Source organism: Triticum aestivum, chromosome 1B (genome assembly GCF_018294505.1).
Source record: "Triticum aestivum cultivar Chinese Spring chromosome 1B, IWGSC CS RefSeq v2.1, whole genome shotgun sequence".
In the NCBI taxonomy this organism is placed as follows: domain Eukaryota; kingdom Viridiplantae; phylum Streptophyta; class Magnoliopsida; order Poales; family Poaceae; genus Triticum; species Triticum aestivum.
Genome location: NC_057795.1, coordinates 283893786 through 283965874, shown reverse-complemented (window position 1 = coordinate 283965874; position 72089 = coordinate 283893786). Strand labels below are relative to the sequence as shown.

The window sequence follows — 72089 nt, the reverse complement described above, 5'->3', positions numbered from 1 at the left end:
GTCCGTAACTTGGGGATCATCCTCATAGCTGCCATGAAAGCATATGTCCTTGAAGCACCGCTAGGTGACGCACCCATTTTCCCAGCAACTCAAGATGTTATGAACGCCTGGCGGTCGCGTAGTGATGAATACTCCCTAGTTCAGTACGGCATGCTTTACAGCTTAGAATCGGGGCTCCAAAAGCGTTGTGAGCAACACGGAGCATATGAGATGTTCCAGGAAATGAAAATGGTTTTCCAAGCTCATGCCCGGGTCGAGAGATATGAAGTCTTTGACAAGTTCTACAGTTGTAAGATGGAGGAAAACAATACTGTCAGCAAGCATATACTCAAAATGCCTGGGTTGCACAACCGCTTGTCTCGACTGTGAGTTAATCTTCTAGATGACTTGGTCATTGTTAGAATCCTCCAGACGCTTCCACCTAGCTACAAGAGCTTTGTGATGAACTACAATATGCAAGGGATGGAGAAGTCCATTCCTGAGTTATATTCGATGCTGAAATTAGCAGAGGTGGAGATAAAAAAGGAACATCAAGTATTGATGGTGAATAAGACCACTAGTTTCAAGAAAGGCAAGGGTAAGAAGAACTTCAAGAAGGACGGCAAGGGAGTTGCAGTGCCCGGTAAATAAGTTGCCGGGAAGAAGCCAAAGAATGGACCCAAGCCCGAGAATGAGTGCTTTTATTGCAAGGGAAATGGTCACTGGAAGCCAAACTGCCCCAAATACTTAGCGGATAAGAAGGCCGGCTACGCCAAAGGTATATATGATATACATGTTATTGATGTGTACCTTACCAGCGCTCGTAGTAGCTCGTGGGTATTTGATACCGGTGCAGTTGCTCACATTTGTAACTCAAAACAGGAGCTACGGAATAAGCGGAGACTGGCGAAGGACGAGGTGACGATGTGCGTCGGGAATGGTTCCAAGGTCGATGTGATCACCGTCGGCACGCTACCTCTACATCTAACTTCGGGATTACTTTTAAACCTCAATAATTGTTATTTAGTACCAGCTTTGAGCATGAACATTGTATCTGGATCTCGTTTGATGCGAGATGGCTACTCATTTAAATCCGAGAATAATGGTTGTTCTATTTATATGAGAGATATGTTTTATGGTCATGCGCTGCTTGTCAATTGTTTATTTTTATTGAATCTCGAACATGATGTTACACATATTCATAGTGTGAATGCCAACAGATGTAAGTTTGATAATGATAGTCCCACATACTTGTGGCACTGCCGCCTTGGTCATATTGGTGTCAAATGCAAGAAGAAACTCCACGTAGATGGACTTTTGGAGTCTCTTGATTATGAATCATTTGACACGTGCGAGCCATGCCTCATGGGCAAAATGACCAAGATTTCGTTCTCCGGAATAATGGAGCAAGCAACCAACTTGTTGGAAATAATACATACTGATGTATGCGGTCCAATGAGCATTGAGGCTCGTGGTGGCTATTGTTATGTTCTCACCCTCACCACGACTTAAGTAGATATGGGTATGTCTACTTAATGAAACACAAGTCTGAGACCTTTGAAAAGTTCAAGGAATTTCAGAACGAGGTAGAGAATCAACGTGACAGGAAAATAAAGTTCTTGCGATCAGATCGTGGAGGAGAATATTTGAGTCACGAGTTTGGCACGCACTTAAGGAAATGTGGAATTTTTTCACAACTCACGCTGCCTGGAACACCTCAGCGAAATGGTGTGTCCAAACGTTGTAATCGCACTCTATTGGATATGGTGTGATCTATGATGTCTCTTACCGATCTACCGCTACCATTTTAGGGTTATGCTTTAGAGACTGCCGCATTCACTTTAAATAGGAACCGTCTAAATCCGTTGAGATGACACCGTATGAATTATGGTTTGGGAAGAAACCTAAGCTATCGTTTCTGAAAGTTTGGGGATGCGATGCTTATGTCAAGAAACTTCAACCTGAAAAGCTCGAACCCAAATCGAAAAAATGCGTCTTCATAGGATACCTAAGGAAACTATTGGGTATACCTTCTACCTCAGATCCGAAGGCAAGATCTTTGTTGCCAACAATGGATCCTTTTTGGAGAAAGAGTTTCTCTCGAAACAAGTGGGAGGAAAGTAGAACTTGATGAGGTACCCCCTCTTGAACCGGAAAGTAGCACAGCACAAGAAAATGTTTCTGTGGCGCCTGCACCAACTAGAGAGGAAGTTAATGATGATGATCATGAAACTTCGGAGCAAATTGCTACTGAACTTTGTAGGTCCACGAGGACACGTTCCGCACCAGTGTGGTACGGCAACCTATTGGGGAACGCGGTAATTTCAAAAAGAATCCTACGATCACGCAAGATCTATCTAGGAGATGCATAGCAACGAGAGGGGAGAGTGTGTCCATGTACCCTCGTAGACCGAAAGCGGAAGCGTTATGACAACGCGGTTATTGTAGTCATACGGCTTCACGATCCGACCGATCCTAGCACCGAAGATACGGCACCTCCGCGATCTGCGCACGTTTAGCTCAGTGATGTCCCATGAACTCTAGATCCGTCTGAGGTCGAGGGAGAGTTTCTTCAGCATGACGGCGTGGTGACGGTGATGATGAAGTTACCGGCGCAGGGCTTCGCGTAAGCACTACGACGATATGACCGAGGTGGAAATTTGTGGAGGAGGGCACCGCACACAGCTAAACAATCAACTTGTGTGTCCTAGGGTGCCCTCCTGCACCCATATATAAAGGAGAAGAGGGGAGGCCAGCCAGCCCTCCTTGGGCACGCCCCCAAGAGGAGAATCCTACTAGGACTCCAAGTCCTAGTAGGTTTCCACTTAAAGGGAGAGAGGGGGAAGGGAAGGAAAGGGAGGGCGCCGCCCCCCTTCTCTTGTCCTATTCGAACTCAAGGGGGGGCACGTGGCCAGCCCCTCCTGGCACTTCCTCTTCTCCCACTAAGGCCCATCTAGGCCCGTTAGTTCCCTCGGGGGGTTCCGGTAACCCTCCGGCACTCCGGTTTTATCTAAAACTTCTCCGGAACACTTCCGGTGTCCGAATATAGTCGTCCAATATATCAATCTTTATGTCTCGACCATTTCGAGACTCCTCATCATCTCCGTGATCACATCCAGGACTCCGAACAATCTTTGGTACATCATATCACATAAACTCATAATACCAATCGTCATCGAACGTTAAGCGTGCAGACCCTACGGGTCGAGAACTATATAGACATGACTGAGACTCGCTTTCAGTCAATAACCAATAGCGGAACCTGGATGCTCATATTGGTTCTTGAAAGTGCAACTATGCGTAGGTGGTTTTGGTAATTCATAACAACATATAGCTCATTGAGCTAATGCTATTCCAAGACATATATTTCAGGAAAGCTCAATGAATGGCATGGCATGGATGATGAAAGTGGATACCTCAAAATATCAAGGACAAAGGATTGGCTCAAGCTCAAAAGCTCAAGACTCTTCATTTTATATTTCAGTGATCCAAGATCACATTGAGTCTATAGGAAAAGCCAATACTATCAAGGAGGGATGAGGTGTTGCTTAATGAGCCTCTTGCTTCATGTGCTTAGTGATATGCTCCAAAACCCTCAACTACTTTCTCACATCCACATATGACCTAAACCTAAAGCCAAAATCGGTCACACCGATTCTTTCTATCCAGCGCCACCGAGTTCAGATGTCATAGCCACTGCCACAAACCCTAGGCAAATCGGTCTCACCGATAGGGATCTCGGTCTCACCGAGATGGGATTGTAATCTCTCTGTTTCCCTTCGTAACGTTTCGGTCTAACCGAAGTGAGCGATCGGTCCCACCGAGATTGCAACGTAAACTCTCTGTTTCCCTTTTGTAACATTTTGGTCTCACCGAAAAGAGCAAATCGGCCCCACCAAGTTTACGTGACCAACTCTCTGGTTAGCTAATTACCAAAATCGGTCCTACCGAGTTTGTGTAATCGGTCTCACCGAGATTAGGTTATGCCCTAACCCTAATCATATCGGTCCTACCGAGTTGCATTTCGGTCCCACCGAAAATCCTAACGGTCACTAGGTTTACTAAATCGGTCTGACCGAGTTTGTTGATTTAGTCCCACCGAGATTGGTAAATTGTGTGTAATGGTTAGATTTTGTGTGGAGGCTATATATACCCCTCCACCTCCTCTTCATTCATGGAGAGAGCCATCAGAACAAACCTACACTTCCAACTTACCAGTTCTGAGAGAGAACCACCTACTCATGTGTTGAGGCCAAGATATTCCATTCCTACCATATGAATCTTGATCTCTAGCCTTCCCCAAGTTGCTTTCCACTCAAATCTTCTTTCCACCAGATCCAAATCTTATGAGAGAGAGTTGAGTGTTGGGGAGACTATCATTTGAAGCACAAGAGCAAGGAGTTCATCATCAATGCACCATTTGTTACTTCTTGGAGAGTGGTGTCTCCTAGATTGGCTAGGTGTCACTTGGGAGACTCCGACAAAGATTGTGGAGTTGAACCAAGGAGTTTGTAAGGGAAAGGAGATCGCCTACTTCGTGAAGATCTACCGCTAGTGAGGCAAGTCCTTCATGGGCGACGGCCATGGTGGGATAGACAAGGTTGCTTCTTCGTGGACCCTTCGTGGGTGGAGCCCTCCGTGGACTCGCACAACCGTTACCCTTCATGGGTTGAAGTCTCCATCAACGTGGATGTACGATAGCACCACCTATCGGAACCACGCCAAAAACATCAGTGTATCCAACTGCGTTTGAATCCTCCAAAGCCTTCCCTTTACTTTCTTGCAAGTTGCATGCTTTAATTTCCGCTGCCTATATACTCTTTGCATGTTTGCTTGATTTGTGTGATGATTGCTTGACTTGTCCAAAGTTGCTAAAATCTATCAAACTCTAAAATTGGGAAAAGGTTAAGTTTTTAATTGGTCAAGTAGTCTAATCACCCCCCCTCTAGACATACTTCAAGGTCCTACAAGTGGTATCAGAGCCTTGGTCTCCATTTGCTTTGATTTCCATAGCTTTTGGTGGTCATAGCCTTGGTTTCACAACCTAGGAGAGTATGGCGTCTAGCGAGGGAAATTATCACCATAGAGGTCCTTACTTTGATGGAACTAATTTTGCTAGTTGGAAGCATAAGATGAAAATGCATATTCTCGGACATAACCCCGCCGTTTGGGCTATTATTTGTATTGGCTTGCAAGGTGAATTCTTTGATGGGAGAGAGCCGAACCGTGAAGCTAATGCGGAAGAGCTAAAGATGCTGCAATACAACGCTCAAGCTTGTGATATCATCTTCAACGGATTGTGCCCCGAAGAGTTCAACAAAACGAGCCGTCTTGAGAATGCAAAGGAAATTTGGGACACTTTGATTGATATGCATGAAGGTACCGACTCCGTCAAGGAATCCAAGTTGGATGTGCTCCAAAGTCAGCTTGACAAGTTCAAAATGAAGGATGGTGAAGGTGTCGCTGAAATGTACTCTAGGCTTGCTCTTATCACAAATGAGATTGCCGGCTTAGGGAGTGAAGAGATGACCGACAGATTCATCATCAAGAAGATCCTAAGAGCATTGGATGGAAAATATGATACCGTGTGCACATTGATTCAAATGATGCCCAATTACAAGAATCTCAAGCCAACGGAGGTCATTGGTAGAATTGTTGCTCATGAGATGTCACTCAAGGATAAGGAGGAACTTCACAACAAGTCAAGTGGTGCTTACAAAGCCTCATGTGAAGCCCCCACATCATCAAGTGAGAAACAAACCTTCAATGAAGAATTGAGCTTAATGGTTAAGAATTTCAAGAAATTCTACAAGAGTAGAAGCAAAGAAAGAGTCTCTAAGTCAAGGTCCTACAATGACAAAAGATCTTCCAGTCGAGAGCGCAACTGCTACAATTGTGGGAGACCCGGACACTATTCCAATGAGTGTACGGCACCCTACAAAAGAAGAGAAGATTCTCCAAAAAGAAGAAGTGGAAGAGAAGAATCACCACCAAGAGAGAGGAGTAGAGATGATCGTTATGAATGAAGACCCTCACGGAGAAGCAAAGATTCAGAAAGGAAGGACAAGTCATCAAAGAGCTACACAAGACGAAGACATCAAGCTCATGTTGGTGAATGGGTATCCAGTTCCGAATCTGAACATCACTCCGAGAGAAGCTATCACTCCGACTCTGAACATACTCAAGATGAAGGTGTTGCCGGTCTAGCACTTGTGTCAACCAACTCCTACGACATATTTGACTCACCAAATGAAGGAATTGGAAGATGCTTCATGGCCAAAGGTCCAAAGGTAACACATCCCGAGTATGTTGATTTCAATAGTGATGAAGATGACTTGCTAGGTGATGATGATTTACTTATTGACAACTCTAGTGATGAATACTATGATGAAACGTCAATTAATCATGCTAAACAAGATAAAACGACTGACAATGATAAGGAGAAGATTGAGCTTCTAACTAAAGAACTAAACACTCTTAAGTTAGCTCATGAAACTATCTTCGAAAATCATCGAGAACTTTTAAGGGCTCATGAGAAGTTACGCTTTGAAAAGCTCAATCTTGAGCAAGAGCATGAGTTCTTAAAGGCAATCAATGATGATCTTCGCAAGAAAAGTTCTTCTTATATTGCCAAGCGTTTACTCTTATCTACTTACATGCCTCAAGTCAAGTCTAGTAACAAGAACAAGAAAGATTATTCCTCTAGTAGTAACAATAACTATGCTAAATCCAATATTGTGCTTCTAGTAGTTCTCTTGATTCCACTAATGATTCTCTTAGCCAAGTTACACTTGAGCAAGAAAATAGCTTATTGAAGGGAATTATAGATAAAGGTGTATACAAGAGCCTTGCCGGGAGTAAGCAATTCGAAGAAATTGTACGCAAGCAAGGAAGGCACCGGAAGAATCAAGGTGTTGGTTTTGAATGAAAGTTCAATGCCAATGGAGTTGAGTGGGAAGAAGATCAATACCCCAAGACTAAGTTTGTTCCTCAACAAGAGAAGTATGATCCTACTTCTTTCAAGGGAACACAAGCTCAAGATGATCTTCCACCACAAGACCATAAAGGCAAGGACAAGATTCAAGAGGAGATTGATGCATTTGAAGAAGCACCTAAGGCATTGGTCAAGTGGGTTCCCAAGACTACGTCAAGTTCTACTTCATCAAGTACAACTACAACTCCAAGGATTCCCATCAAGATGATGTGGATCCAGAAGAAGAAGAACTAGAGAGTTCTTGAGGGTGACTCCGCCAACATTCTTCACTCATATCTTTATGGCAAGAACAAGTGCAATCAACCTCCACATCTTGCACTAGTTCAAGGAGTCACAAACCCTCATGTTGGTAAGGCAAGGGACAAGGTAACCAACTGATTTCATGGACATCATCTTGTGTGTGCATCACTCTATGTCTATGTATACTCTTGTTTTGTTCCTTGTGGGACTAACCCCTGTAGGTATTGAAAGTGCAACTCACTCCAAATATTGCTCCATAAGATCTACATCAACATTTAGCATCCACATCTTCAACACCTGCATGAAGTCATCATCGACAAAACCCAAGGTTAGTTCATCCCTCTAAGGGGGGATCTCACATCTAGGGGGAGCTTAACTCTAAGAATTGAGTCAAAGCAACTCTAATGATGTGAACACATCAATGCATTATGTAAAAGTGGTAACCCCACTTGAGCTTAAACGATGAGTATGACCTATGATCAAATGTTCTCATTTGACTCCTAAGTCAATATACTCATATATAGATGACCTAGTCATCGCCAATTGTTTGATAGATGCTAGAATTGGTTGTGCATGCTTTGCCACATATTTCATTTGTCACTTTATTGTGTGAGCATGCTGGTTGCATATTTTACTCATTCGAGGACATCCACTTGTTGTTTTGATTGATTGGTTTCCTTTTTCTTTGGCCAAGTGGATGGACAAGAATGCCTAAGAACCTTCTCTAGCTATCTATGCTTTTCTCGTCTCGAACTCTATTCATGCTACTTCACAAAATTTGATCAAGTCAGATTCGAACCACTCTGTGGGAGGAGCACTCGGAGTCCCCGATTCGTCATAGACTTAAACTTCCAAAACTTCTTTGTGATTCTCGGTCTGACCGATTCCTCCATTTCGGTCCCACCGAGATCACTAAGTCGATCTAGGTTTTCAATCTTGGTGCAACCGATATGAACTTTTCGGTCACACCGAGTTGCTGTAACTGTTAACAGTTGTGCATCTCGGTGCCACCGAGTTGATCAACTTGGTCACACCGACAGTGTCGGGCTATATATAGACACGGGCAAAAATTTGGAAATTCCTCCAAACCCCTTCGCCCGCGCGTAGCTCGCTCTGCCTACTAGGTCTACGGATCGTCGACTTCGTCGCCAGTCGCCTCCTGTCGCTGGTCTCCGCCGCCGTCAACGGATTTCTTCTCCGTCGTTGCCGCCGTAGCGAGTTCATCGCCGAACTAGGGTATGAACTCAATCACAGTGCTTTCCTCATTTGATTCTCAGCACATTGTGTTTGTAATGCATCTTGCCACGATTGAAACACTTCTATCCAGCCAATGAGATCCTTATAATAGATGTGATTCAAAAATTTAGGGTTAGGTTTCCACCGAAACCATCTCGGACCCACCGAGTTGAAAAACTCGGTCCCATCGATTTGGCTAACGTCATTGCACTAGTAAGTCTCGGTCTGACCAAGAATTACAAATCGGTGTGACCGATTTTAGAACTTTGTGAAACCCTAGCAGTCTCGGTGCCACCGAACTGTGACTCGGTCTGACCGAGATCACTAGTTAGGTTCCAAAACTGCTTCGGTATCACCGAGTTTGAAAATCGGTAGATCCGAAATGCTTTCTGTGGAAACTAAAACTAAGTTTTTAAATCATTTTTTTGCAAAAATCTCTGCATTTTGTGATGCTCATCCACTCTGTCTCGACTATAACTATTCACAGGGTCAGCAGTCAGTGATTTGCAGCATGTCAGACCTTAGTGACGGTCAAAACAGGGAAGAAGAGCAGATTCACATGAGTGAGGGCACTAGTCCCTCAAGCACTTCAGATGAAGGGAGCAGAAGTACTCCAAGCAATTTGCCCAAAGCAGCCACAAGAGCTAGAAGGAAGAGAACCTCAGACTCAGAGGATGAGGACTATGTGGCAGCAGAAGATGAGGCTACTTCCAAGAAGGTAGTGCTCAAGAAGGTGCTCAGTTCAACTGCAGTAAAGCCAGGCATGAAAATCAAAAGGCCAGCAGGAAGACATCCAATGTCTAAAGCTAGAGCATCAACTCAAGTACCTGAGATGCCTGAAGAGCCAGCTGTAGAAGGAAAGAAAAGGAAGGAAAGGGTCAAGAAGACCATGGCCAGATTTGTTGGTCAACCTTCCATGATGGAAGAGGAAGAAGAGGTTGTTGCACCAGCACCAAAGGCACAGAAGCTTATGGGTGATGCAATAAAGTCAAGGGCTGCAACATTAAAGCCCAAATAAGCACCCAAAGCTGCCCCCAAGCCCAAGATTGCACCAAAGAGAAATACCAGGAGTATACCAGCAGCTGAGAAGAACAAGGCCCCAATGCCTAAGGTTGCTGCTGAGGAAGATGAAGAAGGGCAGGTCCTAAGAAAGCTCAAACCCAAGATTCCAGACCACAATGATGCTCATCCTGTGGCTGAGAACATGAAGATCAGGAAAGACTCAGGGTTGAGGCTATGGATAATGTCTGATCCATATGCCACCAGGAGAAGGACTGCTGTAGATTACAGGTTCCACACCAAGGAGCAGCAGGACTTCTATGAGACAATCTTGTTGGACAAGAAGCCTATAGTGTGTGATATGAGATGGGTCGACTGGACCTACATAAAGGAAAATGAAGAACACTATCCTGGAGTGCAAGACAATTTCATTGCTTGTGGAGTTGCAGATTTTGCTGGGCAGAAGCTCACCAACTGGAATGATGAACTCATTATGCAATTCTACTCCACAGCACACTTCTATCCAGATGGCAGGATAGTTTGGATGTCTGAAGGAACAAGATATTAGTCAACCATAGAGGAATGGGCAAATCTGATCAATGCCCCAAAGGAGAGTGAAGATGATTTGGATATATATGCCAAGAAGAAGATGGGACACAATTCTATGTCACATATGTACAAAGAGATCCTAGACAAAGCCCTTGAGACTTTCTCATTTGGGTCAGTCCATTTTCTTCTATCAGGGCTGCCTACGATCAACTGGATCTTAAGGCACACTCTTTTTCCCAAATCAGGTGACCACAACATGATAAGAGGGCATGAAATTAACATGCTTCACATTTTTGATGTGCCCCAAAAATTCAAGGTCATGAGCCTTATGGTAGAAACCATTAAGAGGACTGCAGCAGATCAGAAGAGAAGTTGTGGATACGCCCCACAGATTCAGGAGTTGATAAACTCAAAGATGGGCACAAGAAAGTATCAGTTGGATAAGGAACATTTTCCTCTCTATCCAGACTTTAAGGACAATCAAGTTGTCATGAATGAGAATGATCCATCATCAGTGCAAGCTCAAGAGAAGAAGGAGAAAGCAAGGAAAGAGAAGGCTGCCAAGATGCCAACTCAAGAGGAGGCATCTGAGTATTTCTTGAAGAACAAACAGGAGCAGCTTGGTTACTTGATAGCATCAACACTGAGGATTGAGAAGGGGTTGGCCACCCTAACTCAAAACCAGGAGAGCCTGGAAAGGATCATGGAACAAAAATTCTATGATCTTGATGTCAAAGTAACTGAGATTCAGTCAGTTGTGGAGCAGCTGCAGGATGACATACAGGAGAGGAAGGGCAAGACAACCACAAATGCATTTGCCAAAGTGCCTAGAGCTCAGAGGTCAGCTACAGTGCCCGTGTCAGACACAAGAGCTACATCATCTGCACCAACTACAGCTCCTACAGCTACAGGGCAACCAGCTCTAGCACCAACTCCTCCAGCTCCCTCTACATCAACTGAAGTCTTCATCCAAGGAGCCATCTCTACACCACCAACTAAAGACCAAGCCTGAGAGACGATCTAGCACTATGCATTTTCTATGAACTTTTTGGTAACTTGTTGCCAAAGGGGGAGAAAAATGTATAGATCATAGGCTTCAAGAGAGAGATTTGCTGTTTTTTGTTCTCTCTTGTCTTTCTTGGTAACTTGTTTGCTTTTGATTGCTTGAGATACTATGCATTACCTGTGAGACATTGATGATCATGTGTTTGATCATAAGCTACACTTATGTTTGATTATATGTTATTATCTTACCTATCCTTATATGATCATTCACTTTGCTTGGTGATGAGTGCATGTATTCAATCTTTATTATTTTGAGCGCTCCACCAAGATGTATGTGACATGGAAGAGTAACCCATGAGCCTATTTCCTTGTGCATTTGCAGTCCAAAGCAAATCTTAAACTATGCACAAATTTAGGGGGAGCTCTTGCTTATCACATACTTCTCAAAGCGATGATGTTTTTCAATCTTATTATCATATGTCGAAGCTTTGATCTATATGTTGTCATCAATTACCAAAAAGGGGGAGATTGAAAGTGCAACTCTCCCTAGGTGGTTTTGGTAATTCATAACAACATATAGCTCATTGAGCTAATGCTATTCCAAGACATATATTTCAGGAAAGCTCAATGAATGGCATGGCATGGATGATGAAAGTGGATCCCTCAAAATATCAAGGACAAAGGATTGGCTCAAGCTCAAAAGCTCAAGACTCTTCATTTTATATTTCAGTAATCCAAGATCACATTGAGTCTATAGGAAAAGCCAATACTATCAAGGAGGGATGAGGTGTTGCTTAATGAGCCTCTTGCTTCATGTGCTTAGTGATATGCTCCAAAACCCTCAACTACTTTCTCACATCCACATATGACCTAAACCTAAAGCCAAAATCGGTCACACCGATTCTTTCTATCCGGCGCCACCAAGTTCAGATGTCATAGCCACTGCCACAAACCCTAGGCAAATCGGTCTCACCGATAGGGATCTCGGTCTCACCGAGATGGGATTGTAATCTCTCTGTTTCCCTTCGTAACATTTCGGTCTAACCAAAGTGAGCGATCGGTCCCACCGAGATTGCAATGTAAACTCTTTGTTTCCCTTTTGTAACATTTCGGTCTCACCGAAAAGAGAAAATCGGTCCCACCGAGTTTACCTGACCAACTCTCTGGTTAGCTAATTACCAAAATCGGTCCTACCGAGTTTGTGTAACCGGTCTCACCGAGATTACGTTATGCTCTAACCCTAATCATATCGGTCTTACCGAGTTGCATTTCGGTCCCACCAAAAATCCTAACAGTCACTAGGTTTACTAAATCGGTCTGACCAAGTTTGTTGATTCGGTCCCACCGAGATTGGTAAATTGTGTGTAACGGTTAGATTTTGTGTGGAAGCTATATATACCCCTCCACCTCCTCTTCATTCGTGGAGAGATCCATCAGAACAAACCTACACTTCCAACTTACCAGTTCTGAGAGAGAACCACCTACTCATGTGTTGAGGCCAAGATATTCCATTCCTACCATATGAATCTTGATCTCTAGCCTTCCCCAAGTTGCTTTCCACTCAAATCTTCTTTCCACCAGATCCAAATCTTAGGAGAGAGAGTTGAGTGTTGGGGATACTATCATTTGAAGCACAAGAGCAAGGAGTTCATCATCAACGCACCATTTGTTACTTCTTGGAGAGTGGTGTCTCCTAGATTGGCTAGGTGTCACATGGGAGCCTCCGACAAAGATTGTGGAGTTGAACCAAGGAGTTTGTAAGGGCAAGGAGATCGCCTACTTCGTGAAGATCTACCGCTAGTGAGGCAAGTCCTTCGTGGACGACGGCCATGGTGGGATAGACAAGGTTGCTTCTTCGTGGACCCTTCATGGGTGGAGCCCTCCATGGACTCGCGCAACCGTTGCCCTTAGTGGGTTGAGGTCTCCATCAATGTGGATGTACGATAGCACCACCTATCGGAACCACGCCAAAAACATCTATGTCTCCAACTGCGTTTGAATCCTCCAAACCCTTACCTTTACTTTCTTGCAAGTTGCATGCTTTAATTTCCGCTGCCTATATACTCTTTGCATGCTTGCTTGATTTGTGTGATGATTGCTTGACTTGACCAAAGTTGCTAAAATCTGTCAAACTCTAATATTGGGAAAAGGTTAAGTTTTTAATTGGTCAAGTAGTCTAATTCCCCCCCTCTAGACATACTTCAAGGTCCTACAGTTCCTGCATATTCTACGAAGATCTTTATCGGTCAAACCGCATAACAACATACGTTGTTCCCTTTGTCATCGGTATGTTACTTGCCCAAGATTCGATCGTCGGTATCATCATACCTAGTTTAATTTCATTAGCGACAAGTCTCTTTAATCGTTCTGTAATACTTCATACCGCAACTAACTCGTTAGTCACAATGCTTGCAAGGCTTATAGTGATGAGTATTACCGAGAGGGCCCAGAGATACCTCTCCAAAACATGGAGTGACAAATCCTAATCTCTATATATGCCAACCTAACAAACACCTTTGGAGACACCTATAGAGCACCTTTATAATCACCCATTTACGTTGTGACGTTTGGTAGCACACAAAGTGTTCCTCCGGTATTCGGGAGTTGCATAATCTCATAGTTTGAGGAACTTGTATAAGTCATGAAGAAAGCAGTAGCAATGAATCTGACACGGTCATAATGTGAAGCTAATGGATGGGTCATGTCCATCACATCATTCTCCTAATGATGTGATCCCCTTCATCAAATGACAACACATGTCTATGATTAGAAAACATAACCATCTTTGATTGACGAGCTAGTCAAGTAGAGGCATACTAGGGACTATAAGTTTTGTCTATGTATTCACACATGTACTAAGTTTCTGGTTAATACAATTCTAACATGAATAATAAACATTTATCATGAATTAAGGAAATAAATAATAACTTTATTATTGCCTCTAGGGAATATTTCCTCAAGTCTCCCACTTGCACTAGAGTCAATAATATAGATTACATAGTAATGATTCTAACACCCATGGAGCTTTGGTGCTGATCATGTTTTGCTCGTGGAAGAGGCTTAGTCAATGGGTCTGCAACATTCAGATATGTGTGTATCTTGCAAATCTCTATGTCCCCCTCCGACACTTGATGACAGATGGAATTGAAGCGTCTCTTGATGTGCTTGGTTCTCTTGTGAAATTTGGATTCCTTTGCCAAGACAATTGCACCAGTATTGTCACAAAAGATTTTCACAGGACCCGATGCACTAGGTATGACACCTAGATCAGATATCAACTCCTTCATCCAAACTCCTTCATTTGCTGCTTCCGAAGCAGCAATGTACTCTGCTTCACACGTAGATCCCGCCATGACGCTCTGCTTGGAACTGCACCAACTGACAGCTCCTCCATTCAATAAAAATACGTATCCGGTTTGAGACTTAGAGTCATCAGGATCAGTGTCAAAGCTTGCATCGACATAACTGTTTACGACGAGCTCTTTTTCACCTCCATAAACGAGAAACATGTCCCTAGTCCTTTTCAGGTATTTCAGGATGTTCTTGACCGTTGCCCAGTGCTCCACTCCGGGATTACTTTGGTACCTCCCTGCTATGCTTATAGCAAGACATACATTAGGTCTGGTACACAACATTGCATACATGATAGAACCTATGGCTGAAGCATAGGGAATGACTTTCATTTTCTCTCTCTTCTGCAGTGGTCGGACATTGAGTCTGACTCAACTTCACACCTTGTAACACAAGCAAGAACCCTTTCTTTGACTGATCCATTTTGAACTTTTTCAAAGCTTTATCAAGGTATGTGCTTTGTGAAAGTCCAATTAAGCGTCATGATCTATCTCTATAGATCTTGATGCCCAATATGTAAGCAGCTTCTCCAAGGTCTTTCATAGAAAAACTCTTATTCAGGTATCCCTTTATGCTATCCAGAAATTCTATATCATTTCCAGTCAACAATATGTCATCTACATATAAGATTAGAAATGCTACAAAGCTCCCGCTCACTTTCTTGTAAATACAGGCTTCTCCAAAAGTCTGTATAAAACCATATGCTTTGATCACACTATCAAAGCGTTTATTCCAACTCCGAGAGGCTTGCACCAGTCCATAAATGGATCGCTGGAGCTTGCACACTTTGTTAGCACCCTTTGGATCGACAAAACCTTTCGGTTGCATCATATACAACTCTTCTTCCATAAATCCATTCAGGAATGCAGTTTTGACATCCATTTGCCAAATTTCATAATCATAAAATGCAGCAATTGCTAACATGATTCGGACAGACTTAAGCATCGCTATGGGTGAGAAAGTCTCATCGTAGTCAACTCCTTGAACTTGTCGAAAACCTTTCACAGCAAGTCGAGCTTTGTAAACAGTAACATTACCGTCTGCGTCGATCTTCTTCTTAAAGGTCCATTTATTTTCTATGGCTTGCCGATCATCAGGCAAGTTCACCAAAGTCCACACTTTGTTCTCATACATGGATCCCATCTCAGATTTCATGGCTTCAAGCCATTTCGCGGAATCTGGGCTCATCATCGCTTCCTCGTAATACGTAGGTTCATCATGGTCTAGTAACATGACTTCCAGAACAGGATTAACGTACCACTCTGGTGTGGATCTTACTCTGGAAGACCTACAAAGTTCGGTAGTAGTTTGATCTGAAGTTTCATGACCATCATCATTAACTTCCTCACTAATTGGGGTAGGAATCACTGGAACTGATTTCTGTGATGAACTACTTTCCAATAAGGGAGAAGGTACAATTACCTCATCAAGTTCTACTTTCCTCCCATTCACTTCTTTCGAGAGAAACTCCTCCTCTAGAAAGGATCCATTTTTAGCAACAAATATTTTGCCTTCGGATCTGTGATAGAAGGTGTACCCAACATTTTCCTTTGGGTATCCTATGAAGACGCACTTCTCCGATTTGGGTTCGAGCTTATCAGGTTGAAGTTTTTTCACATAAGCATTGCAACCCCAAACTTTAACAAACGACAACTTTGGTTTCTTGCCAAACCATAGTTCATAAGGCGTCGTCTCAACGGATTTTGATGGTGCACTATTTAAAGTGAATGCAGCCGTCTCTAAAGCATAACCCCAAAACGACAGCGGTAAATCAGTAAGAGACATCATAAATCACACCATATCTAATAAAGTACGGTTACGACGCTCGGACACACCATTTCGCTGTGGTGTTCCAGGTGGCGTTAATTGTGAAACTATCCCATGTTGTTTCAAATGAAGACCAAACTCGTAACTCAAATATTCCCCTCCATGATTAGATCGTAGAAACATTATTTTCTTGTTTGATGATTTTCCACTTCACTCTGAAATTCTTTGAACTTTTCAAATGTTTTAGACTTATGCTTCATTAATTAGATATAACCATATCTGCTCAAATCATCTATGAAGGTAAGAAAATAACGATACCCACCACGAGCCTCAACACTCATTGGACCACATACATCAGTATGTATTATTTCCAATAAGTCAGTAGCTCGTTCCATTGTTCCGAAGAACAGAGTTTTAGTCATCTTACCCATAAGGCACGGTTTGCAAGCAGTAAGTGACTCATAATCAAGTGATTCCAAAAGTCCATCAGCATGGAGTTTCTTCATGCGATTTACACCGATATGACCCAAACGACAGTGCCACAAATAAGTTGCACTATCATTATTAAACTTATATCTTTTGGCTTCAACACTATGAATATGTGTATCACTACTATCGAGATTCAACAAAAATAGACCACTCAGCATGGGTGCATGACCATAAAAGATATTACTCATATAAATAGAACAACCATTATTCTCTGATTTAAATGAATAACCATTTCACATTAAACAGGATCCATATATAATGTTCATGCTCAACGATGGAACCAAATAACAATTATTCAGGTCTAAAACTAATCCCAATGGTAGATGTAGAGGTAGCGTGTCGATCGCGATTACATCGACTTTGGAACCATTTTCCACGCACATCGTCACCTCGTCCTTAGCCAATCTTCGCTTAATCCGTAACCCCTGTTTCGAGTTGCAAATATGAGCAACAGAACCAGTATCAAATACCCAGGCGCTACTGCGAGCATTAGTTAAGTACACATCAATAACATGTATATCAAATATACCTTTCACTTTGCCATCCTTCTTATCCACCAAATACTTGGGGCAATTCCGCTTCCAGTGACCAGTCCCTTTGTAGTAGAAGCACTCAGTTTCGGGCTTAGGTCCAAACTTGGGTTTCTTCTCTTGAGCAGCAACCTTTTTGCCGTTCTTCTTGAAGTTCCCCTTCTTCTCTTTGCCCTTTTTCTTGAAACTAGTGGTCTTATTGACCATCAACACTTGATGCTCCTTTTTGATTTCTACCTCTGCGGCCTTTAACATTGCGAAGAGCTCGTGAATAGTCTTCTTCATCCCTTGCATATTGTAGTTCATCACGAAGCCTTTATAACTTGGTGGCAGTGATTGAAGAACTCTGTCAATGACACAATCAACTGGAAGATCAACTCCCAGTTGAGTCAAGTGATTATGGTACCCAGACATTCTGAGTATATGTTCACTGACAGAACTATTCTCCTCCATTTTTCAGTTGTAGAACTTGTTGGAGACTTCATATCTCTCAACTCGGGCATTTGCTTGAAATATTAACTTCAACTCATGGAACATCTCATATGCTCCATGACTTTAAAAATGTCTTTGAAGTATCGATTCTAAGCCGTAGAGCATGGCACACTGAACTATCGAGTAGTCATCAACACACATCTGCCAAGCATTCACAATGTCTGCAGTTGCGGGTGCGGGTGGTACACCTAACGGTGCTTCCAAGACGTATTTCTTCTGTGCAGCAATGAGGATAATCCTCAAGTTACAGACCCAGTCCGTGTAGTTGCTGCCATCATCTTTCAACTTAGCTTTCTCTAGGAACGCATTAAAATTCAAAGGAACGGTAGCACGGGCCATTGATCTACAACAACATAGACATGCAAAATACTATCAGGTACTAAGTTCATGATAAATTAAAGTTCAATTAATCATATTACTTAAGAACTCCCACTTAGATAGACATCCCTCTAATCATCTAAGTGATCACGTGATCCAAATCAACAAAACCATGTCCGATCATCATGTGAGATGGAGTAGTTGTCAATGGTGAACATCACTAGGTTGATCATATCTACTATATGATTCACGCTCGACCTTTCGGTCTCAGTGTTCCGAGGCCATATCTACATATGCTAGGCTCGTCAAGTTTAACCCGAGTATTCTGTGTGTGCAAAACTGGCTTGCGCCTGTTGTATGTGAACGTAGAGCTTATCACACCCGATCATCACGTGGTGTCTCGGCACGACGAACTGTAGGAATGGTGCATACTCAGGGAGAACACTTGTACCTTGAAATTTAGTAACGGGTCATCTTATAATGCTACCAATGTTCTAAGCAGAATAAGATGCATAAAGGATAAACATCACATGCAATCAAAATATGTGACATGATATGGCCATCATCATCTTGTGCTCATGATCTCCATCACCGAAGCATCGTCATGATCTCCATCATCACCGGCACGACACCTTGATCTCCATCGTAGCATCGTTGTCGTCTCGCCAACTATTGTTACTACGACTATTGCTACCGCTTAGTGATAAAGTAAAACAATTAGATGGCGATTGCATTGCATACAATAAAGCAACAACCATATGGCTCCTGCCAGTTGCCGACAACTTTGTTACAAAACATGATCATCTCATACGGCAATTTATATCACATCATGCCTTGACCATATCACATCACACCAAGCCCTTCAGAAACAAGTTAGACGTCCTCTACTTTGTTGTTGCAAGTTTTACGTGGCTGCTACGGGCTTCTAGCAAGAACCGTTCTGACCTACACATCAAAACCATAACGATTTTTCGTCAAGTGTGTTGTTTTAACCTTCAACAAGGACCGGGCGTAGCCACACTCGATTCAACTAAAGTTGGAGAAACAGACACTCACCAGCCACCTATGTGCGAAGCACGTCGGTAGAACCAGTCTCACGTAAGCGTACGTGTAATGTGGGTTTGAGCCGCTTCATCCAACAATACTGCCAAATCAAAGTATGACATGCTGGTAAGCAGTATGACTATTATCGCCCACAACTCTTTGTGTTCTACTCGTGCATATAACATCTACGCATAAACCTGGCTCTGATACCACTGTTGGGGAATGCAGTAATTTCAAAAAATTCCTATGATCACGCAAGATCTATCTAGGAGATGCATAACAATGAGAGGGGAGAGTGTGTCCACGTACCCTCGTAGACCGAAAGCGGAGCGTTATGACAACATGGTTGATGTATTCATATGTCTTCACGATCCGACCGATCCTAGCACCGAAGATACGGCACCTTCGTGATCTGCACACGTTCAGCTCGGTGACGTCCCATGAACTCTAGATCCATCTGAGGTCGAGGGAGAGTTCTGTCAGCACAACGGCGTGGTGACGGTGATGATGAAATTACCGGCGCAGGGCTTCGCCTAAGCACTACGCCGATATTGCCGAGGTGGAAATCTGTGGAGGGGGCACCGCGCACGGCTAAACAATCAACTTGTGTGTCCTAGGGTGCCCCCCTATCCCCGTATATAAAGGAGGAGAGGGAAGGACGGCCGACCCTCCTTAGGCGCGCCCCCGAGAGGGGAATCCTATTAGGACTCCAAGTCCTAGTAGGTTTCCACCTAAAGGGAGAGGGGGAGGAAGGAAGAGGGGGAAGGAAGGAAGAGGGGGAAGGGAAGGAAAGGGGGGGCGCCGCCCCCTTCCCTTGTCCTATTCGGACTCGGGAGGGCGGCCAGTCCCTCCTGGCCCTTCCTCTTCTCCCACTAAGGCCCATCTAGGCCCGTTAGTTCCCCCGAGGGGGTGCCGGTAACCCTCCGGCACTCCGGTTTTATCTGAAACTTCTCCGGAACACTTCCGGTGTCCGAATATAGTCGTCCAATATATCAATCTTTATGTCTCGACCATTTCGAGACTCCTCGACATGTCCGTGATCACATCCGGGACTCCAAGCAATATTTGGTACATCATATCACATAAACTCATAATACGAATCGTCATCGAACGTTAAGAGTGCGGACCCTGCGGGTTCGAGAACTATGTAAACATGACCAAGACTCACTTCCGGTCAATAACCAATAGCGGAACCTGGATGCTCATATTGGTTCCTACATATTCTACGAAGATCTTTATCGGTCAAACCGCATAACAACATACGTTGTTCCCTTTGTCATCGGTATGTTACTTGCCCGAGATTCGATCGTCGGTATCATCATACCTAGTTCAATCTCATTACCGGCAAGTCTCTTTACTTGTTCCGTAATACTTCATCCCGCAACTAACTCATTAGTCACGATGCTTGCAAGGCTTATAGTGATGAGTATTACCGAGAGGGCCCAAAGATACCTCTCCGAAACACGGAGTGACAAATCCTAATTTCGATATATGCCAACCCAACAAACACCTTTGGAGACACCTGTAGAGCATCTTTACAATCACCCATTTACGTTGTGATGTTTGGTAGCACACAAAGTGTTCCTTCGGTATTCGGGAGTTGCATAATCTCATAGTCTGAGGAACTTGTATAAGTCATGAAGAAAGCAGTAGCAATGAATATGACACGATCATAATGCTAAGCTAATGGATGGGTCATGTCATCACATCATTCTCCTAATGATGTGATCCCGTTCATCAAATGACAACACATATCTATGGTTAGGAAACATAACCATCTTTGATTAACAAGCTAGTCAAGTAGAGGCATACTAGGGACTATAAGTTTTGTCTATGTATTCACACATGTACTAAGTTCCCGGTTAATACAATTCTAGCATGAATAATAAACATTTATCATGAATTAAGGAAATAAATAATAACTTTATTATTGTCTCTAGGGCATATGTCCTTCACAACCCTATCCTAGAAATCATGTTGTTAGACAACGGTGAACCTTCAAACTATGAAGAACCGATGGTGGGCCCGGATTCCAACAAATGGCTTGAAGCCATGAAATCCGAGATAGGATCCATGTATGAGAACAAAGTATAGACTTTGGTGGACTTGCCCGATGATCGGCAAGCCATAGAGAATAAGTGGATCATTAAGAAGAGGACTCACACGGATGGTAATGTGACCGTCTATAAGGCTCGGCTTGTCGCTAAGGATTATCGACAAGTTCAAGGAGTTTACTACGATAGGACCTTCTCACCCGTAGCGAAGCTGAAGTCCGTCTGAATCATGTTAGCAATTGCCGCATTCTATGATCATGAAATCTGGCAAATGGACGTCAAAACGACATTCCTTAACGGTTTCCTTAAGGAAGAATTATATATGATGCAGCTGAAAGGTTTTGTCGATCCTAAGAATGTTGACAAGGTTTGCAAGCTCCAACGCTCCATCTATGGGCTGGTGCAAGCATCTCAGAGTTGGAACATTTGCTTTGATGAAATGATCAAAACGTTTGGGTTTATACTGACTTATGGGTAAGCATGTATTTACAAGAAAGTGACTGGAAGCTCTGTAGCATTTCTCATATTATATGTGGATGACATACTGCTAATGGGAAATGATATAGAACTTTTGGGAAGCATAAAGGCCTACTTGAATAAGTGTTTTTCAATGAAGAACCTTTGAGAAGCTGCTTACATATTAGGCATCAAGATCTATAGAGATAGATCGAGACGCCTCATTGGTCTTTCACAAAGCACATACCTTGACAAGATATTGAAGAAGTTCAATATGGATCAGTCCAAGAAGGGGGGTCTTGCCTCTATTGCAAGGTGTGAGATTGAGCGCAGCTCAACGCCCAACCTCGGCAGAAGAAAGAGAAAAGATGAGTGTCATCCCCTATGCCTCAGCCACGGGCTCTATTATGTATGCCATGTTGTGTACCAGACCAGATGTGAACCTTGCCATAAGTTTGGTGGGGAGGTACCAAAGTGATCCCGGTATGGAACACTGGACAGCAGTCAAGAATATCATGAAGTACCTGAAAGGGACTAAGGATATGTTTCTCGTTTATGGAGGTGCCGAAGAACTCGTCGTAAAGGGTTACGTCGATGCTAGCTTTGACATGGGTCTGGATGACTCCAAGTCACAAACCAGATACGTGTATATTTTGAATGGTGGGGCATCCAGCTAGTGCAGTTGCAAGCAAAGCGTCGTGGCGGGATCTACATGTGAAGCGGAGTACATAGCTGCTTCAGAAGCAGCACAGGAAAGAGTCTGGATGAAGGAGTTTATCACCGACCTAGGAGTGATTCCCAATGCGTCGGGCCCGATGGCTCTCTTCTATGACAACACTGGAGCTATTGCCATTGCCAAGGAGCCCAGGTTTCACAAGAAGACCAAGCACATCAAGCGCCGCTTCAACTCCATTCGTGAATATATTCAAGATGGAAACATAGATATTTGTAAAGTACATACATATCTGAATGTCGCAGATCCATTGAGTAAACCTCTTTCACGAGCAAAACATGATCAACACCAGAACTCTACGGGTGTTCGATTCATCAAAATGTAACTAGATTATTGACTCTAGTGCAAGTGGGAGACTGTTGGAAATATGCCCTAGAGGCAATAATAAATGGTTATTATTATATTTCGTTGTTCATGATAATTGTCTATTGTTCATGTTATAATTGTATAACCGGAAACCGTAATACATGTGTGAATACATAGATCACAACATGTCCCTAGTGAGACTCTAGTTGACTAGCTCGTTGATCAATAGATGGTTGCAGTTTCCTAACCATGGACATTGGATGTCGTTGATAACTGGATCACATCATTGGGATAATGATGTGATGGACAAGACTCAATCCTAAGCATAGCACAAGATTGTGTAGTTCATTTGCTAGAGCTTTTCTAATGTCAAGTATCATTTCCTTAGACCATGAGGTTGTGCAACTCCCAGATACCGTAGGAATGCTTTGTGTGTATAAAACGTCACAACGTAACTGGGTGACCATAAAGGTGCACTATAGGTATCTCCGAAAGTGTCTGTTGGGTTGGCATGAATCGAGACTGGGATTTATCACTCCATATGACGGAGAGGTATCTCTGGGCCCACTCGGTAATGCATCATCATAATGAGCTCAATGTGACTAAGGAGTTAGCCACGGGATCATGCGTTACGGAACGAGTAAAGAGACTTGCCGGTAACGAGATCGAACGTGGTATGGGGATACCGATGATCGAATCTCGGGCAAGTAACATACCGATGGACAAAGGGAATTATATACGAGATTGATTGAATCCCCGACATAGTGGTTCATACGATGAGATCATCGAGGAACATGTGGGAGCCAATATGGGTATCCAGATCCCGCTATTGGTTATTGGCCGGAGAGATGTCTCGGTCATGTCTGCATGGTTCCCGAACCCATAAGGTCTACACACTTAAGGTTCGGTGACGCTAGAGTTGTAATGGGAAATTGTATGTGGTTACCGAAGGTTGTTCAAAGTCCCAGATGAGATCCTGGACGGCACGAGGACTTCCGGAATGGTCCAGAGGTGAAAATTTGTATATGGGAAGTCTAGTTTCAGTCGCCGGAAGGTTTCGGGGGTTATCAGTATTGTACCGGGACCACCGAAAGGTGTCCGGGGGTCCACCGGGTGGGGCCAGCTACCCCGGGGACCAAGTGGGCTGAATATGGGTTGGAACCAGCCCCCTAGTGGGCTGGTGCGCCCCCAAGGGCCCAAAGGCGCCTAGGGTTGGAAACCCTAGGGGGTGGGGGCGCCTTCCACATGCTTGGGGGGCAAGTTTCCCCCTCCTGTCCGCCGCCCCCATCTAGATGGATCTAGGGGCCAACCCCCTCTCCCCTTCCCCCTATATATAGTGAGGGGGTGGGAGGGCAGCCGCACCCTTCCCATGACTCCTCCTCCTCCGTAGTGCTTGGCGAAGCCCTGCTGGAGAACCACAAGCTCCACCATCGCGCCATCGTGCTGCCGGAGCTCTCCCTCAACTTCTCCTCCCCCCTTGCTGGATCAAGAAGGAAGATACATCCCCGGGCTGTATGTGTTTTGAACGCAGAGGCACCGTCCGTTCGGTGCTTGGATCGGATCTTCCGCGATTTGAATCGCCGCGAGTACGACTCCATCAACGATGTTCTTGTAACGCTTCCGCTTAGCGATTTTCAAGGATATGAATATGCACTCCCTCTCTCTCATTGCTAGCATCTCCTAGATTGATCTAGGTGGCACGTAGGAAAATTTTGATTTATTATTGTGTTCCCCGACAGATATTGATAGAGCTAGTAAAGCAAAACAGAAGAAAAATAAGAGTGAAAATCAGATTGTCGCAAAAGAATTTGAGCAACAAATGAAACCTAATAATAAACCATCTAGTGTTGCTTCTGAGACTAAATTGAAAAGTGGATGTTTACTTGCCACCAAATCTGATATTGATGATCTAGATTGCAGCAAATCTGTTTGCTATGTGCAAAGAGGCATTATTTTCATTCGAGGACATGCCTTCCTCTTTGCCTCCTACTGTCACTAACATTTTGCAGGAGTTTGCTGACGTCTTTCCACAAGACATGCCACCGAGATTACCACCTATTAGAGGGATTGAGCATCTGATTGACTTAATTCCCGGTGCATCACTACCCAACCGTGCACCATACCATACCAATCCAGAGGAGACGAAGGAGATTATGTGTCAAGTACATGAGCTGCTCGACAAAGGTTATATATGTGAATCTCTTAGTCCTTGTGTTGTTCCTATTATACTAGTGCCAAAAAAGGATGGTACATCGTGTATGTGTGTTGATTATAGAGGCATTAATAATATTGCTATTCCTTATCATCATCCTATTCCCAGGCTAGATGATATGCTTGATGACTTGAGTGGCTCTACAATATTCTCCAAAGTTGATTTGCGTAGTGGATACCATCAAATTCGTATGAAATTGGGAGATGAATGGAAAACAACATTTAAAACTAAGTTTGGATTATATGAGTGGTTAGTCATGCCTTTTGGGTTAACTAATGCACCTAGTACTTTCATGAGATTAATGAACGAAGTTTTACGTGCTTTCATTGGACGATTTGTGGTAGTCTATTTTGATGGTATACTGATTTATAGTAGATATTTGGAGGAACGTTTGGAACACTTACATGTTGTTTTTATTGCTCCATGTGATGCACATTTGTTTGGCAACCTTGGGAAGTGCACCTTTTGCACCGACCGAGTATCTTTTCTTGGCTATGTTGTTACTCCACAGGGAATTGAAATTGATAAAGCCAAGATTGAAGCTAATGAGAGTTGGTCGCAACCCAAAACGGTCACACAAGTGAGGAATTTTCTTGGCCTCACTGGATTCTATAGGCGTTTTGTGAGAGATTTCAGCACCATTGCTGCACCTCTCAGTGAGCTTACAAAGAAGGATGTGCCTTTTGTTTTGGGTACCGCACAAGAAGAAGCCTTCACCGTATTGAAAGATAAGTTGACACATGCTCCTTTACTCCAACTTCCTGATTCTAATAAGTTGAGCTTGAATGTGATGCTAGTGGAATTGGATTAGGAGGTGTGTTATTACAAGATGGCAAACCTATTGCATACTTTTCTGAAAAATTAAGTGGGCCTAGTCTGAACTATTCTACTTATAATAAAGAATTATATGCTCTTGTTCGGACTTTAGAAATATGGCAACATTATTTATGGCTTAAAGAATTTGTTATACATTCTGATCATGAATCTTTGAAACATATTAAAAGTCAAGCCAAACTGAATCATAGACATGCTAAATGGGTTGAATTCATAGAGACTTTTCCTTATGTTATTAAACACAAGAAGGGTAAAGAAAATGTTATTGCCAATGCATTGTCTCGTCGCTATACTATGCTTTCACTACTTGACTTCAAAATATTTGGTTTGGAGACCATCAAAGATCGATATGTGCATGATGCTGAATTTAAACATGTTTTGTAGAATTGTAAAGAAGGGAGAACATGGAACAAGTTCGTCGTTAACAATGGATTTATGTTTCGTGCTAACAAGCTATGCATTCCAGCTAGCTCTATTCGTCTTTTGTTGTTGTGGGAGGCGCATGGAGGAGGATTAATGTGACACTTTGGCATGAAGAAGACGGAAGATGTACTTGCTACACATTTCTTTTGGCCAAAGATAAGACGGGATGTTGAGCGCTTTGTTGCTTGCTGCACTACATGTCAAAAAGCTAAGTCATGACTCAATCCTCATGGTTTATATATACCTTTGCGTGTACCTAGTGTTCCATGGGAGGATATATCTATCGACTTTGTTTTGGGATTACCTCGAACAAAGAAGGGGAAGGATAACATATTTGTTATCGTGGATAGATTCTCGAAAATGGCACACTTTATACCATGTCATAAAAGCGATGATGTTGCCAATGTTGCTGATTTGTTTTTTCGTGAAATTATTTGCTTGCATGGTGTGCCAAATATTATTTTTTCAGATCGTGATACTAAATTTCTTAGCCACTTTTGGAGATGTTTATGGGCTAAGTTGGGGACTAAACTGCTTTTTAGTACTACATGTCACCCCAAACTGAAATAGTCAATAGAACATTGTCTACTATGCTTAGGGTTGTTTTGAAGAATAACAAGAAAATGTGGGAAAAATGCTTGCCTCATATTGAATTTGCTTATAATCGTTCACTGCATTCTACTACTAAGATCTGCCTTTTCGAAATTATGTATGGTTTCCTACGTCGTGCACCTATTGATTTGTTGCCTCTTCCATCTTCGGAGAAGGTTAATTTTGATGCTAAACAACGTGCTGAATTGATCATAAAAATGCATGAGTTAACTAAGGAAAACATCGAGCGTATGAATGCTAAATATAAACTTGTTGGAGATAAAGGTAGAAAACATGTTGTGTTTGCACGTGAGATCTTGTTTGGTTACATTTGCGTAAGGATAGATTTCCTAATTTGCGCAAATCAAAACTAATGCCACGTGATGATGGTCCTTATAAGGTGTTAGAGAAAATAAATGATAATGCATATAAACTTGTGCTGCCTGCAGATTTTGGGGTTAGTCTCACTTTTAACATTGCAGATTTAAAGTCTTATTCGGGTGAGGAAGATGAGCTTCTGTCGAGAATGACTTCATTTCAAGAAGGGACTGATGATGAGGACATCAATACCATTGTTACACCCACAACCCCTACTGCTATACATACTGGACCAAATACTAGAGCTCGCGCACGTCAATTGAATTACCAGGTACTTTCGTTTCTTGGTAACAATTCTAATATTCATGAGAATATGATGCTCCTAAATTGGATACATTTGTTTTGCTTACAAATGAAGGGCCTAGCTTGGATAAGAAAGATGAACCTTGGAGCAAGTTTAAGCATGGAGATGATGACATGCGCAAGGGGAACAAGAACGGAGTTAGAGCATCTCCAGCCGTTGGCCCCCCAGGACGCATTAAAATCGCCCCTGGGGGCAAGCCGACGATACATTCGATGCTGGGGGCGGTTTTGCGCCCAGTCATCGCCCCCAGCTCCCCCCCAGGTGCCGATGTTGGCCCGCTTTTCAGCCCCATTTCGGCGAATAAAAGCCATATGGGCGAGAATAGGCCCATATTCAGTGTGGTTCGCCGTGGCTCGGCGTTCAATTATCAACATAAATATATTTTTTATCACATATTTCATCACAGAAAAATCAAATACTTCAACAAAATAGTTCAACAACAAATAGTTCAATACAAATTATATAGTTCAACAAATAGAAACTCATATGTCATCACACGTCGCGCCCGGCGTCGCCCTTGAGCCTCCATAGGTGCTCTATCACATCTTGCTGCAGTTGATGATGCACCTGTGGGTCCCGGATCTCCTAACGCATACTGAGGTAGACAGTCCAGGTTGCTGGTAGCTGGTGATCAACTTGGGCAAGAGGACCCTGCCCGTGGTATGGTTTAGTGTCAAACACTGGCTCTTCCTGCTCGCTCTCAATGATCATGTTGTGCAAGATGACACAGCAGGTCATGATCTCCCACATTTGATCTTTAGACCAGGTCTGAGCGGGGTACCGGACAACAGCAAATCGAGATTGGAGCACACCAAATGCCCGCTCAACATCCTTCCTGCAAGCCTCCTGAATCTTCGCAAACCAGACGTTCTTGCCTCCTGGCACAGGGTTTGAGATGGTCTTCACAAATGTCGACCATCTCGGATAGATGCCATCAGCTAGATAGTACCCCTTGTTGTAGTGCCGCCCACTGATCTCGAAGTTCACCGGAGGAGAATCACCTTCAACAAGCTTGGCAAATACAGGAGAGCACTGCAGCATGTTGATGTCATTGTGAGTTCCCGGCATACCAAAGAAGGAGTGCCAAATCTAGAGGTCCTGTGTGGCCACCGCCTCAAGTACCACACTGCAACCGCCTTTGGCGCCTTTGTACATCCCCTGCCAAGCAAATGGGTAATTCTTCCATTTCTAATGCATGCAGTCGATGCTTCCAAGCATCCCAGGAAATCCTCTTGCTGCATTCTGTGCTAGGATCCGAGCAGTGTCTTCCGCATTGGGTGTTCTCAAGTATTGCGGTCCAAACACTGCCACCACTGCCCGACAGAACTTGTAGAAACACTCTATGCTGGTGGACTCGACCATGCGCCCATAGTCGTCCTGTGAGTCACCGGGAGCTCCGTATGCAAGCATCCTCATCGCTATCGTGCACTTCTGGATCGAGGTGAATCCAAGTTTGCCGGTGCAATCCATCTTGCATTTGAAGTAGTTGTCGAACTCCCAGATGGAATTCACAATCCTGAGGAAGAGCTTTCGGCTCATCCGATAACGGCGCTGAAATGTTCTGTCGCTGTGAAGTGGAGCATCGGCGAAGTAGTCGGAGTAGAGCATGCAGTAGCCTTCGAGACAATGCCAGTTCTTTGCTTTCACCCGCCCCGGTGCCGAGCCACCTCGCCGCGGCTTTTCATTGCTCGCCAGCAGCTGGGCGAGGGCGGCGAGCACCATGAGATGCTCTTCTTCCTGGACGCCGGCCTCGGCTTCCTCCTCCAGCAGCGCGGCGAGCGCTTCCTCATCATCGAGTCCATCACCGAGGCAGGCAATTCGCCGAACACCTTGCGCCCGGTGGGCGTGCACCCGCCGCTAAACTGCCCCTCCGCGGCCGGAAACGCCCAACTGCTATCGAAGGGGCTGCCGCGGCAAACCTCTGCTACCTCTGCTATTTTTTCCGACGGGGAATGGCTATCTAGTGGTGAAAGGCGGCGGGCGGCACCGGGATATAGCTAGTGGCAGCCGAGAGCGCGGGGGGTGGGAGGCGAGCCGGGGAAGAAAATCTTGACTTTTCCACCTGACGGCGTGGGCCAGCCGCGCTTTTCCCTTGCGCCGGAGCCCCCAATAGCCCCCAGCGCGCCGGGTTTGGCCTACGGCCGCCGGGCGGAAAAAAGGGCCGAACCGGCGCTTTTCGTCGTCCTGGGGGCGCGACTGGGCGTTATTTTGGCGCCGGCGCCGAAAAAGTCGCCTGGGGGGCCTGTTGGGGGCGCTGCTGGAGATGCTCTTACAAGTGATGATTCCAGGACTTTGAAGCCACCATAAGGAGTGCATGAAGCCTTGAACGAAATATACAAGATGCCACTACATAAATTTCGTCCAGAGACTATTCTAGGTGCTGCGTCACCTTATTATTGGGCTAGGCCCATGTAATAATTTCAAAAATACTTGATTATAGGTTGTTTTAAGAGTTCGTATGTGTGGGGAAACAAGAGTTAGGGTTGATTTCGGACCCCTCCTCCAAGGGCCACGAAATTCCTCCCTCTTCCTCCATATATACAACCCTTAGGGCATCATTTAGACTTTGGGGATTTGTTTAGTTAAAAGTTAGCCATTGTAACTTCGTGTACTTTATTTGTGTCCAACGACCAGACCAAGACCGCTTCCGGATCCCCACCATTATCAATATTTCATCCATATTCGCAATATTCAGATTGTTTTCTCATATTCTTGCTTGTTCCATTGCTTACAGGAATAGACCTTTGTGGTCAGGCTGATTGTGCTTCCGGCATCGTCAGTAACCTCGCGAGATTGGTTTAGCGATTGCCAAGGCGCAATGTCGTTGCACGTTTGTAGTCGGATCGTCAAAGTTGTCTCCACCAAATCGATATTTATCATCTCATCAAAAGATCGAGACCCTCGCCTCTATCAGGCCCGATGCTGCCCCTTTGGCCGACCCAAACTGATAAAAGCGGACAAAAACCGCGTCAATTTGCGGTCGTGCGTTGGAGTTGGCAAAAAATTAAAGTTCTAAAATTGTCCTAAACCAAGTCTATATAAAAACATGTCAACATCCACAAAACCAAAATTACCTCATTAGATTAATTATGAAATGTATTTTCATATTATATACATGCATGTATTTGAATTTATATAATTATATATATGTATATTTCTATAGACTTGATTAAACTTTAAAAAGTTCCGAAATGTTAACGCCCACACGTGTAGGTGTTTGCACATCGCCCACACGCCTCCTTCATCACTCATTTTGCCACGTATGAATAGATGACATCAGCAGAATTTTTTTTGGTTTTCGGCTTAAAAATGTTGTATCTCCTAAATAAAAAAGCGAACTAAAAATCCGTTTTCACCATCAAATCCGTCTCGACGAGATCTTCAAAACTAGACCCCATGTTGATATGTTTTGACGATTTTTTTTTTGCCAGAAGTTGCCACGATGTTTACACTGCAGTTGCCATAGGTCTTAAACTAAAGTTGCCATATGGCAATTTTAGTTTGTAGATCATGGCAATTTTAGTATTTTGATGATGGCAACTCCAGTACTTTGACCATGAAAATTATTTTTTGTATGAACCATGGCAATTTTACGTGCATGTATCATGGCAATTTTAGTTTATGGTTCATAACAAGTCTAGTTTCTTAATTCCCCGTTTTATAAATGTCAAAATTTACTTTTAAATGTAGAAGAAAATAGCTGAAACATATCATGGCAACTTCAGTGTAAACATCGTGGCAATTCATATGTAATAGACATGGCAACTTTTAATCCAATTTTTTTTTCATCAAAATATATCAACATGGGATCTAGTTTCGAAGATCTCATCGCGAGGGATTTAATGGTGAAAACGGATTTTCAATCGGATTTTTCGTTTAAGAGATAAAACATTTTAAAAACTGAAAATCCAAAAAGATTCCTGCATGCATGCATGCGATGACGTGGCAATCTGTTTACATTAGAGACGTGTGGTGCGTCTCCATTCCTGCCATACGTGTGGCAGTTAGCGCGACCCAAAAAGTTTATAATTTATAAAAACCCTAAGACTTCAATTATTTTGAAACAGAGGGAGCAATAGTTGAGTATATAGTAGAGAAAAGAAAGTTCTAATGAGGAACCGAGCCGAACGTGACGGCCACGGCGCCACGTCTGCACCGGCAAGACTCGACCTAAAACCCTAAACCCAGCGCCCCCATATATACGCAACGCACACAGGAACTTGACGACTTCCCTTCCCCCCAACCGCCGTTGCCGGTGTCGCTGCCGCCCGACATGTCGCTCGACCGGAGCTTCTCCACCTCCGCCGCCCTCTCGCGCCTCCTCGCCCGCTGCCCCGCGCTCGGCGCCGACCCGTGCCTCCTCGCCCTCGCGTCTGCGCCCGCCGCACCTACCTGGGACGACGTCGCCGCCGCGCTCGCCGAGCCGCTCTTCCACCCACGCTACACCGTCCCCATCATCGGCTGCTTCCGCCCACTCGCGCCCGCACTCGTCGACCACGCCTCTGAGCTCCTCCGCACCGCAGCGCCCGCCCTCCTCGTCGACAGTGCCTCCAGCCAGGAGGAGGAGGTCGGGGAGGGGGATACCCGCGTCGTTGAGTTCTACCTCTCCAGGGGAAGGGGCTTGCGGCTGCACGAGCTCGCGTGCCTCGCGCTCTCCCGGGCCCTCGACCTTGCCCCCCACTTGATTCGGTAACTGGCTGTCGTTTCCCACGCCACTCTCGCATGATTCAATGGAATTTAAATTTCGAGTGCTACAATCAACGCGTTTATCTGTTTGCACATCTGTATTTCGGTACAAAAAATTGACTCGTCATTTAGTTCGTTATTACTCAAGTCACCGCAACACTGACCTTCTATTAGGTATACGCACACCAAAATTTCCATGCCACTAGGAATGTTTGCATTCGTTTAATGGGTCGAGTCACACAAAAGGTGAACTTTCAATGCTTTGTACTCAGTATAAACGTCTTTTGTGTAGACTTTTGACGATGTGTGGAATCTGACAAATCGTTTTCAGTTTTGAGTTCATCTGAGTCGGGCTCTGTATCAAATTGTGTTCATTGTTGCGTTCATTTGAGTTAGATTCTGTACTGGTTTATATTTTGTGGTAGAATATCCCATATCGTGTACTCTGGGACCAGGTCTATTGCAACACACACGAACCCATTGACCTCCCATGTTCCTGGGGAGCGTTGCATTACATTTGACTTTACAGTTATCGGAAAAGTTAGGGGTTGCGTCACACAAAGTTCTGCATTGACACTTAGTAAGTGAAGTGATATGCCATTTGCTGAGGCTATCTACAAGCCTGTTAAAAGGCAACTGCTAAACACTGAAGGGCAATGGAACTCAATTTGTAGATATTCGCAGTTTGATAAATTATATTAGTGGTATCTCTTGCATTTATATAGGGAAAATAAAAATAGCTACCTTTGTGTCGTATGCTACTACATTAATGAGGAAATAATGTAGAAAAGAGGTTGGCGGCACTGGTTTGAAGGAAGAATGACCCTTTGAAGAGGGTGGTAGATGGTTCTTGCTGGAGGAACTAAATCAAGGAGAGGCGGTCTAGACTAATTCATCTAATTTTCTTAATTGTAATAGGATGAGTCCTCTCTTAGTTATCTTCAAGAACCAATGCAATGTTATCAAAATAATTAATGCATCTAACCTCAGGTCTTAGCTAACAATAACGATGTGGTCATTTTGATCTGCCAGTTGGACAATTCCTGCTTGGCCAGGATCATTGTGTATGGTATGTCCATGCTGTCCTCAGAGTTGAATGTGCTTGAAAATTTGCTGCTTCCTTTTGTGTCACTGTCTCTGTGTCCTGGTTATTTCCTTCAGCAACGGCCCTTGGTATTCACAACAATATACATAGATTTATGTATGATTCAGTGATTTGCATGCGGAATTACCCTAAATGATTTCCGGTGGATCTGCTGTCTATGTTTGGCTAGTTAAACTTCATTCAGCGCTGTTGCCCCATCTTGCCATGAGCTGTTTAGCTTGAAAAGTGACATGGACAGAGGTCTTCATGAAATTCCATTTCTTCCACATATATACTCCCTCCGTCCGAAAATACTTGTCATCAAAATGGATAAAAAGGGATGTATCTAGAACTAAAATACATCTAGATACATCCCCTTTTATTCATTTTGATGACAAGTATTTCCGGACGGAGGGAGTACCTAGCAAAATATGATCAATATCTCCCCTGGTCAGAATTGAGGCAATACCACTGTAGCAAAATATGATCAAAGTATGGACAATAGTTCCTGCATTTGACAGTCTCTTTGGGTAGGTATTTAATGGTTCACTTAAATCTTGGAATTACATATAGCAAGTCTACGTCACACAGAAAAACTTTATGGCAGGCTTTATTAGTTATTTTATCTTGAGAAATCTGTAAAGCTACAGTCCACTAGTCTCAGATAGGATCAAGAATTCAAGCATGCTTACACAGGTATTGTAATTTTCAGGCAGGACTTAAAATCCATCTGTACTTTCGCTAACAGCGGAATGTGCATATTGTGCTACCGCAGTTTCAGTTTACAAGGCGCTTGCATATTCTTGGATCATCAATTTTACTACTGAAAAAATATGTATTATATTGTACAAAACAGTACCATTGAATTCGTATATGAAAGATGTTTCTAATAGTATACTTTCGGTGGCATATAACTCACATTTCGTTGATCAAAATGATCTAGGAATACACGTGTGCCTTAACAAACCAAAAAGGAGGGAGTATGTTGTGGTATTATTTCACTTGGTGCTAGAGTTATTTCTTACATCCTAATGACTAGTGATAAATTCATTGGATTGAAACGTAGCGTGCAGTGATTTGGTGGTCTACTTCTCAGCAAATCACATAAGCCCATCAGAGAGAACTAATGGATTAGAATTCACAAGACGTATTTGGTTTGATAAATTTTATAATAACTGCTGTTCACTTATTATAAATTTCATCTTCCACAGTTACATTAACGATTTCGTGCAATCATGACATGTAAGTGATGATGAGCTGCTCTATGTTATATAATTAGCTAAAAAAGCTAAAACTGTTACTTTTGCAGACGCGTATTAAAGTATTTCAAGTTTTCTCCTCCGCCATTCCAGAGACTTCTTTGTGAAGGTGTTCCATCGCCTACTAAGGTATTAATTTTCATGTGGTAAATTTGAAGTCCATGTTTTTTCTCCTTTCTGCAAAAATTACCTCAGCAACTTATTTGCTTGTTCACATAATGTTACTCCCCCCGATCCATATTAATTGTCGCCGATTTAGTACAAAGTTGTACTAAATCAGCGACAAAGTAACATTATTTAGATGAATCCAGTGTGTTAATGTGAGTTTAAAAGTTGGTAAGGTAGTGTTGCTAAAATATTTATACATTCTGTGGAGACATAATGGGATTTTTGTGCTGCATTTTTTTTCTTTTCTGTTTGCATGGGGCACTACTAGCCTTTTTCTCTAGGTGCGTCTTCTGCAGAGTTGATACTAATAAACCATTTTTATCAGTGCGGTGACATGATTATTGTTATTTGCTTTCAGGGATTACATCTGTTCCTTGATGCCACCCAAGTATCATACCGGTTTCTAGAATTGGAACCCAGGGTATTTTGTGAACAATGGGACTGGTCTTGCTTTTTGGACCTTGTAAACGGTACAACTGATTATAGGCCAGCGGACGACTCACTTCATAGTGTTGTATTGGATTTAAGATGGTGTGCAATACAAATACTCGTGGTGGTTTTTAAAGCAAGTGATATGGGCAACGCAAGTTTTGGTCTTGGGGCGGATGATGCTTTTACATGTTTACTGAGGTTCCTTTTCACACTGTGTTTTAATATTGTTTTCTCTTGATGTCGGCTTCCATGTCTCAATGGTACACTTATTGATCTTGTAGATGGAAGGAGTTCTGCACGGACACTTCGTTAGAGAAAGCCTCTTTGTATCTGCAGACTGAGGAAGGCAATTCTAACATTGCTTTAACTTCTTTGGCCGATACTTTGTTGGATTGGTCAGAGGTTACAACGGGAAAGGAATATAACATTGGATGTAACATAAGGTATGAGCATTTCATCTAACTCCAATTGCTCTATGGCTTGCTAGATTAATCTTGCTTATACAATTTCTAAGTTGTTTTTCTCTGTTAGTCCGTTTGTGCTCACTGCCACTTTGCGCAAGAGTTATGAGGTAGCTCTGATGGCAGTTAGCCAAAGGTGGCCTGTACTTCTCTATGGTCCTGTTGGAGCGGGGAAAACCGAACTCATTAATAAGTTGGCACAGAATCGCGGGAATCGAGGTATATATCTGTAACTCAACTGGTATAACGTTTAGAAATCTGCTAGAAGGTTTTATGCAAATTCAAAACTACCCTGAAGGTTCTGCACAATTGATTTTTCTATAGGATTATATATTTATATATGTATAAAAGAGTGTGCACATGGAAACTGTTGCATACTCACCTGTAGGGAATGGCATGGAAACTGTTGTATACTCACTGGTAAAGCATTCTATTGTCTGCTAATTTCTGACTTGAAATTTGTTAATATACATGTTGGCCTTTTTATTCCAGAAAAACATGTACAGCCAGTATTCAGTTCTGTATGCAACACAATCTATTTCACTGTTAATGTGTTGACACTTGCACTTGACAATCAGAAAGGGGAAATAGAGGTTCGTTAGATATTTATATCATGAAAATAGCCGCACAGGAATGTTGTGTTCCAGCAATAGAGAGGTGAACTCCCTGTTTTATCATCGAGTACTTGAGTTAAGCCAAACCCATGGTCTGCAGTAGTCATAGTAAGTTTGAATGAAAGTGTTCTTTCATTGTAATTTTGTCCAGTGGAAACTATATCTTCTCGACACTTTTGGAACTCAACTAATCATGTCATCCCTGATACTGGTAATTCTCAGTGCATATTTTTACTAAGTGCTTATTGCCAATTATGTTTGCAGTACTTTTTATCCACATGGACGAGCAAATGGATGGCCGGACATTAGTTGGGAGTTACGTTTGCACTGAAAAACCTGGTGAATTCAAGTGGGCTTCTGGTTCTCTCACACAGGTCTGTACAGGAGCATTGCTCTCTCTCTCTTTCTCTCTCTCTCTATGTATCTATGTATGCATATGTATATAGGTAAATTATCTGGGGCACCGGTGCCTTGGCACCTTGATTTGGTCAGACCCTATATATATTTCTGGGGGATTGTTATCATATATTTATCTTTCCCATCTTATGGGTCAGGCCATTGTCAAAGGGTTTTGGATTGTGTTTGAAGACATCGACAAGGCACCCACTGATGTGCAGTCAATCTTACTACCCTTATTGGAAGGTTCAAGCTCCTTCTCAATTGGGCATGCGGAGGTGAAATTGCCTTTTTCTTTTAATTGTTTAACATGATTATAACTATATTGCGACTGCAAGAGGTGTATTATTTCTGTTGTTAAAAGTACCGAATATGTGTACATTTTGATGAATGCCACTTGCCTGGTGGTGCTTACCAGTTGCGGATTTTTAATTTCTAACGCAGGCAGTTGAAGTTGCCGATGGTTTCCGTTTATTTGCTACTGTCACCACCTCAAAGCATGATTTTTCACATGCCCTTGAAGGTTTGTCCATTTGATTAAAATACTGCATAATATGTCACATCTTGCTTTACTATGCACCACAAAACATTTGTGCTCATAGGTGTGTACTTGAAAATTACATAAAACCAGAGTTGTGATACAAACTATTCAACCACAGAATGATAGTTTTACATTTCTACAACCCCACAACTTCTCATCTTCAATGAGCAAAGTAGTGACCTGTGATAATCTGACAATCATTCATTGTTTGAATCTTTTCAATCAGGGAGATTAACCTATAGTGGCCTGTGGAGAAAAGTGATGCTGGGAGAACCTAACCGTGAAGACATGGTTAATATAGTTAATGGATGCTACCCAAGCTTGGATACTATCTCCTCTAAACTCATAGGTAGATAGAATTATATTGTCGTTTTTGTTGTTGTTGTGAATTGTGTAACTAACATATCTCCCTCTAGATACCTTTGAGAAGGTCAATTCTCTGGTATCTTACCAGTTTGGTGGGCTCAACTTAGCTGGAGGTTTTTCTGATGGCATTCTACACAGATTCTCATTAAGGTGCATAATTCTTGCTGTTACAGTGTATTTCTTATTTTAACATCCAATGAGGACAATCCTTACAATCTTCATTTGTTAGGGACCTGCTCAAATGGTGCAAGAGAATAGTTGGAGTTGATCTCAACTTTGAGGGTCTGGGACTTGCATCTAGTGGTTACCAATTCATCTATTATGAGGTTTTTGTTTTCACCTCCTTCTAATATGTATTTTGAATTTTTGACATTCTACCTGTGGCTACCGGCCCTTGTCATTGTGGGAAGCCTGCAGTCAAATGTTGTGACTGCATAATCTAGATTTGTCACTTTTAAACATGTTTTGGTTTGCCCTATCTATATTCCCATACCATTATAACTAGAATTAATGTGATGAAAACCAGCTTGTTCAACTTGCATCTTGGACATGATTGAAAGTATTTTTGTTTACGAGTATTCGAATGCGTGCGTTGAGAAGACAAAATGATTATTTGATTATTCTGCTTTTATGAATGTAATAACACTTTGAGAACTGAACCATTGTATAATTTTTCATCATCAGACATGTACTTTACGATCACTTTGGATGCAATACTCCAAAACAATACTCCAAAACACTACTATTCTTGGAGTTGAATTCCAATCCCATGATACAAGGCCAATTGTTGGCAGCTAAACTTTGTCTACAGTATTTTTATTTAAGGATATAGTGTTAATGGACTTGCAGTATGGTTATGCTGTATAATGCAGAACAGTACTGCTGCCTGTGAAAAGGCACCTACATAAAGTACATGGTAGGAAACATGATTTTTTTTTGATATGCACTCATGTTGCCATGCCATTTTCCTAGTGGGAACCAGTGATTCATAAGAAATAACTTCCCATGGGGATACCATGAGCTTTCCAGGCTCTCAGTAACCTTTGTCTTTCCTAAATCCAGGCTGCTGATATTTTTGCTGCTTCCTTATCATCTCCGGATAAAAGGCAATATGTAGCAAGAGAAATTGCTAGAATATTGGGTTTATTTCATCAGGCAGAAACCATGCATCCTACCGACAAGCCCATTATTCAGGCATGTGTAGCAATTTCTTATCTATAACACATGTTTTGTTTATTTGGTTTTGACAAAATTAATAGTTCCTAAAACACAGGCTCGGCACACCGACTTGCAAGTTGGCAGAGTTACTCTGCAATGCAGCGACAAACCAGTAATTACTATTCCTTTCTTTAGTACATACTCCCTATGTAAACTTTTATAAGACGTGTTAGGTCACTACAGAGGTATTATTTTGTAAGCTTCTGTTTGTTTGCTCACTCTGGGTTTAAAAACTATGCAGGCATTAATTCAGAAGGGGCCTTTTGCTGATATTCGCAGCGCACTAGATGTTCTTGAGAGGGTTGCATGTTCAATAAAGTTCAATGAGCCTGTTCTTCTTGTTGGCGAAACCGGCACGGGGAAGACCACTCTTGTGCAAAATCTTGCTTCCTGGCTTAAACAATCTTTGACTGTAGTGGTACGGACAAACAGTAACAAATTACCTTGTGTTGAAAGCATAACTTGTTTACCATTGCAAATCCATTGATTATCAAATTTGTTACCCAGAAATTGATTGTATCTGCTTATGCGGGTGCAAAAGTTTTAATATTGTGGAAAGGATATAATCTCCTAAAGCACCTCTACACCATTCAGCATGTGTCAGTGTTACTGTTTGCAAATATTTGAAAGGACAGAAGATTATCAGTAGTGGCATAAAATCTGTATTTCCATTTTTGCCATGGCATAAAAAGTCCAAAATGTGTTTCTCTTTTGTACTCCCTCTGTTCCTAAACATTTGTCTTTTTAGAGATTTCAAATGGACTACCACATACGGATGTGTATAAACATATTTTAGAGTGTAGATTCACTCATTTTGCTCCGTATGTAGTCACTTGTTGAAATCTCTAGAAAGACAAATATTTAGGAACGGAGGGAGTAATTTATATGATCTAGCGAAGTCGCACAATTTTTGAGATTTGCAATATACTAATATCTTGTCTTGACATCTTTCAGAACTTAAGCCAGCAAAGTGATATATCTGATCTCCTCGGTGGATTTAAGCCTACAGATGCTCGGTCAATATGCTTTCCTCTTTATATGGAGTTCAAGGATCTATTTTGTCGAAGTTTTTCTAAAAAGGTGCGGCCATTGTTGGCTTCTTATGGTTTTGCCCTGTACTAACCTGCTCAATGTAGCTTACAGTTAGCTTGGGATCTTATTGTTTCTAATATTCTAATAGATCATAAGTTTAAGATGCGCTTACAAGGCAAATCTTAAAAATGTTATTTTGTTCAGCTTAAGTCATAGACTTTCTTTTTGTGGCTTGTGGTTTATTGCAAGGTTGGCTTAAGCTTGAGGGTGAAGTGAACGATAAGCCTAAGATTTGCATACACCATGCAAGCCATAGAGATCATCTACATTGATTTATTAATTGGATTGTTTGGTTGTTCAGGGGAATGAAGATCTTTTACGTTATTTTGATGTATACGTAATGGAGAAGAATTGGGTAAAATTATTAAATTCGTTGGCCAAGTGTGCTGAGAATGCTCATAAGCTACTTGAAGGCAAGAAGAGAAAAAGGTCTTTGGGTGAATGGGACTCCCTTTTTTCCAGGCTAAATGTTGCCCATAGTCAACTTGGTTCAGCAAGTGGCATGTCATTTCAGTTTGCAGAGGGTGCTTTTGTTTCAGCTTTAAGAAATGGCCATTGGATTTTGCTTGATGAGGTCAACCTTGCACCTCCAGAGACTCTTCAGAGAATTGGTGCTGTACTGGATGGAGACAAGGGCACGCTGTGCCTTGCTGAAAGGGGTGATGTGGATTATATTGAACGTCATCCTCGCTTTCGTATGTTTGCTTGCATGAATCCAGCAACGGATGCTGGGAAAAGAGAGTTGCCATATGCTTTTAGGAGCAGATTTACAGAATGCTTTGTTGATGATCTCATGGATGATGATGATCTCCGTCTTTTTGTCAGTAAATATTTGGATGGTCTGCATACTGCTAAAGGAGTTATAGATGGCATTGTTTGTTTCTATAAGGCGGCGAAAAAGGAATCTGAGGAGAAGTTGCAGGATGGAGCCAATCAGAAGCCCCAATTTACTCTGAGATCTCTTTCTCGTGCATTAGGTTATGTAAAAATGGCAGAGAAATCTTTTGGCTTCAGGAAAGCTCTTTATGATGGCTTCTGTATGTTCTTTCTTACAATGCTGGATGTCCCTAGTGCAAAAATCATAAAGAACTTAATAGTATCTCTTTTGTTGAATGGAAGAGTGCCACCAAGCATTTCTTTTGCTGACTACTTTGTTGAAAAGCCTAAGCAACTAAATGATTCCGAATCAGATGAATTTTTGTCCAGCTATGTGTTAACCAGCAGTGTTACTGAGCACATTGTCAACCTTGCCCGAGCTGTTTACATTAAAAGATATCCTGTTCTCCTGCAAGGTCCAACATCAAGTGGCAAAACTAGCTTAGTGAGGTATCTTGCTGCAAAAACTGGCCATGAATTTGTCCGCATAAACAACCATGAGCATACTGATCTTCAAGAATATCTTGGTACGTATGTCCCTGACAGTCACGGGAAGCTTCAGTTTCAGGAGGGTGCTTTGGTGAAGGCTGTACGTGAGGGGCACTGGATTGTGTTGGATGAGCTAAATCTTGCACCTTCTGATGTTTTGGAAGCTTTGAATCGGCTGTTAGATGACAACAGGGAGCTGTTTGTTCCAGAGCTTCAAGAGACTATTCCTGCTCATCCTAACTTTATGCTTTTTGCTACTCAAAATCCACCTGTGCTCTATGGAGGACGTAAAATGCTGTCTAGGGCATTCCGCAACCGTTTCATTGAAGTGAATGTTGATGAAATCCCGGAAGATGAGCTAATCACAATTTTGGAGCAGCGCTGTATAGTTGCTCGCAGTTATGCCACAAAAATGGTTCAAGTTATGAAAGATCTGCAAATGCATAGACAAAACAGTAGAGTGTTTGCCGGCAGACATGGTTTCATTACACCAAGAGATTTATTCCGTTGGGCCAATCGGTACCGAACATTTGAGGGGAAGTCATATGAGGATCTGGCTAAGGATGGGTATTTACTTCTTGCAGAGAGATTGAGGGACGACAATGAGAAAATAGTTGTTCAAGAAGCATTGGAACGTCACCTACGTGTTAAACTCAACATCCCTGATCTATATAACTTGGTAAGTTGAATCATTCTAGTTAGATAAATGCCACTCCAATTATGGCGATTCATAAAAATGCCACTGCAATTTCCAAACTTTGAAAAATGCCACTGCAATTTTTGCAAACTTTGAAAAACGCCACTCCAGACTTCGAAAAATGCCACTGGAAATGGCATTTTTCAAAGTTTGGAAATTGCAGTGGCATTTCTCGGAATCGCCAGAGAGTGGCATTTATCTAATTAACTTTCTTTCTTCTATTCGATGTCATGGTAGATGAAAGTCCACTTATTTAAAAACACTTGCGGATAAATCATAATGTTGCACTGATATCATGTTATATGACACTTGATACTAAAATAACATGATTTAAATTTCTGAAAATGCGTGGATGCTGCTTAGCAGGTATTCAATGTAAAAATGAACTGGACTGTTTTTCTAAATGCGAGGTACTAGAAGGTCTCGATTTGTAGTTGATGTACATACTATGAAATTTTGCAATACATTGGAAACTATATGCTGACATAGAGGACGGATGCTATTTGATGGGTGAGGATTCTCATTCTAGAAAATATTTCTTTGTTTTTTTGACATTGTTTGCTCTGCAGTGACCTTTCCCTGTTATTTAATGCAAAAAGAATAATTTGAAGTAGAGTTTCTGCATGGCATATTTATGCTTTTCTGTATCTTGATACTTGTTTGATGATTGCTGCATGGCCTTTGAGCCAGTCGTCTAATTGAGTGTTTTTTTCTTTGCAGGAAAGCGTCTACGGGGAGAGCTTATCTTCTCATGCTATAAGACAAAGAGTACAAGAAAGCTTTGGACAGTGAGTTCTCATTTACTTTAGGCTACAGCATGTGTTTTTGCCTTGTCTGCATCTAATGCAATATCTTTTTGAGCTTTGCAGTATCACTTGGACGAAAAGTATGTGGAGGCTATTCTTCCTCATTGAGCGTTGTTACAGGTCACGGGAACCTGTCCTCCTTGTTGGTGAAACTGGTGGGGGGAAAACAACAGTTTGCCAGGTCTTGAGTGCTGTTCTTGGAGTGAAGTTACACATTTTGAACTGCCACCAATATACTGAGACATCAGACTTCATCGGGGTAGGTTTTGTTGTCTCAAGTTTTTACCATGAGTTGTTACTTGCTGTTGCTGTGCTTCAGATATTTGGTTCACTAGCATAATGCTGTTACTTGCAGGGATTTTGTCCTGTGCGTGATAGGTCAACAATAGCGTTGGAGTACAAGTATCTTATTTCAACATTGAAGGGAATGAAAATTTTCATTCATGTTGCTGGAGATGTGGTATGTTCTTTGTTTTTAACATGTGGTATTTCAACAGCAGATTATACACTTCTAAAATTAGGTAACTGATTCTCTATTGTTCACAGCTATTTCCATCTGATATATCTGGAGCCATTAGCGTCGTGAATCGTATGAATGAAATACTTGATAGATACAGAAAAGAAAAGGAACTGTTTCCGGAGGTGCCACCTCAAGATATTGATGACATGGAGCAAATTAAGTTGAAATTGATGCATCTTCATCAGAAGTCGAAGGCAATTTTTCTTTGGCAGGATGGGCCACTTGTGCAAGCAATGAAGAGCGGAGATCTTTTCCTTATTGACGAAGTTTCTTTGGCTGACGACAGTGTACTCGAACGGCTGAACAGTGTTCTGGAACCTGAAAGAAAATTGGTATGCTTTCTTCAGTTTGCTTCTTTATGCTGGAACTGCCTGCTTTTCTTACTAAAGTAGCAACTCATGGATAATCAGGTTAATAAAAAAGGAGCTGAAATTGCAAATTTAGGGGCCTAATGGACTAACTTGCAAGCTTATGGACTATAGTGATACAACCTTGCAAATTTGGGCACCTAATAGATGATAAACGTGCAAACTATAGGGCCTAAATAACACAATTTTTAGATAACACATATATCTTACTCTAAATGTTACTCCCTCCGTCCCATATTATGGGACGAAGGGAGTATTAATATGGGACGGAGGGAGTATTTGTGCATTTACACTGCTGATATTGTTAAGTTCAGTTTCCTGGTGTAGAGGTGTTTGAGCCAGCCTTGCATTGCCATGCTTTGCTGTGGAATCTAGGCACAGTAAATCCTTAGCAATCTGGTAAAATTTTAGGTTTTTATCCATTCATGTAACGTATAGTTTTTAAGCTATAAACTTAGGCACATGTCTTCGTTAAAATTCTTTATCGATTTCTCTTATCATGATGCAAAGGCAGATCTTATCTTGTTACTAACTACAAACATTCTTTTGCGGGGATGGTTAGATGACATGGCTTGAAGAGGATTGGGTTTTAGAAGGGGATGTACATATATTTGGATGAGAGAGGGGTTTAGAGATAGCAAATACAGTTTCTTCTTCCTTGTTTTCATAAAAGACAGTTCCTTTCATAGCCCTGACCTGTAACTCTACACTATTCTGTGCCTTTATAGTTCCTCTTAATAGTTCTCTCATGCTTACCCCTGCTTATCCAATCATGCAATTGTTGTCTTATTATTTTTGTAGTCACTGGCCGAGCAAGGTGGTTCTGTGCTAGAGAAGATTCTAGCACATCCAAATTTCTTTATCCTTGCAACAATGAATCCAGGTGGCGACTATGGAAAAAAAGAGCTTTCTCCAGCACTAAGAAACCGATTCACAGAATTGTGGGTCCCAGCTGTTACAGATGTTGATGAACTTAAGACCATAGCTGTAGAGAGGTTCAGCAAAGCCGAGCTCTCTTGCTTTGGAGATTGTATCGTTAATTTCTCGAAGTGGTTCAACCACCTGCACACTGGAAGAATGCTCACCATACGCGATCTGTTATCCTGGATTTTGTTTATCAATTCGACAGAGAGAATTCTCGGGTCACAACAAGCTTTAATACATGGTCTGTTCCTTGTACTACTTGATGGGCTCACATTGGGAATGAATCTTGCTAAATCGGAGGCTACCGAGTTGAGAAGGACATGCATGTCCTTTATTTTAGAAGAGCTGCAGAAGGTTGAGGGGAAACCCTTAAAGTCAGGCTTGAATGATCTAATGAATTATGGCTGGGGTGATGATATAACAAAAACTGATATCGATTGTAATCGTCCAGGTCATTTTGGCATTGCACCATTCTATATTACCAAAGGTCATTTAGCCTGTAAGCAACATGGATTTGAATTCGGGGCACCCACTACCAGCAAGAATGTTTTGCGAGTATTGCGTGGCATGCAACTATCCAAACCTCTCTTGTTAGAAGGTAGTCCTGGAGTTGGTAAAACAAGCTTAATTGTGTCATTAGCTGGATTTTCTGGTAACAATGTCGTGCGAATAAACCTATCTGAGCAGACAGATATGATGGATCTTTTAGGTTCAGACTTACCAGTTGAAGGGGAGAATGGAATAGAATTTGCCTGGTCGGATGGTATTCTTCTTCAGGCTTTAAAGAATGGAAGTTGGGTTCTGTTGGATGAACTCAATCTGGCTCCCCAGTCTGTCCTAGAGGGTCTTAATGCCATTCTAGACCACCGTGCAGAGGTCTATATACCGGAGCTTGGTCAGACCTACAAATGTCCACCGTCCTTTCGTGTCTTTGCGTGCCAGAATCCTTCATCACAGGGTGGTGGGCGCAAAGGCCTCCCCAAGTCCTTCCTGAACCGCTTCACCAAGGTTTATGTTGATGAACTAAAAGAAGACGATTATTTTTCCATTTGCAAATCAAGATATCCATTACTCAGTGATGATCTCCTCAGAAACCTGATTTGCTTTAACAATAGGCTCTTCACAGATACCATGATACACAGGAAGTATGGCCAAGAAGGTTCTCCTTGGGAATTTAATCTACGTGATATTATGAGGTCTTGTGAGATGATAGCAGGTTCGCCAGATACTTCAAAAAATGACTGCTTTCTAAATACTGTTTATCTTCAACGAATGCGAACTGCGGTTGACCGCAATGAAGTTCTCAAGCTTTTTGAAGAAGTCTTTCAGATACAGCCTAGCATTCATCAGCCGAAAATGCTTTATGTCAATGCAGATTGCTTAGTTGTTGGAAATGCGTCTATTAGAAGAAATAATTCCCGGTCATACGCAGTTCAGATTAACCAACTAAACATACTTCCTGGTATTCTTCATAGCCTTGAAGCTGCTATCCACTGTATCCATCAAGGTTGGTTGTGCATTCTTGTTGGACAACACTCATCTGGGAAAACCTCGTTAATCCGCTTGCTTGCTCAGCTGTCTGGCAATACATTGAATGAGTTGAATTTGTCATCTGCAACTGATGTGTCAGAATTGCTGGGGTGCTTTGAACAGTATAACTTCTTCAGACACTACAAAGAGGTCATATCACAAGTTGAGCGTTACGTTAATGAATATTTCAGCTTGAATATGGATATACGTTGGAAGGATTTGATTATGAGAAGAAAGGCTTTGTTTGTGAAATGGTTTAAATTTGTGGTTGCTAAAAAGTATTCTTCAATCGATACTTCCACATTTATTGAGATGGGCAGGAATGCATCTTTGCCACCATTGAGCTTGGTCATAGACATAGTTGAGCAGATGAAGAGTGATCTGGAATTGCTTGACTTGCCTATATCGCTGACCAAAGATGATTTGAGTAAAACACTGAAGTCCATCTACAGCTTGCAGGAGAAGGAAGCTGTACACCAACCAGTTAAATTTGAATGGGTCGCTGGAGATTTGATCAGGGCCATTGAACGCGGTGAATGGGTTATTCTGGATAATGCGAATTTGTGTAATCCTACTGTATGTGTACTAATCTCTTGTACTCTGTCATTTATCCTACAATTTGATTTTGCTAATTTTGTTTCTTTGATCTTTCAGGTACTTGATAGAATAAATTCTTTGTTTGAGCAAGAAAGGTCCATTGTAGTGAATGAATGTGGTCTCGTTGATGGAAATCCTGTAGTTCTGAAGGCTCATCCTAATTTCAGAATGTTTTTGACAGTTAATGCGAAGTATGGTGAAGTTTCAAGAGCCATGCGAAATAGAGGAGTGGAGATATTTCTGATGGAGCAAAGTCGGTGTCTGGAAGGGTGCACGAATGTGCCTGAGAATAGTGAGAGGAAGGACGTGACAAGATTTTTAATTTCTTGTGGTATACCTAGAATGGAATTGATTTCATCAATGACTGAAGCACACATCTATGCAAAAGCTGCTGGATTACGTCTTGGTATAAATATTACCCTTCTTGAGATCACAAGATGGGTTCAACTGTTCCAACAACTTCTTATTAAAGGAAATCAGCTTCGTTGGAGCCTACATCTAAGTTGGGAACACATTTACCTACCCTCGTTGGGTCAAGTTAGTGGATCTGATGTTGTTGAAGATGGAAAATTAAGGTTTTTGACCAATGTTGATGGTTGTTCAGCTGGTTTGCCTTGTGATTTTCCGTTGTCCTTGCCTGGTGGTTGGCCAAATGAACAGAAACTAAGGGATTTTATTTGGTACTCGAAAGAATCTTGTGTCCAAAGAAACTGCATGTATCTACAATCATTGGGTGCCCAGTATGCTGCTTATCAACTAAGCAATTTGGAAGGCAGTTCATCCTTAATAGGACCTAGTAACATCCACCCATATGTTCTTCCTGCTTCAAGCTTATATGCGCTGCAATTTCCGACTTCGTCCGGTCAGCATTCTGTTAAGACTCCTGTAACTGGGGGATTTAATTCAGAGTTAGCGGATCAGATGCTTTTCATTGCCGCAAACTGGGTAATGGAGCAATCTACGAAAAGTGATCTTGATTTGTATGGGATATGGTTTAAATGGTATAATGGTCTGCTCCAGCCATACTGCAGCTTCTTCGAAAACTATGGTAATATTCTTAAGCAAGAACCCGAGCATCCTGTCTGGCATAGCATCCTCGAATGTTATGGGGAAATAACTGCTTATCACAAGGTTGATGCTGCTCATCCTGTTCCATTGCTGTCGACGAAGTTGCTAGATATGGCTGGTTGTGACACCCTTAAAACTTGCCAAAAGCGGCTTCATAGGGCTCTTAATGGTTTGAACTTGTTGCGGCTTACATTATGGCAATGGCAATCTGAGACAGTTCTTCCTGATTTTGGTGTTCTAAAAGTTGCTTTGTTGCCGGCATTGAAGTCCCTCAGATGCTTGGAGGATGAGGTACTCAAGTTGATTGTGAGTTCTCGGAAGCTGCTGCAGATATACACTCGTATCCTGGACTATCACAGATCAATATGGAAGATGATAGTCTCGTCTCGGTTTGAGGGCTTACCAGTTGTTTGGAATCTTCTGAGGAAGGAAATTCTGAAGCTGCAGCCAAAATTCCCAGAAGTAGTTGGTATCTTTATGGTAAGTTATAATCATTATCATATTTTTTCTTGGTAATATACTATGATTGTGAACTGACATCACAATCATACAGATGGAAAGCGTCAACCTGAACAATCTCCAAGATTTCAATTTACAAAATAGCAAACCAACTTTGTGGGCCCATGGTGGCCATCCTCTTGTACCATCATCTGGAAGAGTCTTCTACAAAATCCAAGAAATTGTAGCATTTTCTGCAGCTGTTTGGCCATTGAAGAATCTTTCGAAGAAACAGCTTGATGGTAATATATTGCAGATTTGGCAGCTAAAATGAATCACTTGTTCTTATCTTGGTCCCATCCAAATTTAATTACCTTTTGTTGCTTGCAGATAAGCAACAAATAATTGATGCCATGTTGTCAGCCAATCAGGATCTTAGGTGCCTTGCGTTGGAAGGTACTCCTGTTATTATTCCAAGAGATCTCCTTGAGGCTAATACTTTCTCTAGGTTTTTATACGAAGGACTTGTAGGAGGAGCAGCACTTTTTATAAAGAAGAGTTTTCCTCTTTTTTATTTTTATGTTTGGCAGTATACTTTATCTTTTTCTGTTGTGTTAGTTGTGGTTTGATCTTTAGATGTACCTGAAACACAATTTTGTTTAACTGTGGAAGGTCTAGTTGCTTTCTTAATATGTATGTTCACTTCATTTGCTTCGTATCATGTTGCCAGTTGGAAACATTCCGATTCATTAATGGGGAGTTCCCTTTATGATTCTATTGTTTTTTGTGTAAAGGTGTTTCTCTAGCTTTTCGTGTTGCATCTAAGCCTGAGGAAGAGGAGTCGACAGTTCTGGCCCACTTGGATGAAATTCATAAGGTTTTTTAGTTACTTTTAATTTTCCTAAGATGGATCTTTCCTGAACTGTTTGTCTTACTACATTTTCTTGATGTAGAGTCTTGTCCGAAAGGTTGAGTATGAGAGGAACAATCTAGGATTATTGTTGAAGACTTCCAACACTGAAGTTAAAGTCTGTTGCTCAGTCTCATCGGATATATTGTGGAACACTTGTGGTTTCAATGGTTGGTTAGCGAGTCTTCCTTTGCTCAATTTGAAGAGCTTGAACTTGGACACTGCTTTACTTCAATGCCTTTCCAAGTGGATACAAATGGATTCTTCTGAAATTCGTCAGGTCTCTCTCCCTCTCTCTTAACTTTTGGATGATTTTGTCCCCTCCATTGATTGCTCATACAATTTGTTGCTCTTGAACACAGACTATAGCAAACTCAGAATCCCTGCTTACATATGCTATTGACTACTCATTGGAGTTATCGTCAAGATCTCCTTTGGAATTTACCCAGCATAAGCTTGTTTGGTGGATTCATAATGAATGGGACACAGTTGAGAATGGTAAAAATCAATATCTCTAGTTTTGGTGCAACTCATATCAGTTATGTGGCTGTTTTTTGGGTTATAACTTGAAGTTGACACTTAAATGCTGTGCAGTCGATGCAAAATTTGCTAGCTCGCTTCTTGAAATATGGTACAACTATCACACGTCTCTGTGGACTTATTGCTCTGGAAGTCCAAAGGTTTTTCTCTTAGATTTTACATACACCTCCGTAAGTATTTTAAGACAGCCATGATTTTTTCCTCACGATTTGATTCATTTTCAGGCCATGTTCCCTCTTACACACGATGAAACCTCTGATCTAGCACACCTGACAAAAATGGACGCCATCAATACTATTATGTATGTCATCTCCTTCCTTTTCCTTCCTGCTAGAAGCAATTGTGGGGGCATAGTGCTTTTGCCTTGTTTCTCATTTATGTGCTACTTCTTGGAGGTATTATGCTGATATTTGGACCTTAAGGGCATGTAAAGTGGTTGAGAAGGCAGTCCTCTGTTCAAGCCTCCATGTCTTCATCTAGATATGACAATAAAAGCACATTATACAATGGTTTATCTCTTTAGTGTTATCTGTTGCAGTTACTTTGTGCATGCGCCTAGAATTATGTGGTGATCGTCAAAATTAAATACGGAAACATGTAACTAAGAGATAACATCTGGTAGTGGTACAATGGAGAAAAATGTCTTAGCTTAAGTGCTAAGAGGTCATCTCTTAGTAAAGACACCCCTTTTTTATTTTCTCTCTTCCAACTTAGCAGTTATCCTACGTGGCATCTGTAAGAGAAGGCTGACAACACCCCATTGTACATGCTTACAGGATGACAATATTCTTATTGTTTGTCTGTTTCTGCAGCCGAGGTGATTTATGTGTGATGGATTATCGGAAGAACAGTTTAATGCTTAGAATGTCATCTAGAAGTCTCTGGGAAGATGTCTCGTATGCGGGAAGCTTAGTTGGTGGTCTCTATTCTGCTGCTGATTCGCTCTTCAAACAGGTAACTTCTATCTATATCTGTTTGGTTTGCAACCACCCCTTTTAGTTGTCTCTTCTGACAATCTGTTGCAGATCATATTTGCCCATAAGAAGCATTTCAAGCCAGAAGAGTACAGCCAATTAGAGCACATCCTGTTTCAACAATCCGAACATCATCTGGAGGTTTGTGTATCATCCTTGTGATGTTGTTTAAAGTCTCGTGTGCCACATTACTTGCGAGTTGCATGTACTTTATTTACATTTTTTTAATTCTAATCAGAGCCGTCATTTTAGCTTACATGCAGAAGCGCATTTTCTATGCCAGAGACTCCGCCAGCGTTTATGTGGGACATTTTATGGTTTAGATTTTAAGCTACTATTGAAATTTATTAATTTCTGTTTGGAAAATTTGTGGGCACACTACTTCATAATGAATATGGTGACCTTGAATTCCTGTACACAATTGTTTTTTTACTGTGATTACCAGCTTTCATGCTTGAAACCTGAACCGCAGGTTGTATTTTAGCATAGAAATCTAACAAATATTATCTCAGTCCAAATATATGTCATCACTGGAAGCTTTTGTTGTAAATGTTAGAGAACGTGAGGAAGAGAGAATGACCGAACAGTTTACTGTATTGAGGAGGAGAGAGAGATATACAAGGTTACATGGGCCTGGGCCTGTACAAGACAAACACAACATACCTCACTCTAGACTATGGGCCTGGGCCTGTACAAGACAAACACAACATATATACTTAACACCCCCCCTTCAAACTTAAGGTGGGTCAGGAGCATCTGATACACCAAGTTTGAGAGTGTGAAACCTATGCTGATCTCTAGTTTGTGCCTTGGTGAAGAAATCTGCGACTTGAAGCTCTGATGGGACATATTGTAGCTTAACAGTGGATTGTTGACAATGAGATCGAGTGAAAAATGCATCCACACCAATGTGTTTGGTCAACTCATGCTTGACTGGGTCATTAGCAATCTGAATAGCAGCAGTGCTGTCACAAAGAAGAGGTGTTGGTGTATGACATAAGACACCAAGATCATCCAATAGCCAGCGAAGCCATACAATCTCTGCTGTAGTAGTAGAGAGAGCCCTAAGCTCTGCCTCGGCGCTGGAGCGAGACACGGCAGTTTGCTTCTTTGATTTCCATGCAATGAGAGATGTACCAAGAAATATGCAATAGCCAGTGACCGAGCGACGATCAATAGGATCACTCGCCCAAGTGGAATCAGAGTAAGCATGAAGCTGGAGCTGACTGGAATTAGCATAGAACAAGCGGCGAGATGTAGTTCCCCTTAAATACCTAAGGACTCGGAATAGGTGACCATGATGAACTTAGGTGGGAGCACAGACAAATTGACTGAGAATATGGACTGCATGTGCGATGTCAGGTCTGGTCACTGTGAGGTACACTAGACTGCCGACGGTGTGACGGTAGCGAGAGGGATCCTCAAGAGGAGTGCCATCAGTAGGACGCAACTGCAGATGAAGCTCCATAGGTGTAGCAGCAATGCGCGTGTCAGTGAGACCTGAGCGAAGAATCAAATCCTGAGTGTACTTTTGCTGGGAGATATAGTAACCATCATCGGTGTGCTCAACCTCAATCCCGAGAAAATAGCTGAGAGACCCCAAATCTGACATCTTAAATTGTTCACTCAATTTTTTCTTAACAAAATCAATATACCCAACATCATCTCCAGTGATCAACATGTCATCTACATAAAGTAGAAGCAATGTACGGCCATGCTCAGATGTATGAATGAAGAGTGCAGGGTCATGTTCGCTAGGATAAAAACCGGCAGCTTGAATCACAGAACTGAACCGCTCAAACCAGGCACGAGGGGCTTGCTTAAGCCCATAAAGAGCCTTTCGAAGACGACAAACATGACCTAATGGAACCTTGATACCTGGAGGTGGCTGCATATAAACCTCCTCATGTAAATCACCATGAAGGAAGGCATTCTTCACATCCATGTGGTAAATTTTCCATGACCGAGTAGCAGCCACAGCAATTAGAGTTCGAACTGAAGTCATGTGAGCAACAGGAGCAAACGTCTCATCATAATCTTTCCCATGAGACTGCTGAAAACCTCTTGCAACAAGGCGAGCCTTGTAGCGTTCCACAGAACCATTTGACTTGGTTTTAACCTTATACACCCATTTGCAAGTGATAGGGACTGAATGAGGAGGTAATGGTACCAAATCCCATGTACCAGTACGCTCTAAGGCTGCAAGCTCCTCAGACATAGCCAGTTGCCACTCAGGTGACACAACTGCCTCCTGATAGGTACTAGGCTCAGAAACAACCCCTGCATACAAGTCCTTGTATCGCGTTGCTAGAGAAGAGCCGTCAGTGCAAGGATCAGTAGTACTGGCTGGAGGAGTAGAAGACAAAGGCATAGATGACTGCGTGTCACATGGAACTTTAGAACGACGAGTGTAATGGAAAGTACTGGCTGGAGGAGTAGAATAACGACGAGTGTAATGGAAAGGAAGACTATCTAGAGGTGGAGCTAGTGGAAGAGAGAAAGGAGCTGGTGAGGAAGGAGATGAAACATGTGGTGGAGATGGTTCTGATGTTAGGACAGAGGAAGGTTGTTCAGCTATGGACTCATCTAAAAAGATAGGTGGAAGTGAAAGAAACGAGGTAGACTCTAAAGAAGTTGAGGATGATGGTTTAGTGGAAGGGGAATAGAAGAAGGGTTGATCCTCAACAAAAGTGACATCGCGAGAAAAGCGAATGCGGCGAGCAGAAGAATCATAGCAACGGTAGCCCTTATGTTCAAGACTATATCCAAGGAAGACACACTCAGCAGACTGAGCAGTCAACTTGGTACGCTCACGAGGTGCTAAAAGAACATAACAAGTACAACCAAAGACACGGAGGTGGTCATACGTGGGAGGAGAACCAAACAAAACCTCACCAGGACACTTGCCCTCAAGGCGAGTAGAAGGTTGGAGATTGATAAGATAAACAGCAGTTGAGATAGCTTCACCCCAAAAATGAGTGGGGACAAAGGAAGAAATCAGAAGGGTACGAGCTGTCTCAACAATATGGCGATGCTTACGCTCAGCAACACCATTCTGAGCATGGGCACCAGGGCATGAAAACTGAGGGAGAGTACCCTCAGATGAGAGAAACTCACAAAAAGCAATAGATAGATACTCCCCCCCGGAGTCAGAACGAAAAACACGAACATCACTGGAAAACTGAGTATGGACCATATGTACAAAAGCCTTATATATAGAAAACAACTCAGAACGATGCTTCATAAAATAGACCCAAGTATGTCGAGAGTGATCATCAACAAATATGACATAATGTTTGTGGCCACCTTTTGAAACAAAGGGGGAAGGACCCCATACATCAGAGTGCACTAAATCAAAAGGATGACTAGAATGAGTAGTGCTGGAAGAGTATGGAAGCTGTATTTGTTTCCCTAGCTTACAACCCTTACAGTGAAAACCAGCATCATGGAAACATGACCCAAAACACCTTGCCGAACAAGGGTAGATAAATGAGAACCACACAAGTGACCTAAGCGATGGTGCCACTGGGCAAAAGAAAACGACGAAGTGGATCTCGATGTTGATGCAACCATCCGGAACGCGGATGTGGTGGAAGCTGAAGGAAGGTGTAAGGTGTCAAGGATGTAGAGGGATGTGGATCCTCTACGGCGATGGCCAGTTCCAATGACCCTCTTGCTCTGACGGTCCTGCACATAACAAAATGAGTCATCAAAACCAACAAAGTAGTTCATATCAGCAAGCTGGCCAACAGACATAAGATTCATGGACAGCTCTGGAGCAAAGGAGATGGCAGGAACAGAAAACTTGGATGTGCAAAGAGAACCCTGATGAGTAATAGAACAAGGTGTACCATCAGCAGTCTGAACAGAGGCACCATCCCGCACTGGCTGGCAAGACACAAGCTGAGAGCGATCAGAGGTCACATGGAAAGAAGCTCCAGAGTCCAGAACCCAAGGCTGGGTTGCAGCAACGGCGGGCTGAGAGAGAACAGATGCAGAAGCACCCCTCGCTTGCTGCTGATAAGGAGCCTGGGGTGCACGAAGCTGCTGATTGAGGGCCCGTCTAGCCTGAAACTCAGCTAACAGCTCTGGATGAAGCTTGAAACAACCATCTCTATGGTGTCCTGCCTTCTTGCAGAACGAGCAGATGACAGCTGAAGGTGTGCCCTTGGAGGCACCTGGCCGCCGAGGAAAAGCCAGAACACTAGTGTGTAGAGTCTGCGCAGAAGTAGTCCCAAGAGAACGGAGACGAGTCTCCTCAGCGATCAAGCTAGCAAGTGCCTCTGTCAAGGTGGGAGGAGTCGTACGACCAAGCAATGAGTGCGAATGTTCTCAAAGTCTGGCTTGAGACCCATCACAAACTGAAACATGAGAGTTTGATGGTCGTACTTTTCCTTCGCTGCACATGACTCACAACCAGAATTACCCTTTGGAACCATGGAACCTAGCTGCCCAGTGATGCGAGTGAAAGCTCCATAGTACTCTTCTATGGACATGTCTTCTGGCTGCCGAGTGTTGTGTAAATTCTGCAACAAGGAGAAATGAAGTGCACTGCTGGGCTGAAGGTAGCGCTGCTCAAAGTACTTCCATATCTCTTTAGCTGAAGTGTGATGCTCAAGACTCATTCGGAGTGAGGGTTCAACACCCAGAATTAAAACTCCCCTCACACGATCATCGATCTTTTGCCAAGACTTCCTTGCTGCATCATCATTTGGACTAGGTGGATCATCTGTCAGATGAGAAACAAAACCAGCCGTCCTCAAGACAGTCCGGGCAGAAAATGCCCATTCCCTGTAGTTTGAACCATCAAGCTTGATATCTATGATCAAAGAACCAAATCCGAAATCATTTCTTGCCATAGTGGTGAGCGGCCAGCAGCTGGAAACACCCAATTTGATAGCAGCTGCAGGCAGCAACAAGAGATGAGCAGCAGACAGCCACAAACAGGAGCAGCAACCCACTAGGCTGGCTGCTGCTTGCTGGATCTCACTGGATAGAAGGAGGAGCTTGCTGGATCTTGCTATATAGGAGGGGGAACGCCTGGAGCTTGCTGTAGAGCAGGGAAGGCACCAAGAGCTTGCTGGAGATGGCTGCTGGAGAGCAGGGGAAGTATTCTCACAGAGTAGCTGTGAGGACACACAGAGGAGCTGCTGGAGAGCAGCTCCTACAGGTTGATGACGAAGATGGGATGGGGCAGCGATGTGGATGTCTCCTCACCAGACAGATCCGCCTGAATCACCTCACCGGCGGCGATTTCATGGGTGGCGGCTGGAAGAGGGACTAGGGTTTGGTCCTGGTCTGATACCATGTTAGAGAACGTGAGGAAGAGAGAATGACCGAACAGTTTTCTGTATTGAGGAGAGAGAGATATACAAGGTTACATGGGCCTGGGCCTCACTCTAGACTATGGGCCTGGGCCTGTACAAGACAAACACAACATACCTCACTCTAGACTATGGGCCTGGGCCTGTACAAGACAAACACAACATATATACTTAACAGTAAATACTTAACGATATGTTTTCCAAGGACAAGTTTTTCACCAGATGTGCATATTAAACGCTTATTGGTACTGGTGATCGAAAGATGGGTAGTTAATAAGGGCAAACAAGTAAAAACTGAATGATTGTCACTTTACACTTCTGTCCATGGTGTTAAAATCTAGTCACCTAAATGGCAAATAACAAATCCTTTCACACCGATGCCTGTCTGTGTTCCAAGCAACTTAAGTTAGTATGATTGTAGGTTTAGTTCTTAGGCTAGTGTATTATCAAATCTCATCCTAGATGCTGAGTAATGTGAACATAATCGACCAGCCCAGGGTAATTATTGAACTTCATCATATTAGGTCTTTGTAATTTCTTTTTATGTGGCGCCTTCAATTGTCACTAATAATCGCAGTACATCTTCTTATGTGGCCTTGCATTTTTCTTGACATGTCTTGCTCTATCGCAGGATGAATGCCTACTTACTGCTTGTGCACTGTTATCTTCGTCAAGTCATGGAGTGCTTGCTTCATTCTCAGGGTCAAATAAACTCATAGGGTCCTTGCTTCTGGAGTTGTACTCATCATACTCGAGTGGTATGTTCTTTTTGGATCTCTAGAACTAGAATGAATGATTTGTGATATATGTAAGCTTACCAATTCAGCCTCAACCGTGTCTAAACTTGCTGGTATGGTACATGTATTTGCTTTTTTAGTGAAATATACATATGGATAGCTCAATTATGTGCTGCTTTCTGGCCTGATGTTTACTGTGTGGTGTATGCCCAGTGTCATTTTGGTACAGTTGTTGAGATAGTATCCTGTTTAGCACAGGATAAAGAGCGACTACGAAGAACAGTTAGGCACAGCACCACTCATTACAGTTTACAAATCATTCATACACGTTTTTCCGCAACAGGCTGTCTCAACGTGAAGGGCTTGCTACAATATATTGAATTCTGCTCTCTTTGTTGTTTCTGATTATTCATTTAGACGCCGTTCACTTATTTTTTAATTATCTTTTGGGGCTTGCAGACTCTTTATTGCATCTTGGGGCTGCCTGGGTATATATTGGGATGTTGCGTTTCCAGTTATTGTTGAGCTCATACGATCCAGATCCTGCGTTCCTATCTGCTTTTATGCATTCTCAGATTCTGGAGAAGATTTCACTCCTAGATCTCAAGGGAAAGGTAAAATTCTCTTGTTTATGGCACATAGCTCCTGCAAGCTGTTTTGTGCTATACAGTATGGTGCAATGCAAGTATTGTGAGCTCATATAATCCTGCTTTCTATGTTGTATCAGTCATTCCTAGAAGGTCATTGCTATGTTGTTAATTGCTGAAACTGTATTTTGATTGTTTGTAAAATCATATACCTAGAGGGCTTTCATAAGACATCGCCTTTACTCAAGGAAAACATCTTCTTTCTAATAGGTCCGTCATGAATGTGAAGAATTGGCGGGCTCTAACTCAGCAGGAGATTGTCATGATCAAAAGTTAATGCAAGAGCTGAAAACTGAAGAGAAGAATCTCCGGTCAAAGGTTCTGTTCTTATAATCACATAGCACCCAGCGCTTGCAGTTCAATTCTAAGTTCTAGATGTTTCATACTTCTTTTGAATACTGTTCAAGAATTCACCTGATTAATCAGTTAACGGGCCAGTTAATCGCTACTCATAGCGTGGCCGAATCGAATAACACCTATTCATTGCGTTGACTTGCCAGGCCGATTAATTGGCCAGTTAGACCGATTAATCAGTTGTTAGGACGATTAATCCCGCTAGCCCATTAACAGGTGGGCACACAAAGCTTAAATTTTTGGCCCATAACCCCTTCAGCTCCTTAATAGCTAGGATTAATAATTTTACCTCCTCTCTATGCTTTTCATATGTGTACGACAGCATGTTTTAATATACTACATAGCTGGGACGAGGGTATGGTATAATACATAAAAAATCTAGATATATGTTTGCAAGTCTATTCAATCTACCGATTATTGGTCTACCGATTAATCCAGTTAATAGGTTGATTCACCGAGTAATCGCTACTCCTAAACCGACCGAGCAGCTACCAGTTAACGATTTCTTGAACAGTGTTGATCCTGCGGTATCTTGTTGATTCTACCATGCTGCTAGTGTTTTTCTTTTACTTCTTAATTCTTTACTGGTGAGGGATTGGATGCACTATTGTAAACATGCATTCATCTTTCACGGCTAGATGAATGTCCTTTCTTCGGAAGTAACATGTACTCCCTCCGTTCCACAATGTAGCGCATATACTAAAAGTCAAACTTTATAAACTTTGACCAAGTTTGTAGAGAAAATCATATACATCTAGAATACCAAATACATGTGCTTAGATACATCACAAGACATACTTTCATATTGTATTGTAGATATAAATAGTTTTCTCTATAAACTTGGTCAAAGTTTATAAAGTTTGACTTTGTAGAAAATCTATATGCGCTACATTATGGAACGGAGGGAGTATAATGTATATTGTTTTCTCTGTGATATGGTGCTATGGTGCTTTCTAAATGTCCGGATCGATTGGCTATTGCACAAGATGAAGCATGCCAAGCCCTCAACATTATTATTCAATCTTGCGTTGCACGTGCTTCTTTTTATTGATGTAATCTATGCATGCATGAATCGGGATGGACGAGATTCATACTTATCCTCATACACTATTTGCAGGTTGTATTTCGACCTCGACAGTCTAAACATAAGAGTTTGATTGCAGCATGCTGTGAGTTTGAGGGACGGTTGTCTGACTGCAAGGATCTGTTAAGTCATTTAAACTGCAAAGGTGCTGGACAATTGGAGGTTAACAGAATCTGCAATTGGCAGGTGAGATTTGTTGGGACTGATTTTAATGTCTTAGCTGGAGCCGTTGGGCTATTTTTATTCTTCTTTTCCACTCCTCATAACTGTAGTTAAAATTGATTGGTCTTGCAATCATTCTATGACAGATAACATCAGGGAACTTTATTAAGAGACTGACAGAAGAGTATGGGGAATATGTGGATTTGATTCAGCCAGTGCAAGTTGCCGTATACGAAATGAAACTTGGCTTGGCAATTGCTCTATCTGGTTCTCTTGAGAGAGAATATTTGAAGAAGGTGAAAGAAGATGATATCGAAAAAGTTCTGGTATGTATATGTTTGCAGCTGTAGTTGAAATATGTAGGTTTCCTCCATGGACAATCTTTTATAATATATTGTCTAGAGTGCTCTTCATATAGTCAAATATGTTCCTTCACCAAAAATTAGTTCACATCTGTTTGAAGATGTTGTGAAGCAATATAATGTCCTTGCTTAATGTTAATAGGAACACACTCGATGAATATATGATGCTGACGGCTGTACCGTTATCACTTTCTATTCTGCAGGGTGCAATTTTTACTTTTATGCAGTTTCCCAATGGACATGTTGCTGGAATGACATTAGTGGGCGTTCCAGATTTAACAAATTATTCAATTGGTGATCAATTGGAAACTCAATACAGTGAGTTCAAGGATGTAGATATATTGGAGAAGCTGTCTCGTGTGTCAAGTCAGTTAAATGTTGGCGAAGTTGCAGATGAAGTGGTTAGTGAATTGAACTGTCTTCTATCCTATTCAATTTTATGCTTCTGTAGATTATAAGAATTTGGACAATGGAGCTGTTTGTAAGTGTTTTCTGTACTGATTGCAGAGATCCCATTCGCAGATGCTAGTAACATTTCATCATGTTTCTTTAGTACGGACAACGTACCGTATCTGTCAGTCCCTTGTCATGGATAAAACTTCTTATCTGGTATGTACTCCTATTGTCATGGTTAATAAACCTCGAATTGAAATAATGTGTGGTCTCTTACCAGTTTCTCTTTCCAGTCTTTGAAGAAGATCTTTGACTATTTTAAAAGCATGTGGATCGATATGAAATCTAGTGTGAAGGCTAGGGAAAATGACGATTCTCAGTATTACAAGTTCAGGTCCCGTATCATCGATATAGATGACATCTTTAAAGGAGATGTGCCTTCACTTTCAGATATAGACTCTGATGTCAATGCTGGTCCAGATAATGAAGAAAAATTGGAGCTTGAGTTTTTCAAAATTATGGTATTTCAATGTTCTGTATTTCTTACGAGTGCTTGTATTTTCACTTTATATTTTTATATTGAACACTCTTGCTTTCTTCAGGAGAGAAGTGACGAAGATGATGGTTCTGTTGAAGACAAATGGGATCTTGTTCCAGAGTCTGCTCTGAAATGTATTATATTAACACATAACCAATTGTTTGGATCTCATGATCTTATCGGAAAGGTAAATAGTAAAATGGGAAAGAAGATGCATCTTCTGTTAACTTTGAATGCCTATATAGATGTTCATGGGAACGGGAGTTGATGATAATTTTCTTGACCTTTGTTCCTTGTTGTCTTTCTGACCTTCTTTTAGATGATATTTCTTTGACATAGGAGGCCAAGGGAATAAATAAGATGAATGCTTATGGGATAATAAATATGTACTTTCTCATAGCTAACTAATCTTTTTCTTGGTGAAATTATTTCAGACTGAAAAATTCCAAATTAGTGATCAGCAGAAACTTCAGTCTTTTGTAGACTCGTACGATTTTGGTGCAAGAATACTGAAAGGTATGTACATGGACTATGATTTCAGATAGTGATGTATGCTGGACTTTGCTGATTTTTGATATTATTTTCCAGGCCTGCCAGAATTGACTTCTTCAACACTAGATGAGAAACTCATGCCTGAGCATTTACTCCGTGTTTGTCTGGAATATCAGCGAACCTGTGCAGCCTCTCTAGGCAGCAATAGTTATAATGCTTACAAGGTATCGAGTCTTGCAAGTTATACCTTTGATACCCAGTCGCTCCTTCTTATATATAGTCTACTTGCATATTTGCAGGACCCAAATCCTCCTGTTTTATTCAAAATGGTTGAGCCACTAACTGCACTTCAAGAGAAAGTTAGGACCTTTTTAGACGAGTGGCCAGATCATCCAGGTCTACTGAAAATATTGGAGATAATCGCTTCCCTTTTGGCAATGCCCCTGAGTGCTCCACTTTCTAAGGTTTGGTACCCAATAAATTGCATGTATAATACTAATTTGCAGCTCAATACTAAGCTATCCTGGTCTACTGCCCCCTTATTCTTGCAGGTCTTACTTGGATTGCAACTGTTGGCTGGGAAAGCTCAAACATTGCAGGAAAATGACTCCAAGTTCTTTCTTAAAGGTAAAGGCTGAATCTTCAGTAGCAAGACGAATTCTAGTTTCTGACTCCCACCTTTGTGTTCAGGTGGTAAAATCTTATACTGTAAAATGTAGGACTGTTTATTTACTTGTGCTTACCCCTTCGCATGCTGTAAAGTCTTTGTGGTAAAATCGTATAATTGGTTTTGTATTATGGCTGTAACATTTCCAGCATCTCAAACCTCTGTCAAATCAAAGCTATGCTGTTCAATTGCTCTAATTCTTTCCCCCACAGATCATCTTCCACCAATATTCATGCTTCTGTCTTCATGGCAAAGGCTTGAGTTAGAATGTTGGCCTATCCTGCTTGAGGAAGTCCAGGGAAAGTATGAAACTAATGCTGCAAAAGTGAGTTTGTATTTAATTTACATTCCATTTTAGTTTATTAATAGTTTCAGTTTTGCTCAACATAATATATTGTTGGACCTGTGCAGCTATGGTTTCCACTGCGAGCATTGCTTTCTCAGTCTTGTGACATTCCAACGAATGATGATTTGTCTATAATCAAGAGGTATGCTTCAGTGCTTCTACAGTTGTTCACTGTTCATGGTTGTGTCTATATTTTCTTATGTTATCTTTATCCAAAATGCAGCATAGAGGAGTTCGTCCAAACATCAAATCTTGGAGAATTCAAGACACGATTGCATCTCCTCCTTGCATTCCATGGTGAATTTTCTGATGGTGCTAGTGTGGGTGTTTATTCAAGGTGAGGTCTAGAGTTTGCTGTGTAGTTGATTTCGTGTTATTTATGGAAGTTGTTGGGTTTTTCTTGTTTTTGCATCTCTGATATTTTTCAAACTGGTCCCTTCATTCTGCAAATGTGCCTTGCTATATTATTATCTTCTCTGTCTCTCGGCAGTACTCCAGTGAAGAAAATCCAGAACATTCTGTACAACGTGTTTGGTTACTACATGCAGTTCTTGTCACTGTAAGTTCTTGTCACGTGAAGTTATTCCTAGCTCATTTCTTATGGTTGGTTATAATAGATTTTATTTTTTTTGCTCCTCAGTGTTCTTCGGCAAATTGAGGTCGGTAAAGAATCAGTTGAAAAGGAGTTGAAAGATCAGGTTAAGCTTTATCGATGGGAGCAAGATCCATACAGTCTTGCTTCGATTGAAAATTTCAAGAGGACGAGGCAGAAATTTTTTAAGCTTCTGCAACGGTTCAATGTATGTACTAATTGCTTACTATGGTTATTTTGCTAGGGCAGCTATGCTTGTTCTGTTACTATGAATAGGGCTTCTTCTGCAACCCTATTGTGCCCATTAAATAACACTGCCATTGAATTACTTAGTTACATTTCTAGTTGGAAATTTCCGCTCGCATGATCTCTAGTTGTAATTACAGCAGAAACATTTTTCTGCAAGTCATTAGCACTTCCGTAAATCTTTTTGCCATTATCGAAGCAATCATGTATAATAGTGTTTCTAAACTACCACTCCCTCTCTTTCCGCATGTAGGGCATATTAGGTTTTGTGAAGACAGGGTTTTCACACCAGGAATTACTTTATTTGTTCCATAAAAGAATTACTTTGTTATTATACAGTTTATACTCCCTCCTTTCTGGTTTATAGGGCTTATCTCAAAATTTTAGGTTTCCCGTTTTATAAGTCTCAATTTGATTGTTCCCCATCACATGTTCAGATTTCAAGGTGCATTAAATTATTGCATGCAAGGATTAAGAGAAAATTGACCAATGCATGTACTTCATGCATGCATGCATTGCAATTACTGTTAATTACCTCCTTTCCGGTTTATAGGGCTTAATTGAGAAGTACCTACTGGAGAAGACATTAAATTGATATCACCAGATCTGTTTTCAAAAGTACCTACTGTAGTTTTGATTTGTATCATATAAACATGTATTAATGGAGTAATGGCCAAAGGCTTATATTATAACAAAGCCTTAATACATCCTGCGTCCAGGAATAGCGGGTGTATTGCTTAGTGCTCCACTGTTCTGACATTTGTGCTTATCTTCAATAACAATTTTGGAAAATATATTTATTGGGCAGTTTACTTTTTTATAGGATATTTTGAAGAAACCTGTTATTGCCCTGCTGAATGAAGAGGCTACAGCAAGAAAAGTTCCATGTTGGCTTGATCCTGAGATACCTGAATCACAGTTTCCTGTTGACACGGAGAAACTTGGTGAAAGGTTGTCCCATAAGGACCATATATATTTATTTAATCTGCACCATTGCATATTCTTAGGTTCCCCTCTTTCTTCCAGGTTTTTGTGGTACAACAAGTGGAAAAACCAGGCTTCTCTGTCACTGCGAACATTATTGCATGCAAACGATAGTGCTGCTGCAGTTCCCAACGTGAAAGGTTATAACCCCCCACCCCTCTGTGGAAACTTGTTCTTTTCCCACATGTTTTGTCCCTTAATTTTCATTTAGTGTGTGTGATGTTAAGCCATTGTTCTTTTTGTTGACAGAATCTGTATATGCTGTTGTGCACAATATGAACCACCAACAAGATGAAACTGAACTCAACGATAGATTGAAATTCTTTTGGTATGCACTTGAGAGGATTTGTAATGCGGCTGATTTTGGTTCTATACTTAAGCATGGTAAAAAGAACCAGAAGAAAACTGCTTTGTCCAGTTTGTTCAAGACACTCGAGGAATGTGGACTCTCAAAGCACAGGCCAACGAGTCATGAGGTACAGTTAATGGCAAAAACTAATTTTCTGCTTCTGCTATATTTTGTTTGGCTGTTGAATGCTGTGGTGTGAAATTGAAAAGAAATTAATTTATTGTAAGGATATCTTGTTGGTAGTATCCCTTGTATTTTTGCCTACAAAATTGACTCTTGACAACTTAATGTCTTCTAGTGGGGAAACGAGTTGGATGCACCAAGCCCGTTGTTTTTGGAGCAGTCATACAACACAACACATTTACTCCAACAAGTGACCACGCAAAAAGCGTGTGAAGATGTTAGCTCTATTCATTCTACCCTATTGGGCGCAAATAACTGGAAGCTTGCAAATCAGCAGTACTTCAGATGTTTGGCAACGGTGCAACAACTTAAGCAAATTTCCTTGAAATTTAACAAAGATCTAGACTTAGTAGAGGTTAGTTCCTTTATGTTTTGTTGTTTTGATGCCATAGATGATGCATTGTCAAATTCTTGTTTATGGTTTGACTGCTTGAGCCTCTTTTGCAGGTTAATAAGGCTGCGTCCTTTATGAACCATCTTTTGACTACGTTGTGTGAACAAAGACATCTTGCTTATGATCTATTTGAGCAGCTGAACCAGTTTCGGCATATGATCTTATTATTAGGTTCAGGAGGTACCTCTAGATCTGTGCCTTTTCTTTTCCATTTACTCCCTCTGTCCCATAATATAAGACGTTTTTGGAAGCTAAAACAGCTTGCAAAAACATCTTACATTATGGGACGGAGGGAGTATATATTTAAGTAAGTGAAACTTATGACTTGTCCTTTTGTAGGGAAGAGCGGATCTCTATCATCCTGCCAAAATGTACTGCTAATTTCCATGTGGCAGCAAAAGGTATGATTTCCTGTACTTAAAGCTTTTTAGTTGTATGGAATCTATGTATTTAGTTTGACACGTGCTTTTGCACTTCTTTTGTAGCAATTTTTTGACAATATGCTAGCTATGGCCACGGACACCAACTTGTTGCTCAAAACCTTCAAAGGCTCTCATCATGCCTCTTGTGACAACTTTGAAGTAGAAGTTGCCGCGATGTCAACTCTTTTGGAAAAGTTTATTACAAGATTTTCTGAATCCAAGGTAAGATTTGTTTGTTTCTTGACACTTACAGCCTGCATATGAGCTAACTGAAACCAGGAAAGTTAGGGGGTTTCCTTTTGGTTGTCATCTGAGAATTTATGCCCTGTTTTTTATGCATGCTTCAAATAAGTTGATGACATTGCAATGTGCCTTTTTGGTCCAATAACTTGAGCTGAATATCCTTTGAGTACTATAACTTAGCTAAACTTATCAGTATGTGCATAATAATTCTGTTCTATTTTTTGCAGGATTTATTAGACAAATTCTTAGTTGGATCCAACAATATCCTTGCTGGTGCCCACAAAAATATGCCTCTTGCTACAATGGAGATGGAACAACTTGTTGCTGTGAATTGCCAGCTTGTCAACACATTTAGAGAGGATATACAGGTTTTATCCCACCAGGATGTTGCACTGAGATCTGTGAAGAAAGTTCTGCTCTCTCGTTTCAAAGAGTTACTGGACAAGGTTTGTGTTAATTACCTATATGAATGCTGACTAATGCAAAGGATGCTTTGATGTTTTGAGTGCTGTACTGGTGATATGCTTATTGTTGTTTCCTCTAGTAGTATGCTTAAGAGGTGTAATGCAAAGGATGCTTGATGTTTTGATTGCTGTACTGGTGATATGCTTATTATTTTTCCTCTAGTATGCCTAAGAGGTGTAGGTCCTGCAGAAATGTTACTACTAGACGTCTTCCTATTTTATGCACTTCAGTACACATTTTTTACCATAGCCATTCCCAAATGCAGAAAAAGATTTCTGTTTTGTTCTGATGTTGCACTCATATCTTGCTCATGTATGGATATAGTTATTTGAAATTACCATCTCTTCATTTGGTTCTTAAGCATGCTCAATGTTGTGTAGGGGAAGATAGCAACAGAGAGTTTCTCTAGAGAACTTAAAGACAAGCATGGACTATTCTCTGATGAACAAAAGCCTGAAGATGCATATGCAGAAGCTTTTAAGGAAACCTTCGCACTAGCTGTCGGTGTTGTAGGACATCTCACTGGTCTTGGGAGATCCATTGATGAAACTAAAGAACCCTCGTTAGAGGGGAATATTACCTCCTGGAAAGATATTTTGCATTCGTATGTCATGAATCTTCAAATGGACCATGTCTGTGACGCTGGTGAAAATCTTTCTGTTTTAGTGGTATGTTCCTTCGCCCTTTGTTTGTCTTCTTATAGTGTATGTTCCTTCTCCTTCAATACATGTGGATTATTTTGCTTCGCCATCTGATCCGTATTGTTATCCAACAGAGGAAACTGGTAGACTACAAACCTGAGATGTGTTCTATAATAGAGGCACAGTTAATGCATCTTCGTGTTTTGCTGGGTGTGATCCTGTCATCAGCCGAAGGCATACTTTCTGAACTTTTGGAAGCTCACAGAAGAGTAAGCTTGTCTTTGGTTTAGTATAGTTTGTACTTGTCCTTTCCCCTGTTTTGGTTGTAATGATCCCCCTCCCCCCTTCTCATTGCCTTTTTTCCCTAATGGTTCCAGACATCTGAAATGACTCATGCACTCGGGGATCTTTTTATTTATCTATGTGCGGAGGGGTTTGGTTGCGTCGAAGATACAGCTGAAGATGCTTCAGACGGACAGAAGGATGCAACAGGAACTGGAACTGGCATGGGTGAGGGGGAAGGTCAAGAGAGTGCAAGCTCTAAAATAGATGATATATCACAACTTGAGGGCACCAATGAAATGGTTAGTGTGTTTGAACAATAGTTTTAATCTTAGATTTTTTAGCGAAGCTAACCAGTCTGCTGATATTTAGCAGGATGCTCAGTGTAAGGGAGATCAAACTCCTAAGGATGATGATCAAGCAATTGAAATGGAAGGAGATTTTGCTGCTGAATTAGCTGATGTTTCTGAGAATGAAAGCAATGACTCAGGCAGCGAGGATGAAGACAACTTGGATAGTCAGATGGGTGACACTGGTGATGCCAGTGAAATGGTTGCGAAGAAATCCTGGGACAAAAACGAAGATGATGATTCTAAGACGTCTGAAGAGAAGTATGAGTCGGGTTCATTAGCCAAGGGGGCAGATGAGAATGATAGGGAATTGCGTGCTAAGGACGAATGTCCCATGGAGACAGATACCGTGGAGACAGATGATAACGAGCAAGGCAAGAATAATGATATGGATGATGAACCAAGTGCTTGTGAGGATGCTGATGAGAATACTGATGATGTAATGAACAAAGCTGATGCATATGATGATCGAACAGGACCTGAACTCACTGAACTGGACAAAGAGGATGAGGATGTCAACATGGATGACACAGAACAAGCCGATGACATGGGTGCTGACAATCCTGACAACGAAGATATGGGCCCAGAAGAGGGGCAGCAAGAAGATGATGGTGCAGTTGGGTCAGAAGATATGGAGGAAGACGATCCCACACATGATGGTGACAATGTGGTTGATAATGAAGGGGATGATGATGAAGATAGAAATGTGGAGCCAAACAACATGGAGAAGCAACAGTTGGACAAAATCGAGTCACTTGTACATCCTTCACAAGGTATAACACCCAGCCAATTGGAAACAGACTCTAACAAAGAATCTGAAGCAAACTTGGCCAACAGCATGGACATGAGCAGTGGAGTTGCTCCTTCTGTAGATTTTTCAAATAATCAAGTGCCTAGTCTGGAAATCTCTATGCCCAACTCTGGTGAAGGTTCAAGAAATTTGTCCAACTCCAAGCCAGAGCTGCAGCCTGATGCTCCACCATCACACATCAAGCAGACAAATCCTTTCAGGAGCATTGGAGACGCATTGGAAGACTGGAAAGAACGAGCAAGAGTCTCAGCTGATACCCAGGATCATCAACCAGAAACTGGACACCATATTGATGATGAGAGTGCTACTGAATTTCGTTATGTGCCTGAGGGTGAGCAGAGCACCTCACAAGCATTGGGTGACGCGACAGCTGATCAAATCAATGACGAGCTGCAAGTCAGGCAACCCATGTTAGATGATGAAACCCGTGCCCAAGTGGAGCAACCTGATGAGAGGATACCCGGGGATAACAAGCCTGAAATGCCCCATCTTCAAACTTCACAATCACGCGTCAACAAGTCCGAAAGTGCCAACAGATTGGAGAGAAGAGATATTCAGACTGATGCATCCATTGAGGATTTGGTTCAAGATGAAATAATTGACACTTCTGGAGATGTTGTTTCATTCAAGCAGCGTCTGACAGATGACAGGGTAGTTCAGCTGGATGCCCTAACAAGTGACAGGGAGATGGCTACTCAGATGGATCTGGACATAATTAATGAAGAAACGGGAAGGACTATCATGGACTGGAGAAATCTCGAATTGGCAACCATGAAATTATCCCAAGAACTGGCAGAGCAATTGCGCCTTGTCATGGAACCAACTCTTGCAAGTAAGCTTCAAGGAGATTACAGAACCGGAAAGAGAATAAACATGAAGAAGGTACTTGTATTCTCTTTGCCCTTTGTCAGTCATAGTGACATGCTCCTCCTCCTTTTCTCTCGATGTCCCTCTCAAGAATGTGCACTTACACACACATTATTTTGTCTTCTGTCAGGTTATTCCATATATTGCAAGCCAGTTTCGCAGGGACAAGATATGGTTGCGACGAACTAAACCCAATAAACGAAATTACCAGGTGGTTATTGCTGTCGATGACTCACGAAGCATGTCCGAGGGCAAGTGTGGAAAAGTTGCAATTGAAGCATTAGTTACAGTTTGCCGGGCCATGTCGCAACTTGAGGTTGGGCAGTTCGCAGTTGCAAGTTTCGGGAAAAGAGGGAACGTTAAAGTCTTGCATGATTTTGATCAGATCTTCAATGCAGAAGCTGGAGTCAAGGTACGGCATCTCGTGTGCTTTTGTCAACTATAATGGAGTAATACTAACGTCTCTCTCTCTCTCTCTCTCTCTCTCTCTCTCTCTCTCTCTGTGCAGATGATCTCTAGTCTGTCCTTTGAGCAAGACAACAAAATTGAGGATCAACCAGTTGCTGATCTCTTGATGCATCTGAATACAATGCTTGATGCTGCTGTGGCAAGGTCGCGCACGCCATCAGGGCAAAATCCACTTCAGCAACTCATACTTGTAATATCTGATGGAAAGTTCCATGAAAAGGTATAAGCACTTTCCTTTCATATTTGCTTATGGATTAAACAATGCTTATTGTTTTAGTGCTGAAGTTCACTCTATGGGAGCAGGAAAATTTGAGGCGCTGTATCAGGAATGTTCTAAACAGAAGGAGAATGATTGCATATGTACTCCTAGATAGTCATGAGGAATCCATTATGAACTCACTGGTGTGTACTTCAATACTTTCACTGACATGATTTTGCACAGCCATTAATTTAGGTAGTTTAAATTCTGACGGCATTTTCTTTCCAGGAAGCGTGCTATGAAGGAGACAAACTAATCTTGGGAAAATATATGGACTCATTTCCGTTCCCTTACTATGTTATGCTGAAGAACATAGAAGCGCTTCCTCGTACACTGGCCGATTTGCTCAGACAGGTATGGAGCAACACATATTTTTGGCTCATTTCATTACTTAGTTAACAAATGGATGCTGGATTCATATCTCTGCTGTTTTCTGCTGCGCAGTGGTTTGAGCTGATGCAGGGCGCGAATGAATGATCTTTGGGGACGTTGCCAGCTTGTCAAATTGGTAAGGGAACCCGTAGGTGTAAAACCATGGGCGTTCTCTAGGTTCATACTGGAACAATTAGTGGTCCAAAGTCCGAGTTTTGTACAAAATACACACCTGTTGTAGCTTGTTTTACACTTCGGAACAAATTGTTGTGTAAAGTTTCATTTGTACGAGATATGCTACATTTCCATGTATTGACTCGTGAGAGGTCAGATTTTGAGTAAAGCGCACATTGTATTACCAAGGGATCAATGCAAAATTGCTTGCCACCATATAGTTTACATTTTCATCATGCAACACTAATCTTGTGCCCAGGGCCGGTCCTAAGATTTCGGGGCCGGGGCGAAAACAAAACTTGGGCTCTTTATGTATAATGCATGTTTTGATTGTTTAAAACGCGGGTTGCATTTAACTTTTTAACAATGGAGTGCGAAACTAGTCGACCTGCTTTCATGATTTAATTATGTATATTACTTTTGTTAAGATTTTTCCAAGTTATTTGCGTGCATTGTACTATATTTCATAGTTTGCCACCGAAAAATTATTTAAACGACTCTTTATGGCGCACAGCTAGAATTAACTTCATAATTTGCAATGCTAAGATTAATTTTGCCACCTATTAGATTAAATCCACCATGGATTCTGTAATTAATTTTTGCTCAGCTATTATCATTATCCATGGATCCTAGTAATTCTCAAACCTTGTATTTCATGGATCACCAACACAGCCAAATTATTTAGTCAGAAGGCCGGACAACTGTGAACCAACCTGTGGTTGGGATGGTTAGGTGGATAGTGGTATCCCCAGCCCACCAGAGTTCTGGTGCTCGCATTTATCCTGGATTTATTCAGGATTTCCGGCGATACGCTTTCAGTGTGAGGAGACTTTGTAAAATCTCAAGATGATATGCCGGCTCAGTCTCTCGGAGGTGCTCATGAGATAGGGTGTGTGGGTGTGCGTACATAGGGTGAGTGTATACACGTGTACATGAGCGCTTGTGTCTGTACTATGCTAAAAAAAAGAAGGCTGGACAACGATGTTGATGAATCAAGAAGATGCTTACTTATTTTCTTGTCCAAAACTGCCTCTCGAGATCGGGGGTATTGTTACTCCTGTCCATGCTGACGAACATGAAATCACCCAAGCCGCCATTGGAGGAGAAAGCATTGGTGAGGCCTCCGCGGGAGGAGGTTGCGGCGGCGGCAGTCGTGCATGGATATGCGGATAGGTTATTTTTGAGGGATTGATATGCTGCTAGGTCGATTGCTCATGTCATCGTTTGCGGGCCTACGCGAGGGAAAGGGAAATTCCACTAATTCAGGAAACCGCCATTGGAGGTTGTGGTAATTCCACTAATTCAGGAATCGCCATTGGAGGTTGTGGTTGCGTTTAAATCTACGCAAGGGAAACGTACTAGCACGGGATCAGTTATTTCACGGGCCTTTTTTAGGCAAAGTTTTTTCACTGATCTGGTGGGTGGTTGCGTTTAAATCTACGCAAGGAAAACGTACTAGCACGGGATCAGTTATTTCACGGGCCTTTTTTAGGCAAAAAAATTTCACTGATCTGGTGGAGAATTAGAGTTCTAAGTTGAAGGAGTTCTTTGCATGTGAATCATTGGATTTGGCTTGACTTGTCGTTTGAGTCTATTGCACCGTAGAGGATTTTTTTAACTATGGTTCAGAAACGCCTTGATCCCCATATAAGTAGCACAGGATGAGATTTTGTTCACACTATTAATCTTCTGTTTACACGGCGAACGTCACCAGTCTCTTGGATCGTAGAGGATTTTTTAACTATGGTTCATCGTGTTACGAAACGCCTTGATCCCTATATAAGTAGCACATGATGAGATTTTGTTCACACTGTTAATCTTCTGTTTACATTGAGAATCCTCTGTTCCTGTTAGAATTAAACAACATTCTATGGTAATTAAAACACAACCTCAAATAGGTATGAAAGATTTGTTTACTGAGGATACGGTTCCAGTAATCCAAAATCACCTACTCAATTGACAAGCATAGCTTTTATAGCAGCTTTATCCGCTTGAAGTCGCGAGCCATACAAAAAGAATTGGAAAAGGGATGACGCAAGAGCAGCGGGAGGTGACTTAGCAACATCAGTCAAATGACAAAGACATTGTTTGTGGAGAAAGAGGTGGCTTTTCCCGGATGAAATGAAACATTTGATTTGTGTAACAGGAGAAAGATTTCCCACTCCTTAGCCATAAAGCAGGCAGTATATCAGTCGTTAACGATCTTACCGGGACACATCCAATTGAAACTAGAATCCCAACCTCCTTAGGAGCAGGAACAAGGAGAAGCGCGAACCCCCAGAATGTATCCTAATTTTTGGCCTAATTCTTCTTCTTCTGATCGATTCAACCCCTGATAAAAAAGATAGACCTTGGTTCTTCGCGCCTGCGGCGTTTTCGCCAGACGGTCTTTGCCAGTTTCAGTGGACGCAGAGCCAACAAGTGCAGTTTTTTTAGAACAGCTAATCCCGGAATTAGCAGGCTGGTATGTAAAGTTTCCTGCTCCAGTTGGGAAAGCAAGGGCCCTAGTTTCGTTATTGATTCTCGTTATGGTCGAATATGAA

General features: G+C 41.9%; 1 protein-coding gene across 2 annotated transcripts; it reads left to right on the top strand.

Annotated features, from left to right (window-relative positions):
• Positions 1-31496: 31496 nt before the first annotated feature.
• Positions 31497-69762, top strand: LOC123119599 (midasin). Of its 2 annotated transcripts, none has more exons than XM_044539471.1 (66): positions 31497-31973; positions 34364-34442; positions 34840-35111; positions 35195-35356; positions 35445-35593; positions 36253-36362; positions 36543-36662; positions 36829-36907; positions 37152-37274; positions 37342-37441; positions 37521-37617; positions 38354-38485; positions 38565-38621; positions 38751-38927; positions 39464-39589; positions 39903-41645; positions 42384-42451; positions 42533-42728; positions 42825-42929; positions 43016-43321; positions 44159-46387; positions 46466-47956; positions 48030-48216; positions 48305-48370; positions 48709-48791; positions 48868-49104; positions 49187-49322; positions 49419-49504; positions 49589-49665; positions 50177-50318; positions 50390-50479; positions 56294-56420; positions 56859-57013; positions 57257-57364; positions 58518-58670; positions 58793-58972; positions 59212-59409; positions 59516-59617; positions 59695-59922; positions 60004-60126; positions 60374-60455; positions 60528-60655; positions 60731-60895; positions 60983-61058; positions 61311-61423; positions 61510-61586; positions 61668-61781; positions 61935-62003; positions 62085-62244; positions 63106-63233; positions 63309-63406; positions 63516-63742; positions 63914-64153; positions 64246-64372; positions 64532-64593; positions 64678-64836; positions 65085-65303; positions 65703-65990; positions 66098-66232; positions 66341-66547; positions 66621-68288; positions 68404-68685; positions 68782-68961; positions 69045-69143; positions 69229-69354; positions 69445-69762. In XM_044539471.1, the coding sequence occupies exons 1-66, from the start codon at positions 31558-31560 to the stop codon at positions 69475-69477; spliced, it is 16077 nt and encodes a 5358-aa protein (XP_044395406.1). In that variant the 5' UTR covers positions 31497-31557; the 3' UTR covers positions 69478-69762. The 2 variants fall into 2 exon arrangements, with proteins under 2 accessions (XP_044395406.1, XP_044395401.1); XM_044539466.1 differs by having other exon boundaries at positions 66618-68288.
• The last annotated feature ends 2327 nt before the right edge of the window (positions 69763-72089 follow it).

Bases quoted from the DNA above. Each gene is read 5' to 3' on its own strand.
- LOC123119599 (XM_044539466.1), top strand. From the start codon at position 31,558: ATGTCGCTCGACCGGAGCTTCTCCACCTCCGCCGCCCTCTCGCGCCTC. The intron at 59,618-59,694 runs GTATGTACTCCT...TTCTCTTTCCAG, and splicing joins TGGATAAAACTTCTTATCTG to TCTTTGAAGAAGATCTTTGA. The intron at 63,407-63,515 runs GTTATAACCCCC...TTTTGTTGACAG, and splicing joins TGCAGTTCCCAACGTGAAAG to AATCTGTATATGCTGTTGTG.